Raw genomic sequence first — 72,089 nt, 5'->3', positions numbered from 1 at the left:
CCAGGCTGAATAAAGACAAACTAAAATTAGTAACAGGCTAACAGCTTGCCTATTTCCTTGGGCAACATGTGGCTGACAGATGATGTGATGTTCAGTGACAGACAAATTCTGATCCTCTTTGTCACTTTAAAATTCTATACACTGAGAAAAATTAATAATTTCATTAATATTATCAACAGTAGAATCACTTGAATACAGAAGATATTTCTAATTTCAAAGAAAGGTAAATAAGAAATGACAGTAATTCTATATTCTTAATCTGATCCCAGTGGTAGTATAGATAATAGCAATTGATGATTTCATTACTTAATTCATCTTTATCACCGGTTTTGATTTGAATTCTGGATCAAGCTCCTCCTATACCCTACTAGAAAATAAATCACCTTTTTTCAAATATTATCTTATAAAAATTCCATTAGCTTGTTAATTTTTTTAATAAAAAATAGACAATATGTTTATTTCTTTTTAAGTATTTTATTATGAGAACAGCTGAATTTGCAGATCGGAGAACTACAATCAAATAAGCAACTTCAGCTTACTTTATGTAGCTGCTTGATCTTTCTCCTTCTGATGCTTCTCTACTTCTGCCTGATTATATTCTTTCTTTTGAGGTCTCTGTATCCTGAAAAAAAAGTCCGCTTATTATGAGAATTGTATTTCAAGTGACTGCAGCTATCAAAATGCTCTTTGACTTTCTGTCTAAGGTACTTCAACACACAGCTGTCTTTTTCATCACAGGAAAACTCAGAAGTAGAAAAGGATTTTGGTGGATTTTTTCATGTGATTAGTACTATCTATTATTCCTATTTATTTCATGGGAGTAGTTCTTCAATTGCAGGGTTTGTTCTGCAAAGAATAGAGTTAATGAAACCTGGTTTTCTACACATCTGTGTCCTTCACGTCCATCTTTCCACTGTTAATAACTCTAAGCCTTTCCCTTACTACTTTCACATATGTCACTTTCAACAATAAAATACGCCATGTCTGCGCCATGTCTGTAATAGTATGCATGCCTGCTGGATATCTGAATTCTGCCAAATGTATTACATTATAGCTTAGATCTGTTAGTGTCTCTTCCAGTGTAGATTTATAAGGAATAGGAGTTACTAATTTGTATTTTTCTTCTTTATTCAACTAAAAAATTCCTACTGCATTTATTTTCTGATGTTTTTCTTCCTCTCAAATTTGCTAGTTACAGACCAGTAGTTAAAAATACTTACCTATAGGCATATAGAATTTTGGTTTTGTATGTATTTAAGTGAAGCCAAAAAGAAGACTTGGTAGATGAACAGAGTATTGATACCTCTGGTTTTAGCTTTTATATTTTTCAGATTCTGTACTGATTTAGTGTGTATTTCTGAGCTTCATATTAGGGGATAGTAAGCTCTTTTCACAGAGTAGCTAGACAAAACAATTCCTTCTCTAGCTGGGGACCAAGGACAACTGATCTGAATTTCAGGCCCAAGAGCATAAACAATGGTGGAATGAGGAGAGAAAAACAAGAAGGATGGACTTCATAACCTAAATCTATAACTGGACAATTAACACCAATATGCTAATGGACCAGAACTTATAAAAGTGAGACACCCCCACAACTGGTCGTCCATTTTGTGACCATTTTGGGTTCATTTTGGGTGTGGCCCTTGCTGGGCTCTTGTGCTGCCAAGGTGTATCCATTGAGGCCTTCTAATAAACCCCTATTTTGACTCCCCCTAGTCTCTGACCTCGGTCAGCCTTCACAAGGCATCAGTATAATTGGAGTAATACATGAAGGGCATGAGAAGAGATTTTAATTTTATTTGAAAATTGATGTGAAGAAATTTTAATATCTATAAACATATAACCCTGATTCAGGAAATGCATGCACATGTTCTTAATATAGTTATTGCTAATAGTCTTATTTTTGTATACATTTCATAAGGGCCTTAGTATTTTAATGACTTCTACATGTATCTTACTTTTAGAATGTTGAAAATAAGTTTTACACAGCTACCTTTTTTTTTTTCATATCTTACTGGCTCTTTAGCTAAATTCTTTTCTCACAGAAGACTAGAATCTTGTTGCAGGTGAACAAGGATCTAGATATCCAACTCTTGAAGTCAAGGAAGGTTAGTAATAACCATTTTTTCTTCAATCTTGTATACTTCACAAAATTGCTTTGAGGTACGCAAGTTGTTCCAATATTTGAGACTCTAGTCAACAGGGTTCAACATAATTTTTAAACTTAATCTCATTGGTAGAGAATAATTCAGAATCAGAAATTTCCTTTCTGATCTTGGGCTGTGTCACTGCAGTTTTTACATAAAAATAGGCAATAAAGTAACAGTGTAGACCCATCTAGAAAAAATATATAATTTTTACCATTTGAGTTAGTGATTTATGAAATGTGAATGAAAAGTTTACTGATCAATAGCTATAGTGAATTTTATATCAGTAGTACTTTCTCAAGTAATACTAGATGTCTCTTCTTTAAAAATATGTGTTTTAGGTAAAAAAGGGACTGATTAGGTGTGGATGCCATGGGACAGAGAGAGAGAAATGGCAAATGTTTCTCACAGTGGCTTGTGTGAATTTTTAGGGAGTTGTAAGGATGTGATAACTTGTAAAGTAGAAACAATCTGCAGGTGGTGTTTTGCTACTTCATCTTTCTGTTCTTCTCAAGGACGGTGTATGAGGAAGGTGTTTTTTTTCTATACATTACACACTACTACTTACCTACGTACTGTGATAAATGGCTAATCGGGGTAAACACAAATATGAGGGAGGATCAGAGGAATTGGTGTAATGGATAGAGGAACAAAAGGAATATTGCAATATTCCTATAGTAGAGGAAATGTACTTGAATATCTGTATAGAGGCTTTTCCCCAGAGGTCCCGGTTGCCCTTGATGGGCTGCAGCTGTGATGTCCTTAATTGGGCTGCAGCTGTAACCAATGAAGATAACTGGGATAAAAGGGGGTGGGTTAGCCAGTCAGGGAGAGCCTTGGAGGAGCCCTGACCTGAGGGAGAACAGTGTGCAGAAGAAGGAGTCAGTGAATACACCAAAGGAGCCATGAGAATACACCAAAGAGGTATGGACTTTAGAAGTCTGATAATATCATTATGAGACTCTAGAGAAATAGAACAACAACAATTGGTGACCCTGACATGATAGTTAACAGAAGATAAGACAGCTGAGAGCTGTGGCAGCCAAGAGCTGTGACAGAACATAGCCTTTGGGTCACGGAGCTGTGAAAGAGTATGGCCTTTGAGCAAGGAGCTATGTGTGTGTGTATATGGCCTGTGAGTCCTGGGAAAATATGGGTGTTGTACATGGCCTGTGAGTCATGGGAAAATGAATGTATTGTACTTGAACATCTGTACAACTGTTAACTCAAGTAAAAGAAAAGGGGGAAATAATAGTAGAGGAAATGTATTTGAATATCTGTATAGAGGCTTTGCCCCAGAGGTCCAAGTTGCCCTTAATTGGGCTGCAGCTGTGATGTCCTTAATTGGGCTGCAGCTGTGACCAATGAAGATGACTGGGATAAAAGGGGACGGGTTAGCCAGTCAGGGAGAGCCTTGGAGGAGCCCTGAACCGAGAGAGAACAACATGCAGAAGAAGGAGTCAGTGAAGATCTGCAGCCATGAGAATACACCAAAGAGGTATGGACTTTAGAAGTCTGATAATATCATTATGGGACTCTAGAAAAATAGAAGAACAACATTTTCCAATTGGCATATTTCCTATGGCCATCACGGGCGAGAGCTTAGACCAGGATTCTTCCACTGAAACTCGGCAGGAGGAAAGTGGACAAATGAAAGAGGAAGACCAGCAGGAGCTGAGCACAAACAAGTGTGGGAAATTAGAGGCAGAAGGTGAATCCAAAGGTAAATGGTCAGGGATCTGCTACTGCAATGAGAGACACAGATCTGTGAGGCTGGATGGGAGCCACCATCTGGGTACTGAGGGAGCTGTCAGAAGAGCTTGACAAGCCACTTTTCACTATTTATCAGCTGTCATGGGTAGCCAGCCAGATCACAACTGACTGGAAGTTAGCAAACCCACCCACAGGGAAGACTAGAAAGAGGACCCAGGGAACTGCAAGCCTGTCAGTCTGACCTCAGTGTCAGGGAACATCATGGAGCAGACCAACCTAAGGACCATCGTGTAACACATGCAGAGCAGCCAAGGGATCAGACCCAGCCAGCAAGGGTTTATGAAAGGCAGGTTCTGCTTGACTAACCTGCTCTTCATGACAGTGTGACCAATTTGGTGGATGAGGGAAAGGCTGTGATTGTTGTCTATTTGGACTTAAGTAGCACCTAGTATATCAATGTGACACAGCATAATATGATTTAATTTATTATGATGGCTGCAACTTAGGAGAAAGCCTACTTTGAATCAGATACTTGCCATCAATTTCAGATGTGAGTTTCTGAACTGATTTGCTGAGTTTGATTGGACAGGATGTCTGTGAAGTGTGGGTCCTTGTAGGTAACCATGACAATCCAAGAACAGTAATGTATTCCTGTTTTCTTATATTTGAGACCACTCATGATGCACTCAAAGGCATTTGGACAGTCAGATAACTGTGGGGTTTATGAGACAAAATTAACAAACTAAAACCAGAGGTGATCATCAGACTTGTGAAATAAAATGCAGCTTTCCCTTCACTGTCAGAAGAGACATCAAAATATATAATGGTCTTGAGACTAATTGTACAGGAGGTCTTTAGAAATAAGTGTTAGGTCCAAGTACTATAGAATGATTACCTTTTTTATAATATCTATAATGGACTCTGGAAGTAGCACTATTATTAGGGAAATTATAGTTTTTTCCTATGTAAAAACATGAAGGTGAAGGGAAGTTAAGGTCATTGCAGTGTTTTTTTTTCTAAAAAGAAAGGAGAAGTTTTTCCTTTTGTTTCAAAGACCTTGAAACAGTACTACATCTCATAACATCACATTCTGCAGAAGATTCATCTTCTCCAAGGACAGCTGGTACTGACTTAAGTCAAAACTGCTAAATGTGCAAAACTGCAGTGTTGTTTTTTTCCCTTAATTCTGTTGACTGAACAGTACCACTGACTTACACACTACAAAAATACACATAAAAATGCAAAAATACCATGCTTTAGGCATCATAACCTTCTTTCACTCTTCTGAATCTCCATTTTAAAGAACTGATTTATTTTTGGGGGCAGAACCACTTCTGTTTTAGAATATGACAGAATATTGTATCTAGATTGACTATAACCTATTGAAAATGAGTCAAGAGAATAGTGTTGTTTCTGGGCCTATGTGAGCTTTTCTTCCTCTACTCTTTTTTTTTTCTGGTTTATAGTAATTATCACCTGTATTCTGGTGTGCTCTTGTTGCTGCTCTTCAATGCTTTTCTTGTTTGGACAGGTTCAAATTTTAATGCCAATTATGAACATCTCCTATTTAAGGGTAAAAGAAAACTCAAGTTGATAGTGGAGCCCTGGGAAATGTTAAAAATAGTCTTTGAAAATATTAGGCTTTGTGTTTTCTCAGATCACTGCACCTGCGTAAGCAGTATGATGAAAGATATAATTGTTAGATGTGATGATTTTTTAGTAATTAAATATAATTATTATATAACCATAAGAATCATGAGAAACTATGTTGGAAATTTAAAGGGGGGCTATGTTTAGCTGAAATCTGTGTATATAATAGAACAAGTTTAATAACTAACATGAAAGTTATGTAATGATAGAGTGTAAAACACATTCACCTCGAATGTATGGTCAGAGTCAGATTTGAGTTGAATACTCCTGACACCCAGAGCTCTTAATAAAAAGCACTGCATATAATTGCTTGTGTGATTATGTGTTTTTGAACGCTAACAAAAGTTATGGGCAATCCAGTTCTGAAAGCAGTACCAAGTAAGAAATATTGGAGGATATTTTACTTTGTTAAACAGCACCTTCTCTAAAATTAAAAATCTAAACTTCATCAAATGCGATTTGTCAAAAACCCCAACATTATTAAATATAGTATTTCTTAGTTTAACTATTTGTTCTAGTGAGGTTGTTCTCTGTTTGGAGGTACTTTATGTAAGAAATACACATCTAATGGACAATTGTGCAGCCCTGATACCTTTGACCTTCACAGGTCTTTCATGTAGACATACACTGGCACCTTATTAGCTTTATTAAGGAAAAATGAAGAGGCCAAATCACATAAACCAGTAAGTTCACATAGGAAGGATGAACGAGCAAGGACTTTCTTTGATAAAAGTCCTGGAAATTATGAAACACATCACTCATAATTTGCTTTTACAGAAATGGAATGAAAGGAATGTTGTTACAGACAGAAGGGAGGGTAGGGATCAGGGAGAAAAATTGCATTTTGTGATGCAAGTCAGAAAAAAAGAAGAAAATAAAAATAATCAAGAAAAACCCAAAAGAAGATGATTTCCTATTATACAAAATAGTGGTTCAACAGTAGACAGAAATTAGTTTAAGTGTTGTGACATGAATAGGCATTGTATATTTAGTACATATAGTCTTATTTTTGTCCTGTATAAAATAAGATGCAAATTCTTTGACAGCCTTTCAAAGTCTCTGTGTTCCTTAACTTATGTTGATACATTTCCCAAAAGAATAAGTAAATTTAGAGTTTAGTTGGCACAATCTGTAAATCTATATTATAGAAGAATTAGAAGCTCTAGAAAAAGCTAAGATCAGGATTGCTAGGGAAAGGCAGTGGTGTTTTCACAATTATGAAGTTGTTACAGGCATGAGTGTCTGCATCCAGAAACCTTAGATGAACTCTCTCATATATATGTTAAGTACTTGGCCAAGTACCCCAACAAACAGGTTAAGCAGACCAGATGTATAAGATGAAAAGGAAAATTGTTGTGCTACAATCCACCTTTGGTATTATTTCCTTGGGCTGCTAGGTTCCAGAAGAAGGCAACCATCAGAGTGGCCTCCATTCAAGCTGCTGACAATGTTCCAAGCTGAGATAGACCCAAAGAGAGTGCTGGCTGCATTTTTCCTAAAGTAACTTTTCTCACTGCATGGAGAGGAAGATGCCACACAAAAGTCACAGATTCAGATATTAAGGTCCAGGTGCAGACTTTTGCTGTACTGGGCCTTGGATTTATTGAAGTTGGGTGAAGCCTGAGATAACTCAAACAAAACATTTTGTCCTGAATATACAGTTCTAGTGCATGTAGCAGGAGAGAATGAACTTTGCATTTTAAGTCCACCTCTTTTTTTTACTCTTTTCTAAAGAAATCTAGACAAATAAAGCAGGGAAATCTTAAAGCTTTAATTACAAAGTCAATGATAAAATTGGCAGGGAGAAGAGTAAAACTCAATTTTGTTGTCATTGTTCTGGACTCACTTTTTTTCCTTCGTGATTAATTTCACCCTCTGATAATAAAGCAAGTCTTACTCCATGTACAAAAATACAATTACTGGCATCTTTCAGACTTGCTTCCTAGCACAGGTCACAAAGAAAATAGATCACACCCTTTCCTATGCAATTTAATTTTACATGTTCATTTACAGCTCACCAACATCTCTTCCTTCATTGCCTTCAATATCCCTCTCCTGAGTTCTATGCTGCATTAATTTATCTAAAGTAACTGCTTTTCTTTAGGTGGTTCACTGCACCTACCAGTGAGGGTCATGATCTGGAGAGGAGTTTCCCCCACTGAATGCAGGTCTTTAATAAGTGAACACATGTCTGGAAGGTGTAGTTTTGTTATCTGTACCGCCCCATGTCCCCCAGCCCTGTGTTCCCCCTGCCCCTCATTTTCAACTCCACTGTCACTGGGATTTGAAGGGCACTGGTCTACAGCATTTCATCCAGAATTTCCTTCCACTACAAAGTTTGTTGAATAATAAAAGCAATAAAGTCAAAGGAATTGTGAAAGAAGCCACTAGGGGTTTAAAATTATAATTGTATTTTATGGTTTATGGCAATTACATTTTGCTTTATATATTAATAGGAACAAATGGCAATATTTTATCAGTTATCCTATATTACATTATTCTCAAAACCAGAAAACCTGATTTACAGAGGCAAAAGCTTTTAAAAGCCAGTATATCCTAGTTAATTCTCTTTGTCTATCATATAAAATATGTAATTTGCTGTGATGGACAAATCCCTTTTGGTTTAATCTTTTAGGAATTCAGGAGCTCAGAAGAAAATGTATTTGAGCTCAACATTATGAGTCAAAAGATTGCCCACATTAACATATGGAATATAAATACAAAAGTTGCAGGATTTGTATTAAAAATTATAAACCTTTATTCACTTTTATACAATAGGTGTTGTGTACCTGCCAGACATTTGGCATTGATGAGAGCCTCATCTCAAGTCATGTCACAGGTTAATGCTCGGACAGAAGTAGGGTGAGAGATTAGTAGACTGGTGGAGATTACAGATATGTCAACTTTGTTCTGTCCAACCTCACAGCAACCTTATAAACAGGATAAAAGCAAGGTTCATGGTTTTTAATGGTCAGTAGGGCAGACATTAATTTATAAATCTCCAAGAGTTCTTTTCTTGGTTAATGCTCTTAATGCACTGACTTTTATGACCTGAATCAATTCTCTCTGTATTTTCTAAAAGTAGAAAGTGCAGGAAGTTTATATTTCCCTAGATGAGCTTGTCAAAGTAGATAAAAAATAACACAAACCCCAAAAATCTGCTTGTCTAGAACATATTATTGTGCCCCAATCCTAAATTTTATTTCTTTTATAGGTGGAAACTACTTTTTATATGTTATGACTACTTAATGGCTAGATTGTAGATATAGATGTGCTTTTTCCAGGGTAACAGAAAACAGAAACTATCTTTAAGGTTTATTTACCCATAAAGAGGATGCATACAGCAGATCTCAGAGGAGGTGAATGCTAATTCTATATGAAAAAAAATTAAAATGTATTTCTTTGGTCTGTGGCTTTCTGGAAATTCACTTGGTGAAAATTTTCAGATCTTGTATTGCTCATATATTACTGTAGAAAACATTCAGAAAAATATAAGGTCATATTTCCAGTCTGATTTTTCTCTGAATTTTGAATAAAATCAATATGTCCACTTTAGCATTGTTTGTTTTCATCTTGTATTTGTTTAGGGATATTTAGGGATTTTCTTTTAGACTATAAACAACAGTTATAGATATGTTATTTTTTGACACTGGGACAAGAATATTTGCAAAGAGGATTTGACCACCTGGAAATTGTCATTTGTTTATCCATTTATCAGAAAAAATAGCATAACTGGACTCTAAGGCATTTTATTTCATGTCATTTTCAAGCTTTCTTTTGAATGCTCCCCTGCAACTCTTGGGGATATTTAACTCTGGAATTCCAGGTGGTGCCCCCACAAGGATGTAAGGCAATCCTTTGTTTCTTAATGCTTCTTGAAAGCCAACACAAAATTCCTTCATCCTAATATGATCAATACTGCTGATATGATGCCAGAAAAGCTTAACCAGGCACCCAGGGGAAGATCCCAAGGCCAGCAGACACTGTCTCACAGGACCCAGTGGGGTGAGCAGGGTAAACTGAGAGAGGATGGTCAGAGCCAAAGAAGTGTCTGGATCACAGGGGGGTGTCATAGTGAGGAGGCAAGTCTGGGGTCAAGTTGGAAAGCCAATCCATAGGTCAGAGTTGAGACCAGCTCTTTGTAGTGACCAGGCAGGTCTATAGTGACAGTGGTGGCAGGGGTCAGGCCAGCAACTCAGCCCAGGAGTTGAAGTTCAGGTCAAGGGATTCTGTGATGAGACAGGGCAAGGCTGTGGCACAGCTGGAGACCAGCACTCCTGTCACAATGCTGGTGCTGGGGCGAGCAGCCCTGGGCTAAGCTGAGCTGGAGATCCTGAGTCTGTGGGTAGGGTGTAGAGAGGTCCTTGGTGAGAATGGGCAGAGGCATTAAAACCTATTGCTCCTTCATGGTCCTGACATATACAGAGATATTTAGAGTCAAGAGACCTATATAGGGTATGCATTATATTCTCTAAGAAAGAGAATAACCATTATATATGTTTCTAATTTTTCAGGAAGCAGTGACACTTTTCAGAGTTTGATTAAGGAAACTCAAGTACTTTTCATAGTAAATTTGGCACCAGCCTTCCATAAACGGAATGAATTTCCAAATGTCTGAAAAAGCCCAGTAAAACGCTTGTTTTTGTTTTCTAGAGAATGGTATTGTGGAGGGATAGAATGTAAGAGAATAGTGCAGAAGGTAATCTCATACCTGAGGAGCTGCAGCTGTACTAATCAGCAAAGATTAGGAACAGGCCTGCCCTTGACAGGCCACAGCTGTGTGAAATAAGATGATGACTGCTATAAAAGAGTGGGTTAGCTAGGTGAGGAGAGAGCTGGAGTTCTTGGCTATGCTGGGAGGGAGGTGGAGTCAGTGCTGCAAAGGACTGCCCATGAGAAATCACTGAGAAGGTATGGAACTTTTGCATATAAGATAACAACACAGTATTATCATAAATTTTTAATCTACATCCACCCAAGGAAAATATCCAATAAGAGTTCTATTTATTCAGTGTGTATAGGGACAATTCTTTGACATACTTCATGTAACATGGTGAACTCTAGTAATACCCCTTATGGTCAGCAAATCAGTCTTGAATTTTAAAAGGGAATTATGCCCACTTCTTGTAGAAGTCTTTTTTAGCAGTGTTCTCAAACCATCAATATTACAGCATACTCTTGGCTCATTGTGATGCCTTGATTATTAAAGAATTTGTTCTAATCAGGATGAGAAATAAAATAAAAATTAAATGCAAGGGTAAGAAAAGTCTCTTGTAATCTTATTCACCAGGCGTTTTATTTGAATGGTATATATTAAGCTGTTATTTAAATTTTGCAGCAAGTCATTAAAAACAAAGTCACAGGTTCACCAGTACTCGTTTATCTATCCATTCAGACTTTATTAACTGCTCCCTTTTATTTTAACATTATTTCTGTATTTCCATCCCATAGTCTCCTTATTAAAATTCTCAGACCAAGAGGAGTAAGTCTCTAACTAAAGTGAATTAAGCAGCATGAGAGTTGCTCTTACCAGCATAGGTCAGAGCTGCAACTCAGCAATTTTATGCCTCTCTTGCTAAGGCAGTTATAATGTATGGTGCACTCTAGAGAGGTGTGGGGATAAATCTTTGTAGTTTGCAACTCTTATTGTTTTCTCCTTCAATAATTTTAATGACCTGCTCTTGCTTAAAAAATAGCATAAGCATCATCTAAAATTTAAATCAGTATTGGAAAAAGTATAGACTATAGCCACCATTTTCAGGCTGTATTTGTTGTATCAGGCTTTGGAATTATGTGGGAAGCATATAAACCAATAGGTACTAAGGGTAAGATTATTCTTACCTAACTTTTGCTGTCTAGCCATCTAATCTAAGAAGACTTCCCAGTTTCTCTTTACAGCCATAGAACTGTACAACAGAGCAGTCCCATGAATCCTTAAAGGTGTCCCATCTGACCTATTACAGTTTCTTGTCTCAGAATTAGATTAATTGCTCTATAAAAGGAGCTACTTCTTTCTACTGACTGTGAAGGAAGCTTATAGAGACAAACTCAGAAATCTTTTTATTTTTTTTTAAAGAAGTGAATTTCATCTTACCTTAGGTTTTCAAAAAGTTTCCATAACTTTTTCTGATTTTAAGGTTAAAATTAGTGGGGTCAGACGCAGTTTTCACCCCTACAGAACACACTGCCCCATGGCCATTTGGGAGGAACCTTCATTTATTGTGCTCATGAATCGCACGACTTTTAGGCACACTGGTTTAAAGAGGGCACAAAATACAATTATTAATTACATGTCTGTATTAGGTGGACTGGATTCCTTTTTTGCTTCTTTCATTTCACTCTAATTGAAATTGGGATTTAATCACTAACTGTATGGCTTAATATTTATCTGGAAAACTTTTATTGGTGTTCAACTTCTTTTGGACTTGTGAGATTTATTGTAATTTATTGAGATTTATTAAGGGTCATTTGTTCATATTAATAGAGAAAGGTGATAGCCAACAGCCAGTGTTTACACCACAGTGTAAGCAATATTTTGAAGTGAAGGCAAGTTGGAAGAGAACACGACTAGACTGCAGTTTGATGTATAATTTATAGATTTATAGGTTTAAGGATTGGATTCTGGTAATGATAATGGGCTTCATGTGTAGGAAGAAAAATTTGTTTTTAAATTTGGGCTGATTAGATCAGCTCAAAGATTTGAAATAGGAGTTGTACCAGTGGACATGAATATACATTATGGAGGGCTATGATAGCACTTTTGAAGTGAATGCCCATAATTGCACTTAAGAATGTGTAATCAAACACAAGAACACTCATTTGCACATCAGTCTATGCACTTTTATTAATTAAAGCTCTTTTTGAAATGTTTGTACAGAACAAAATCTGTCTTCTAAATGTTTGCAATAAGCAAGCAAACAAACAAATAAACAGAACAAGAGGCACTGAATGGGACAAGAAGTGTTGCAAGCAAGATTTGCCAGATAACAGTTTCAGAATCACAGAGTCACTGAGGCTGGAAAATGTTACTTTCTCCAGTTCTTTGTTTAAACAGTGAGTATTCTTTATTCCATGAATATAATTTAAGTATCAGAATCACAGATTTATGGAATGGCTTGAGTTGGAAGGGCCCTTAAGAATTGTCTGGTTCCAACCTGCAGTGAGCAGGGACACCTTTGACTAGACCAGGTTGCTCAAAGCCTCATCCAGCCTGACTTTGAACACTCTCAGGGATGTGGTAGCCACAACTTATATAGGCCACCTGTTCCTGTGCCTCATTAAACCTTATAGTAAAGAATTTCTTCCTAACATCTAGCTTAAAACTATTCTGTCTCAGTCTGAAGCTATTTCCACTACTTCTGTCACTATATGTCCTTGTAAAAGTCTCTCTCCATCTTTCTTCTGGCTCCCTCAGGTACTGAAAGGCTGCAATTAGGTCACTTTGAAGCCTTCTCTTTTCCAGGGTGAACAATCTCAATTCCCTCAGCTTTTCCTCATAGAAAAGTTGCTTCATCCCTCTGATCAAAGCAGTGGTCCTTCTTTGGACTCATTCCAACAGGTTGATATCCTTTCTTTGCTGGGGACCTTTGACTTCACTGTAAGATTGAGAATTTGGCTCAGTTCTAACAAATATACAGTCAATGTTTTCTAAAAATTATCATACAGTCAATATTTTGTAAGAAATACACATTGGAAAGACTCTTAAAAAGCAATTTGCTTGTTTGTAAGTCAGATAAAGCAACTTAACATTGATACTTTCAGTAAAGCTTCCACTTAGTTTTGAGGTTTTGGGTTTTTTTTCCTTTTGCCTCCTGGAGAAAAAATAATTTGTGTTTGTGAATTTAAAAGCTTGCAATTGAAATTTTAACAAGGAACTCAGACTGAATTATTCTTTTTGTGTTTGTTTATTTTTATTGCCAGCTGTATCCAACTTGCTGACCTATTTACATTATGCATCACAATTATGCACTGTTCATTGAAGAATCTTATTGTTCTCTCAGTCCAGAAAATAAAATGAATGCAACACATTTGCACATCTACAATCCAAGCTAGTGTACATAACATTTTTAGCTAGATTATCTGCTCCAGCCACTATTCTCATTCTGGTTCATTTTTCAGTCTCAATAGCCAGCTGCTGAGAGATGAAGATTAATCTTTCCAAACTACAAAGGTAGGAACAAAAAAAAGACAAAAAATTAGGAAATGAAACAGTCCACAACTAAAATTGTCGTGCATTAAAATTCTGATGCAATATATTTTAGAAAAAGTAAATATTAGCCTTTCCTTTGATCTACAACCTCTTCCCAGAGGAAAACATTCTGCTTTAGGCTTGCTTGCTAAACTTCTAATGTCATGCAAGTGTGAATGTCTTATTTCTTTACCATGATACTTTGGAGGGGTTTATGTGCATAAGCCTCATTGATAATTACTTTTGAGACAAATCTTTGTGGAATGCAGGATTCCTTTTGGGAGAAATTTTGAAGGGGAAGTATTTGTCTGAGTTTCTGTTTTGAAGAGAAAAGAAATATAATTTTCCTATCATAATTTCAGCAAATAATTGATGTTAAGAAATTCTAGGTAAAGAGTCAGTGTTTTTCCAGTGAACAGGTATTACTGTAACATTTGGAGATGACAGTTTGCACTGGGAGAACAATCATGAGAAATTCCTCTGCAATGATATATGTCATCACTTCTTGCTTAATCAATAGAATTCATCATAAAGACCCTGATTCAGCACTGTAATGCTTTTGGGCATATAAATAGTCCCATTAACTCCAGTAGTTGTAGATGACAAAATTGTTCAAAATAAGGCTGCTGTTATTAATACTAGCATGCAAATTGCATGCCCACAGAGGAAAGACCAAGGAAGCAACTCAGCAGACAACCTACAAAAAGAAGGAATTATCCCAGTTTTACGTGGAGCAGGAGGTTTCTCATAGTCCTTCCAGTAGTTCCTGTAAATAATTCTAGTCTTACTGGAATGGAGAGATAGCAAATGTGGATGTTTCTGATGGTTACCTTTTTTTTTTCCAAAGTAAGAGCCCTATTGTTAAAGTTTCTGTCTCAGGAATAAATAATTTTTTTAAGGAAAACTCATCATCATGTTTAAAACTCTGAATCCAAAGATGAACAAAGCAAAATACTCACAAGTGGAGCACCTTCTCCACTGATTTGTCAGAGAGTTTATGCACATAGGAGTAGTAATTCAACATATATAAAAGGCCAAAGTTAAGAAAGCTGTGTCAAAATGTAGACAGACAACACCTTATAATGACTACTGATTTCATTACCACAGATATTTCTGGCTAGATTTTCAGTTATAACACAGAGAACTATATGTATATATTCTAAAGTTATTTCAAATTCTGGAGGTAAAATCTTCAGTCCATTCCTCTACCATGTAGGAATTTTCAAATGTGAAACTGCTTGAATAAAATGTGATGAAACATAAGGAATGGTACAGCAGTATGAAGCCCACGTTATTCTTTCTTGTGGTTATCATATTGTGACATATCTATCTAAAGAATTTTTTGTACATTTTGTATTTTTCAATTCTAATCTGAAATGCTATCAGTTTCCTTTCTATCCTGTAGACATACAGGTGAAGGATGAAGTGAAAAATTCAGGTGGAAGCATAAACCAAAAGACAGGCTATTTCTTTGCTTGTTAAAGCAATGAAAATATCCTTTCAGGTCACAGAATACGTGAGTAAGAATAATAGTTAATTTTCCTGATTCTGAGTGTTTCTGACATGTGTTGAGGTTTAAGGTCCTTTTTCAAGGAAGTGGAAGCTTGCCTTTCACTGATAAACCACTCTTTACAGTTTAAGTTTCCTTACATTAAACATGAAAAATACACTTCTAGCTGTATTGCTAGAAATTATTATACTCTTGGACAGGTTCAACATATACTAAGATATCATTTAGAAAAAGTTATAACACAAAAATACTCCATAAGTTGTTTGTATGTCTATCCAGATATTTTGCTGTGCTTTCACAGAGCAGCTAAGCATATTTATCTGCATTTTACAGAGGTAAAGAAGCAACTTTAGATCTTTGTGTGATAATGTTTTTGCCAATATGGATGTCAAAGTTTAAGAAATTGGGTTTTAATACTTAACCTCTTCCTCTCCTGCAATGAAGGTTTAAAATATCTCTGCCAGGATTAGATAGCCATAAACAGATTTTCTGACCAAAAGAACCCTGGTGTCATTGCTGCGATCTTTACATTTTCTTTAAATATATGCAGGCAATTATTCAAAATAGACAAGATGATTTTTAACATTCATTATTGCATATGTACATGGGCCATAGATGATTGTTAAGGGAAGCTCCAAATCTGGAATAAAAATGCAAATTGCAGAACAATTAGGTGGCTCAGGGTAGAAGAGGCAGAGAGGGTGAGAACATGGAACAGCACTGGCAGAGTTTTATGTAGCCTCCAGTTTTGTGCTTAAAAGAATAAGGATATGATTTTGAGTTACCATATACCATATATTTATCATATTCTGCCAAATGACACTTTTTGGTAGGGTTTGAATCGATATAACCTTTCTATTAAAGATAGAAGTCCACACTGCCACTATGTAGGGTAGAACTTCATCGTGTATACTTGTGTTAAATCTGCTCTGAATTGCTGAATGCTTGTATCTTAAAAGTATGTAAGTGTTTATACATGTATGCTGGTGGAATTACAAATGATGTCATATCAAACTCCAATTAAAACCTGTTTCGGCAGCCTATGTTTTTTAAAACCATTCAAGTTTTAGAAAACTCTTCAGGGAGCATGGACTGCCTCCTAGATCTTCCTGTAACACACCAATTAATAAGATAGCATTATCTACCTCTGACTTTTATCTCTCTTTTTTCTGCCTTGAGTTGATATGGTTAGTACTGTACCTTCTGCAGCACTATCAGTTCCACTGTTCCTCCGTTTGGCAATCAGAAACTTGCTCAGTAAAATGTCATAGATAGCAGTAGTAGTTGTGATACAATCTGCTGGTATTTCATCTGTGTTAAGTGCCTAACTGGTTATAAAGAGTGCTTTAACAGGATTCGTGCTGAAGGTCAAGATCTTTACCTACTTTTGACTCTGTAATTAAGAAATAACCAAATATTTTATTAAAAATTATTAATATTGCCAAACACAAATTTTTTTTAGAAGAGTCATGAGACCGGATTAAAATTTCATTCTACTAGAAAAAAATAACCAATACAAATCACGTTATATATTATAAACTTGTATGGATTGCCCTTTTTTTTGTGAGAAAATCTGGCTTTCAAATTTGTTCTAAAACTAATCCCAGAAGTTTTGATATAAAACTGTTGTCCAGCACTTGTGTTTCAAGGGTAGTATTTGTCTAAACATGTAGTAATTATCTAAAAATAATTTTTACCACATATAATACAATTTTACCATGTGTTAAATATAAGGTAAAATTAATTTAGCCTCATTTTGTATGTCGAAAAGTAAGATATTTATACTGTAGTCATCTTCTGTCATCTTTTATATCCTAGTAAAAAATGTAGGAACCTCCAGAGGTTTATTAATGTAATTTTTGTTACCCATCCTAACATGACACGAAATACCTTCTGGAGGTGGCTAATTGTGTCTTACTGACTGCAAAAATATTATGTGACATACATCTGTTAGACATTGAACTCTTAGATGACTAAGTTAGGGTAAGTCAGAGTATGAACTTTAATTTTTCAAGATAAGGTTTTTCTATCTCCTGTGTTATTTTCAGGAAGTCTAAGGGGATCCTATAATCTTACACTGCTGACCTGCATCACACAATATATGTATATGGAAAAAAAAAAGATAATGAAAGGAAAATTTATACTCTCTCTCCAATGAGCCAGGCAATGCAGCCACATGGACTATTAATGAATTCTCAAACTAGACATAGTCTAGTTTGAGAACTCATTAGTCTAGTCTATACAGCTGTACAAAGTATAAAAACAATTAAGTGTTAAGCAGACATGAGAATAGGAATAGGAAGGTGCTGTTTTAGGCAGGTACAATTTAATGTGTAGTTTCATGTCCATATGTCTTAGATCAGAGAAGCTAGCACCTAATTTCCCTCATTTCTGGATCTCTTCTTTGTAGCCATTCCAATAGGTTTCCAATTAAAATAAAAGCATAACACACCAATCCTGACATCTTGAATTCATTTCAGTCTTTTTAACCACCAGTCTAGTTTAAAACATTTGGATTTAAGGATAGACTAGATTGTGAATATATATTCAATTTATAATGTGTGACTGCCTGTACAATTTCATAAATTGAATGGGAACATTGAATTGACAAAAGGAAAATATGTAATGACTTGGAAGAAAATTGTGATCTGAATGGCTGAAGAGTATCCCAGATCCAGTTAATCATCTTTCAATCAAGGCAATTAAACCTCTCCATTGTGGGAACTCAGCACATCCCCCCGGATGTCCAGAGTTGCTGAGAACCCCGTCAGGGGGCTCTGAGACCCTGGCATGCTGCCCAGAACACCTGGTGGTTTGATTTTGATCCTTCCAGCGAATTGCCAGCTTGGCATGGGGATGTGAAAGCCACACAGGTTTGAATGGTGTAATAACAAAGTATTTACAGGGTGAAAATGTAGATTTTAGGATTTTTGGTATAGGGGTTATGGGGACAAGATGGAGGAATCAGGGCGTGTCTAGTCCTTCTTCTTGTTGTTCTCCATTTTCTGCTGTGATGTTGGCACTTGGGGATTGGTTTAGAATGGAGATGCACTGTCTAACATAGGTGATAGGTATTGGGAATTAAAAGTAAATAAAAACCTATGTATATATAACAACTATGTTATACGTAGTTTGTAGTATAAAAAGACAACACCGCCTCAGGGGCGGTGGAGAGTGCTTGTGGCTGCTGTGCTGAGCAGACCTTGGCTGGGCAGAAAGAAAACTTTGTAGATAAGAAATATTAAACAGCCTGAAGACCGAAAAAGTGAAGAGTCCAGACTCATTCTTCAGAGCGCGGGCTGCCGCAGAACCTCCCACGCATCTCGGGGCAGAGAACAGACAGCTGACCCGAGACTCCATGACACCAATCAGCACTCTACATCATAATATATGTGATTTTAAAAAGCACTTTAAGAAGATAGTTGTAATTAAGTCTCAAAATCAAGTTATTGTTCTAAACTGACTATAATTGAGATGTCCTTAAACCTAAGGCTAGAAGAAGAAGCCTTGTAAATCAATGTGACAGAAAAGTAGTGAGAACAATTATTTATCTAGAGTGCCATTGTAATTTATTTGTATTTATGTTGTGTTTCTACTTATGAGTGATTCCTCTCACATGAAAAACTGAATCCCTACTCTGTATTTATAAAGTATCTGATCTTTAGACTTTTTACAATACACGATAAAGAATTACTGAAATTAAAACTCAGTATGTGTGATAAGTAAAAATGAACTGTCCGCTATATGTGAGTATATCAAGAGAGAAAATGTACATAGTCCATATTTGTCCCTGAGGCCAACTGGTACAGACTAGATTGTGTTGATACTTTTAAACTCTTTTATCCTCTAAAAAATGTCAACATCCAAATTGTTGATTGGGAATAGTCCCCTAGCTGTGTTGACTGATGCATCACACATACAAATTGCCTTGGAAAGTCAAGTTGGATGTATCAAAACATGCAGAGATCACTTCAGAAAACAATGAAAACAAGAAATACATGTATTTTTAAAGGGGTTTCAGTTAGAAGTTTTCAAAGACTCAGGAGGATTGGTATTTTCATGTTATTTTTCTTTCAGATAATAAGCATGTAATTAATTTACATGCATGAAGTTATGGTGTAACAGCTTATTCTTCACTTATGCACAAATATAAATTAAAATGTACAATTCTTGTTTAAAGGATAGTTGAAATGCAAGCCTGAACACAGCAATAATTGAAATCTAATGCATTTTTGCTGATAAGTTGCAGTAAAAAGACTGCTAAGTGTTGTAACATACTATGCTATTGAGGCATAATTGTCTGAGGATGTGAATATGTGAACAAGAAAAAATAAAAAAAGAAAAAAAACGCACAGAAAAAAAACCACACACACAAAAAAGCCAAACCAAAACCCCAGAACTCTGGACGAATTAACAAGTTACAGAAAATATATTAATTATATTCTTATTCTCAGGAAGTACATGATGGAGCTATATTGGATTCATCTTCAGAGATAAAACCTGACTTAATCCCAGCAAATGCAGAATGGTAACAGAAGTTACAGTAGTTAAAAGGAAAACAGGAGAGACAAACAGATTTTGTGGCAGATGGATAATTTAGGAACAAAGTTAGTTCTAATGTTATTACAAATCTTGCTAAATTTACAGTCAGGTGCTAGTGGAATGTGGGGTGTGTTTTCATAGGTTCATATTGGAAAAAGAGTCAGAGACGAAAACAAAGGGATATTGTTCTTTATGTCAGTAAATTACCTAAACATATAGAGCTGTGTTATAGAAGATACAAAAGGCTGATCAGTCACCTTTGAAACTGCATTTGAGAAACAGACAGAATATGATGCAGGTGTTGGCTACTGACCTCCTTAACAAAGAGTTTTTCATTAATGCTTCAAAACAGATGAGCAAGTCTCATGGTTGCCAATACAAAGTTATTGCAAAGGACTTCAACTACTCCAAAATCTTCTGGATATGGCTGAACACAAGCAAACCAGGAGAATTCTGGTGTTTTGATTGCCAATACTGTATGGACAGAAGGTGAGGAGTCATCTGCCACAACTACTGCTTCTCAATAAAACTGAGCCGTGTGATTGGTAAACAACAACCTTCATTTCAAGTGCTGTCAGATGATTTCCTGTGTCCTCAGGAAAACGAGAAAAAGAGAAGGTATAGTCGAGGCATGGGATCTAGAAGATGAGTCTTTTGCTCGTTTAGGTAATTGATAAAAAGGATCCCTTGGATGCTATTTCAAATGGAAAAAAATAAAAAGAAAAAAAAAAAAGAAACTCCCCAAATCTCAAGATAGCTGGTTATTGCAGAGGAGAAACTCTTCAAAGCACAAGGATGGTCCATGTAATTAGATTGGCTTGACATAAGGCCATGGATAAAATATCCTGATTGTACTCAGATGCAAATAGAAAGAGTATGGAAGGAGGAAATAGAAATTTCATACTGGGAGGGAAAAAAAATAATAGGAATTTGACATGAGATGCATGGATGGAATTAGGAAATTAAGTAAACTAAAGCTTATAGTTTAAACTAGTAATGTGAAAGTCAACAAGAAAGGTTTTGTAAGTACATTGGCAACAACCAGAACAGAAACCAAAGATGATGTAGTCTCGCTATTACTGAGCCAGTGAATTGCTGATGATGGAAAATTAAAAGGCAAAGATACTAATTTTCTCATTTGTATCAGTTTGTACTTGCAATGTCTGCTGTCAGGCCTCCCATGTCTACTAAATGAAGTACAACTTAACAGCAGGAAAATATCAAGTTAGGGACCATGTTAACAAACTGTACAAACATTCAAGGCTTCTGAGAGACCTGTCAGATGCCATTTCAAGGTCCCTGTCTGTTATCTTCAAAGGGTTGTATCTGTCAAAGGAGTTCCCTGTGGCACGGAAAAAGACAATTATTATGCCCATCTTCTAAACTGGAATGAAGAGCCAAGGTAATACAGGCTGTCTGTGAGGAAAATGCAGCAAATCTTTTTGGAATATATTTCCAAGGAAAAAAGTGGTTGGAAATAGCTAGCATGGATTCACTATGGGCAAATCACGCCTGTTTGGTATGATTGTCTTCTACACCATGTTAACTGAGTGGGCTGAATGGGCAAGAGCAGCAGGGTCAGCTATAAAATCTCTACAGTATAACTGAAAAGAAGTGGCCTAAAGAGATAGAGAAAAGGTAGGTAAGACTCACTGGACTGATAAAAAACTTGCTTATAAGTCATCAACTGTTCAAAAGCATATTTTTATGTGTTGCTCATTTGGGATTATTGCTCAGGTTCATCCTGTTTGAGATCTTTGTTAATGACTGTGATAATGTGGTACCCACTCTCACTTTTTCTCCTTGAGGAGTAGCCTCCAATGTTGAATGATGGCTGCATCTGGCATACAGGTAATCCAATATTTAAGGGCCATAAATCTTGCTCAGCACCTAAGGGACATAAATCTTGCTCAACAGCTGAGGGATAGTCAAGTATGTGCCAACTCAAAAAATGTCGGCCTTGCAAAAAGGGCTTATAAGTCAGTCATCTTACTCCATAAAGAGTGGACAGTTCAGGGCCTACAGAGATCTCCTGCACAGCAGTGTTCTGTGCACCAGGATCTCACCTTGCACAGCAATACCTCACAAGGTTACTCCTGGAGTCTGAGGGAATCCTTATCTCATCAGACAGTCGGTAAGTGACTTGGAATAAGTGCACTCAATCTGAAATCTCAGCTGAGTGATAGAAAGGATTGCTTGTGCACATGTAGTCCTTTAGGCAAAAACCACTGACCAAGCCTGGTGTTCCATATTGTCTTGTCTATGTGGATCCAGTCACACCTAAACTCCTCTCAGAATGGAGTTTAGAACCCAAGGAGATCCTTTTTGAATCTCATGCCTCATCAAAATTGTCTTCCTGAGGGTTTTACTTGACTGTACTCTATGCAGTAAATAAGTACCTTGCTATTGAATCTTGTTGAATCACTGTTGCATTTACTATCAAAGATAGTTAAATTGCTGTTCTGTATCAATAAACATACCACTATTTCTCTCTCTTAAAAGTGAAGTATGCCACTCTATCCACAACAAGGACTTAGTGAATTTGCAGAAGAAAGCAAATTTGGGAAATAGTTAATATACACTCATCCAGAGAGAACTCCAGGAGCTGGAGAAATTGGCTGGCAGAAACATCATGATATTCATCCTATACAAACAAAATCTGCTGTGCTTGGGATGCAATAAGACAGTGCCACAATGTGGGTGGATGCTGACTGGATGGGGAGTAATTTTGTATGAATGGATCTGGTGAGCCTAGTTGTCCACCAGTTGAGCATGAATCAGCACTCTGTTTTAGTGAAGGCTAAAGTTTTACTGGTCTGAATTAGGACAAGCATAGCCAGCAGAGAGTTGGAAGCAGCTTTGCTCTCCTGCAGGGCATTTTTGAGGCTGCACTTGAAAAAATGTTTCTGGTTTGGGGTTTCAGGAGAAGGATTGAAAAACTGAGAAATGAAGTGACAGGAGGAACATAAGAAATGCAGAAAGACTGAGGAAGTTTGGTTTATTCAACATGAAAAAGAGAATGTTGAGAGACAATTTGTTTGCTGCATTCATCTACTTTTATTTGTTAGAGAAAGTAGAGTGCCAGAATATTGTCCAAGCTGCAAAGTACAAAGTTTACAGACCATGGAAATTGACAGCTGCCATAATGGAAATTGTATGTACGAATTCACAGTGAGGACAGTCAAACACTGGAAGAAGTTCTCCAAAGAGTTTGGAGAATCTTAATTTTTGGAAGTGTTAAAAACTCAGCAGTAGAAGGTCCTGAGCACCCTCACCTAACATATTGCAGGAGATGAGATTAGATGACTGTCCAGTCTAAGGTACTGTATGTTCATAGTGAAATATTTTGCTTTCCTTTAATACTTTGTTTGTTACCTACTTTTTATGATAATATATCTTATCCTGCCACATCTCCAGCTAGCCATGACTATCATTATGTGACATATGCTGAAACTTTAGGTTTTGGGTTTTTTGAGGGTGTTTTCGGAATTTTTGAACTGTAATGTTTCTACATTGTTGTTTAAGTATGCTCTAAAAGAGAACTTATGAGTTTTCTAGTTTCAGGACACTATACATGCCTAATGAAAAAAATGGTCTAGCTTAGGAGCAGCTCAGAAAATTGGAATCCATGCACCACAATGTGAATGTACACCATTTTTAACAAAATTAATAGCTTATAGATTAGACCTAGTTATTCTATAAAAGATGGAAATACCAGCTGACAACCACATTCTATTTTTGGCTATTGTATACCTGCACCCCATCTCTTGTTCATTGTTTCCTTTTAACATTAGTATTCGTAGCATGTTATCTTGAAAGCAGAGGTAATAAAACAATACTACTGTGGTCTTCTCCACAGCAGAGCCCTGCAAGAGGTCTGACTCTCTGAGTAATCAGTGATTTACAATCAATCTTATTCTATTGCTTTTTATCTCTATCTCCCTCAAGGTAGCAGCACTAAAGGAAAAAGATGCTTTCAAATCATACAATGAAGATAGAAACATGTCAATAACAGGTTCACTTGGTGATTCTAGAAATCATAACACTATACCTTTTTTACAAATATGTACAAGAGAACTCTCTGTCTACTACACGTAGGAGTGCTTGCTATTAAGCTCTTTAATATTTCCATAATACCTAATTACTGTCTGTTGCTTCTTTTTCAGCCAGGGAACAAAAAACTCTTTGCTTAGGAAGAACTAGAGCTCATTCCAATTTACTGATGAAGAAATTAAACTTCAGAGACCAGCTATGACTTCCCAAGGTCCTTATGGCAGAAAGGAGGACAAAGAAACAATTTAACTTTGCTTTTCCCCTACACCTCAACTGCCTTACATGTCACAGTACAAAGGCTGAAGAAAAGACCATAGGGTAATCCTGGTACAAGTTCAGATAGAAAAGAGGTGTCTCTAGGGCAGCCTACAGAGCAGAGTGCTATTAAGATTTTCAGCGATAATGAAAGAGTCAAAATATGCCAGCTCTTCTGATAGAGAGGCCTTCAGCACAATTCCTACTGTACCAGCCAGCTCTCTGGCTTTGGGTTCAGGGTTTGGATAAAGTTGGCTGCTGTTGATCTGAGCTGGAGGTGCAGCGTTGTGAGAAGCCCATGCTTTCTAAGCTTTAAGAAAACTCAGGGCTTCCTTAAGCATTGAAGGGAATCACCTTCCCAGCTATAAAGTACAGATGGAAAACAAATTTGATCCTTTCCCCCTGATCTGCAAGTTGATCTAAGAGGAATATATTCTCTAAGAAGAATACTTCCAAGAATTTGGAATTTTGATTTAGTTTTCTAACTTAACATCTTTCTTAGTCTTATTTCTAAAAAAGTACGAGGAGTTCTCTGAAAAAAATTAGCAAGGTTACAGAATTAGATTTTAATTAAAACAAATACTCAGTGAAATAGAAGTATTTGGGATAGGAATATTCTACAAGGAGCAGATATCTACTAGATTTTGCTGTAGCTATTGTGTAGGAAAAAACCCCAATTTCAGTATGATTTATTTTGTCCCCCACTTTATGCCTAAAGTCTACAGCAAGTTTGGACTGTGGAATTCACTAAGCAGATATGTTAGAATCACTTCACATACATGTACTTTTTGGGCCTTAAATGCTTAAATGCATATTCTTGCTTAAGAACTCCAGGGTAATTATACATGCCAGAATTTTCTGCATGCAGATTTTACATTTCTGGAATAACAGGAATTCTAGTGCCTGTTTTTGTCAAGACAGAAAAGGCAGAAAATGTATGAAGATCTGGCTCTTTCTCCCTGAAAGAAATATTTGCTAATACTAGTTTATAAGCATCTATTTTTGTGCATATGACACTTAAGTCAAAATTGATTACATTACGTATTCTGAAAAAGCATCCGACTGATTTACCTTCCACCAGTACACCAAAAAAAAAAATTATCTAATTCCTCACAATGTTTTTAACATTTTTATAAACTTTAACATTTTTATGAACTTAATGTAGAGACTTTTAAAGTGATCAAAGGACTTTAATACCATTTTTGTACAAAATAAATATGAAGCTCAACGAAGAATATACATTAAGTGATAGCTATATTTAGTTGAAAAATTCACATTGAGGCTCAAAATGCTACTTCAGTCTTTGCATTCACTTAAAATAACTAAAGTACTTAGCTCTGAATAACTGTGAGTAGAACAGATCACTCTGTACATTTGCTTCAGGATGTCAGGTACATGACAGTGGGATAATGAAAAATGCAGAAATAGAACAGAAAACATAGCAGGCTTCTACTCATGAACCTCACACTGAAATTAAAGGAAAAAAATCAAATTTGCGCTGATAGAGCTACTAGTAAAATCATGTGCACACTGTAAGAAAGATTTGTGAATATAGATTATACTAGAATCACTCTGATCTTTATTTCAAAACAGCTATGAATGGCAGTACTTTTTAATCTTCTTCTATTAAAGACAAATTCCACATATTTATTTTAGTAGTATTAGCTCATTTGACTGGTTAGCACATTAGCAAAAACAATTACATATGTATTCTCTTAAATCAGTGTGAAAAAGCATCAAAATACAGGTTAAAATTTTTATTTAGATAATCAGAAACATTATGGTATGGATTGAAGGAAGAGAATGTGGTTTTACTTACAGACACAAAGCTTCATAGAAGAAGGTAAAATACTTTGAATATATGTTGCATTTCTATTTATGAACTCCTGGTTATTTTAATACTAAATTATGTAATAATAAAATAGTTTTGATTGTAGGGAATCTACAATGGATAGGCACAATTTCCACTAGATCAATTTGCTCAGAGCCCCATCCAACCTGGCCTTGACCACAGCCAGGGGTGAGGCATCCACAGCTTCTATGGCCAACTTATGCTAGTGCCTCACCATCCTCACAGTAAAGGATTTTTTCCCAGTATCTAATGTAAACTTACCCTCTTTCAGTCTGAAGCCATTCCCCATTGTCCTGTCAGTACATGCCCTTGCAAAAAGGTCCATTGGGAAAAAAAGGACCGATTACTTGAACAAAAATATTTTATGATGTTTGCAAAATAAATAGAAGAGAACCCAGTATTTTTTTGGATACTATTTCAAAAGAATTAGCTAAGAAAATTATAAATATATTTTCAAAATGATCAGAGCTACTCAGTCATAGCTATCTGTAAGTACCAAATGGTGACTCTTCTGTGCAGCTATTTAAAACCATATTATGTTTCCATGTTCAAAACTTACATGGCTATTTCAGATTTTGTAGAATTTACTGAATATTGGGGGATTATCATTTTGTGGAAACAGGATTTTTCCCTAATAAACACATCCTTGTTCATGCTTGCTTATCCAGCTTACTAGTAAATGGATAAATAAGCTTTGAAACATTTTTCCCACAGTTTTGTCTAATGCAAAATGGTGAAATAACAATACAAAAATATAGAAAAAAATTTTCCCCCATTGTTTCAAACACTTCTCCTAGTTTATTTTCTCACCTTATTAACATATTAATTTCATCCAATATAATTATTGTAATTTTGTCTTTAGATAGATTTTATTGGTCTTCTGAAAATGAGATATTTTTATTGTCAGTAGTCAAGATTTCATGCCACTGTCAGTATACATGACTGCATACTTTCATCAAGCAAGTTATTTCATTGCTATAAATGTGCTAAATATTTATAGAAAAAGATGGCTAAAGGAAAGCAAAATCACCTGCATATATCATACACCTATATGATTAACAGCTTCCAGATTGTAAAATAAGGTAGATCCATTAAGGAGGCTTATTAAAGAGATTGAGGCCATTATGTCTACATTTTATCAGCTGGACTTGGAAGATCTGCAATTTGGAACATCTTTATCGCTAATTATGTCCTGGATGATCAAGTTTAACAACAGAAGAAAAGATACTCATCAACCCACTGCCTCTAAGTGGCTCACAGAGATCAGAGAAACACAGGAAAATGGTTGGTTTATGAAGTTGTTCCAGTAAGCCTGTCTTCCCATTTGCTTCCAGAATTTAGATCAATGATGTGCTTGAAACAGAAAATAAGATTCAAGAACAGAACAATTCTTCAAACAGAGAAAAGTGCAGGTGTATTTATGAGTCAAATTAAATAAAAATAAACTTATGCCTCTGCATTTCCACAAGGCAGATCTTCTACTTCAGTCTATGAATCTGTGAACCACAGAATGTGACACAGTCATCTTTTGGTACTTTAGAAAATTTCCTCAATTCTAAGGCTTGGATCTTTTTTAATGCAAGAAAGTACACTGGTCTCAGGAATTTCCTAACCTCATCATATGCCAAAAGATCACAGGTTGCTCTATTCCTTTCACTGTCTCTGTTCTACTCTGCAGAATGCTGTTCCAAGAGGACATGGATGTTGTCCATAGTTAATTTGAAATCAGAAAATGAGGTAATGCAAATATCTAGTCTTCTTCACTGCTGCATATCCAACAATCATCCAATACTTAGTCTTTGTACCCTAAACACCTATACAATCTACCACACTTTCCATTTTAGCCCCAAGACTAAACACTGTGTAATGATGAGGTCTTGCACCAAGGAGCAGCACAAATACATGGACATTTTTCTATCAACAGATTGTCAGGCTTTTGACTCTCCTTCTTGGACCCAAATTCCTCTAAGAGATTCAGACAGCAATTCAGAGTAGGCTGGAGCAGAATTGCCAGGAAAGTAAGGAAAACTCTGGTCCATGGACTCTTACCTTGCTTCAGATAATACACGGAAAAATTTCAGGATACTGAAGATTCAGATGCTTTAATTTGCTGCCTTGCCTTACAGCTTGGGATCCTCTGGGCAAGTATAGCTCATGTCACTTTATCATCATCTTTCTCTTGTGCCAGGAAGACAGCTGCTACAGACACCACTGCTCATAGCTTAATCTTGAGTTAGAAAAGTGGCATATTACCTGACAAAAGCTGGGTCAGAGGGTTTCTCTGCCCCACACCCAGTACATGAATGAGTGACTGGAAGCAATGTATTCTGAAGTATCCTGGTAAATTTAAAGGGGACAAATATGGGTCTGGGAGGGATGAAGACATAAATAAAATGGTAAGATGCTGAATTTTAGCTCATATGATCTTCCACACTTTTTTGGAGTTTTTTTTTTTTTTGTTCTTTCACTCATCAAATATATTCTGTAAATTATGCCTTCTTAAAGATAGTTAATATTTTAAAGTAAATCTGGATGCTTCTGCAGATATGCCCAAGGCTAGTATGGAGAAACAAAAATAGCTATAAGATGGATTTGAAGGAACAACCCCGCTTAATAGATGTTAAAAAAATATGCCAACAAAAGCTTCAGCAAATTTCTGTTTACATGGTGAAAGCAGAGTATATTCTTCTCTGTTGTGGCTACTTGAGAATTAACAAATTTACACTAAACTTATCTGGAATTTCTGAGTGACTGGGATGTTTTCTTTTTTTTCTCTGCACCAGTTTTTGATAGGGTGATAAATACTGAAGTATCACTGGCACTTTATAGCCATTGCACCAAAAATAGCAGGAAAACAAACAAGTCTGAAATAGAACAGTGTATCCATGGAAACTGTGTACACAATGGTATTAAAAATTTTATGTTGAATCAGAGAAAATAATTAACGGGAGGAGGAATGAAACTCCAGTTTCCACATTGCTACTAAGTGCAACAACTATATGGCCCTCCTTTATTTAGGAAAGCACACAGTCCTGCAAAATGTAGGGAATCATGTTAAATGGATCACATGACCTGATTTTCTTTTCCTTTTGTCAATCCCAGAGAAGTGACAAGCTGCATAACATGCTTAATTATTTCCCAAATAAGAATTTTCAGTATCAATGCAGAAAAGTGTGTAGAGTATGCATATAGATACTGATAAATTTTCTTTCTGTGTCTCAGCAAAATCTTTATTAATCCATGTAAACTTGTGAGATAACACACACAAATGCTACCACCTACTTAGCATTCCCCCAAATGTTATATTTCTCAAAAGAATAAAAAAATTATTTTAGAAAGTAAAATTATTTTAGAAACTAATTATTTTAGAATTTATTATTAATTCCTGGTATAATTTCACTTGTTTATTAAGAACAAGTGAAATTATATCAGGAATTAATAACAAATCTGTAAAAAACAGGGAGCGAACAGGGAGTTCTAAGATTAAAAATAAAATCAGAGCTTTATTTAAATTTGATTCTGAAGGAAAAGTATAAGGATGCCATATAAAAGCCAATGACTATTTTCACTTAAAGATGGGGGAAAAAACACATTAACTCCAGTGTGGCATTTGCCAAGTGATTACACTTGTGAGATTACCTTGAAAAATACTGTCATGACTCTGGGGACAAATCACAGCTGATTTCCAAAAATATAAATATAAAAGAAAATAGAAGTTATCCATCGATCTGTGACACCTTGTGAATTTAATTTAAACATGTATGGTTTTTAATATTTTGCTTTTCCTTTTGCTAAAGAATATAGGAAGATAATTTGGCTTTCAGTATCACACTTTGAGTAAGAAATTTTGTTTAGAAGCCGCAATTAAATAATTCAAAAATAATTAATTTAGAAGACATCCCATTAAATTATAACCCTCCCCACTGGTTAACTTGGTGCCAAAATGTATTGTTTAATTTATCATTCTTAGTATTTTTAGAAGGCCTCAAGGCAGGGAATGAAGCAATAATAAATAGGGAATAGTGGATAATTAGAGAAGGAAATGTGGAACAAAATTACTAAGGGCTTTAGGTGAAGTTCATTATTACTATTTAATAGTGCCCAAGAGCATTTGATCAAATTATGGATCATGTTTAAAAGTGGGCTGAGAAAAATCCTAGTGGAGGAGAGTTTTCTAACTACCACTTTCAGAATTTTGCAGTAAGTTTTACAGAATTTATCAAGGAGTAAAAAAGCAAAAGCATATTGACCAAACCTTCTATTCTATCACACATAATGCTCTAGTGAGATTTGAAGAAGACAGAGGTTCTTCATTCCCTCAGATATTGTTCAAGATGTGAGTATTACATGATTAAGCAGTAAAGCACTTCAAGAATGAGTGATAAGGTGACACATTGTAAGTAGAGCCCTTAGGGCTTTAAAGCACAAGTTAAAGATTTTTTTTTTTAAATTCGCCAGGCTGTTTGCTTTTTAGCCACATCTTAAAAGAAGCACATTTTTAACACAGATCTTTCAAGCTGACTTGAGATTTTAGGGTGGATTTTTTTTTCATTCCATCATTTTCCTCATGCATTTATATTATTTCTTTAATTATAGTATAAAAAATATCCGAGAAATATTTTTAAATACAAACATGTGCAAAATTATAGAACACACCTTTTCACTATTCAAAAAACCAAGATCCTCTCTGACATTTTTCAGTTGGAAGAGTTAAGGAGAGAGCATGAAATCCATGATACACAGCCAATAAGTGCATTTAATTTAAGCAGTAAGACTAAGTTTAATATATTTTTCTCATATTTAAATATGTTTTCTGAAAGTCTGCAACTCTGATATATTAAATAATTTTAAAATATTTTTTGTCTTCCTATGCTTAAAAAAAAAGGAAAGAACGGGAAAAAAATAAAGAGAAAACCCCTTCTGATCTGTACTCCATAGCAGAAGAATGGGGGAATACAATAAGTAACTTAATTATTTCTGAAAATTTTGCTTCCAGGGGAACAGCTACATTTTCAGCTATATATGCTGACTCAAAGTAAAATGATGCCTGTTAAATATAAAGAATTTTGTGGGACAGAAATTCTAATTATTCAGCAGTTCTGTTCATTAGAAAACAGAGATCTCTATCTTTAGACATTTGATTCCATAGACAAAGCAGTCTGGACATTCTGCTATTTTTTTGTTTCTTCTTTTTTCCTTTTTCTTTCCTTGTAAACTTTGTTAAGAGCAAAAGACTCAAGCTGGTTTGCCTTTTTACTAAGTTTATATGACTGGGAAAACTGTTTGATGTGTTTCATTTGATTTTCTGGAAGTTTATAAAACCACTGGCACAGTTTAGCGAAGAATTCTAGTGGTAACAGCACTGGCAGTAATAGTAAAGATAAAGCACAATTCACAATGTATGAAATGCCTTAATTTTTACTTTAAACAGAGAAGCAGGGTGTTCCTACCTCTTTCAATATGGGAATGACTGAAAATGAATGCTAATTTGCATACAAAGCTGTGATATATTTTCAGAGTTTGAGATAGCATGATGAGGTAGTAGAAAACACCACAAGGATTTTCACCCAGATTCACATGACAGGACAGAAAACTTTTAGATTTGGGAGGGTTGGAGTGTCAAAAAAAAAAAAAAAAGGAGAAAACTAGTTGTCAGCCAGGGCAAAGAAGTCAATTATTTGGGTAGATTTTGCACCTAATTTCTGTCACAATGATGACTGAGCACTCTTCAAACCAAGCCACAGTATGGAGAAAGAAGATGGAGCAGTTTTCCTAGAGACTGTCCATGGTGCAGAATGTATCTTATTTGTGGATCTCAGACAGACAGCCTGCAGCTCTGTCATAGACAGCCTTGTGTGACTTGGGCCTCCTCTCTTTTATTTCTTGCATTCAGAGGCCTCCTCTGATCTCTCTGTTGTATTCTGTAATGCTATTCACAGCCCTAACCTTGAAAATGAATTATTTACTTTGAAGGTTGGCTGTGTTATCATATCTTTAAATCCCTCTACAGCTCTTCCTACTGCACATGTGCAAGTACTTATGTCTGATTGACCACATTGGGAAATCGTATCGCTTAAACACTTATTTCAAAAGCATACCCTTTCTAAATAAAAAACTGGAAGAAAATATTTATGCAGATATCTCTGAGTACTGCAGGGAAAAGGTCAGATGAGTCTAAAAACCATTAAAAATAGCAGTACACATTTTAATTGGTTGGACTACATGATTCTGCACTTTTTAATTTGCTTGACCAACTTCTCTGACACACATCTGCAGAAACAGAGAACTCCAAATACGCCCAAAAGAGAAAATTTTCCATTTTTTGTGTTGGGAGGAGCATTCAGCTTCTATGTGAAATGAAGCTGGGGTCATCACAGCAATTTAAATAACGCTTTATCAATAATTTAGAGGTTGATTTTAGCAATCTATTTCTTCCTGTGTTTTCTCTGCTGTTTTTTCTTGCAAAAAATTGTGCAGATAAAACATGTTTATCTTACTGTGATAATGGTGGAGATAACACTTCTTAAGTAAGGGATTTTAGCATTTTGATGCTAAATTATAATCATTGAAAGGTTCTCAACTCATGATTTTTCCAGTTTTAGTTTTATTCATACTGTCTATTATTCTTTTATTCTTACTACCATAAAATTTTTTTACTTGTCTTTTTTTAACATATAATTTGTTATTAAATAATATTATTAATCCATTATCAAATTCACCTGTGTGTTCTTCTGTAGTCATTGACAATGTTCACCTATAAATCTTAGATATCATGTATATGGCTCTTTTTTTAAGAGCTTTGTGAACTCCAGAACAGATTTCAGAAATACTACCACTACTATTTTGCACTTAGAACATCTTTTAAATGAAGATTAAAATGAAATTTAAGATCATAAATTGAGCTTCACAATCACCCTGAAAACCTGAAATACAAATTCCCATTTTTCTACATTTTGAAGTATAAGGATCAGAAAAATGAGCAATTAAAAAAAAATTATTCACAAGAGTTAAGTGAATGTTCTAATATTTTTCAGATGGAAAAGTCACTGCTACTTTTAAAAATCAAGATGACTTTAAATATGAATTATTAATCTAAAGCTACAGACAGTCAGTTTTAGATATAATTTACATTACACATCTTAGGATATGTAACTGTTACAGTCTGTTTAATAATTAGGTCAATAGAAAGACAGTGCCTTCCAGACAGGAATAGGTTTGGGTCAGCCTGTGAGGTAATTCATCAAACTTGGTACAGTGCCCCCCAGGCAAGTAACTATTCACTCTGGTCTGGAGGAGAAGGTGGAACGTGGATATGTCTCCCAGGTAGAAAATTAAATGGGTCAGCTTTGGAGGCAGCCCAGATAGGTGACTGTTCAGCTTTACTTGAAAATGGATTAACATACTAAGGTCATTCCTGAGTACATAACTATTGGCTCCTGTTCAGATGACAAGCCATTATTCATGGACTTCCTTCCATTTAAAGGGCTGCTTATGGCTGCTTATCTTAAAAATAGATTATGAGACAGTTAGCCTTTGTCTCTAATAATAAAGTCCTGTTTGTGAACACTAGCGTATGTTTTACCAGGACATAAGAAATCACTGACCCTGGTGATTGTATCTTTGCCAGGGATAGTAAAAGACATTCCCTCAACTGGTATTGCCACAACTGAGACCACATGTTAATGTATAAGAAAGATGCAAAGTATACTGCTGGTAAATGAGCCTTTGGCAGGTGTGAAATCTTAGAGAGCATATGCTTACCTGGACGACACATGTTCCTGACGTGGAAGAGAACATCAAGAGCTTCATATATTTAAACTAGCCTTTTATTCATCTGAAAACTAAAAATAGTTATTATTTGAGGAAAATACACTGAAAATTCACACAATTATTAAAGTAAGCCAGAGTCATAAAAAACAGAGAACACAGGCATAAGAGACTTGATTAAACAGGGTAGGAGGTCTGGGAGGAGAGATGAAAAGTAGCAGATTAGTACACAACACAACAAGGTTCTTTATTCCATTTCCTCTCTTTATTTTTTTGTAAGCTCTTGTCAGTGTGTTCTGCATTGTGGCTGTAAGATAATAACAGAGAACATGTTATTATTTGAGGAGAGGGAGCCAAGTGAAGAATAGAGGGCATCCAATAAATTAGAAATTCTGATAGGTCTTGCTGAGTGCCAAATGGCATATGTGTAAATTAGCAACACTGAAGGAATTCTGGCAGTGATGAATCAGAGAAAGGGCAGTTTTCTATGGGAAGGCCAAGAGAGATCAGGTGGTCTATGGTGCATTAATGATGCTGCAGGAGATAGAAGGTGGTTAGAAAAAGTGGAAAATTTGAATTGGGATTAATTAGGAAGATGCATATTTCCTGTGTAAATCATGACAAACTACGATATTTTATATTGAAACATAAGACATATGTTAGGATATTTCATAGTGATGAAGTCCAGATTTTAAAAGGGACTCTGGAAAAATACAGATGTTCAAGGAAAACTACCACAAAAATTAAAAATTATTATTAAAGGCTATAATGAGTCAGTATCTTATGGAAGACAGCTTACTCTAATGTCTGTTAGGATTTTATACAGTGAATATTTAATGTAAATGATTAAGATCTACCTGGAACAGACAACAGTTCCCTTTTCAAGTGAATGCTTTCATTACTAGTTAATAAGATATTTCATATATTTTGTTCTTTGCATGGTCCTAAAAATCTCAAAAACAATACTAAGGAGGAATACAGAACTACTCTATTGTTTCACTTTTTAACCCTACTTTTTCCTGTTGCCAGTGTTATATTACCTATAATGTGTAAAATGGATGTTGGGTTACCTGACTGCCGTTCTCATCTCGTGCCTCAGCATTTTGAGTCTACGTTGTTTAACCAAAAAGGATGCATGCGGCACGGCCATGATTATGTATCTCATCAGTAAAAGAGTGAATTTTCTTGGGTGGGATTAAACTCACTGTAAAGGTCTAAAGTTTACTGTCAAGGTCACAAGCAGTTGCCCTTTTATAGTCTAAGAGGAGAAATAAGCACTACCAGAGTGCCATTCATCAGCTGTATTTCAGATTCTGTTTTAGGCAGAACTACACCTTAAAATGGCCTTGAATTTCCTAAAAGACTGAAGATTTACTGTTCAAGTGAAGATAAAATACCACAGGCTATTTTAGTGGGCGAAGAGTTTTTTGTTTGCTTGGGCTACTTTTGCCATAACCAAACTTTCTTGGAAGTCTTAAAAATCTTCTCTGAAGATACTAATTGTTATTAAATAATCTCTATTAAATAATCTCTATTATTAAATAATCTCTATTATTAATTGTTATTAAATATTCTCTATTAAATAATCTCTAAAATTACTCTATTGAGTAATTGTTATTAAATAATCTCAGTAATGTCTAAAGCAGCAACTTTTCAACACCATAAAACATGAGTTCAGAATTCACATGTTCTTACCTATTTGAGAAATCTATGCACCTGGTAATAATGTCTTAAAACTTTGGCCATCAGAGCAATGGAATTGGGAAGGTCTGGTACTCAGTTACAACATGGATTAACTTCTAGTACTTTTTAACATAATCAGATAAATTAATAAATCAAAAAGTACAGTATGACTATTGTCATGGCTATAGAATATGATGGTTACTAATTTCCTTTGTGGACAAAATTTAGAATATGGAATGAGCTATGTGCTACTTGCAGGCAAAATCCATTCTGTATTTGATTTTGATGTGTTTTCAATGGAATTATTTTCTGTGGTTCATTTAGCTTCAAATAGAAATAAAAGGTCTAATTTTAAAGCAGCTGACATTATGCAACACCTGATATACCTATGTCTTTACAGACAAAGATTATGTAGTTTTGTGCATCCCTTAAAGTTTTGTACAAATGCCCTTGCTTTGACTGTTGAGAGAGAAGAAGGCTTTACTGAACATCTTGTTTCATCAAATGAAGATCAGGAAAAATGTGAATATTTGTTTTTCCCTTGTGCAAGAGGTTTTTAAATCCCAAGTGTGTCATGAAATTGTCACTGGTTTCTGCAAAGTGATATCTCTTATCAACCCATCTTGTCTCTGTCAGATTTCAAAGCTTGTTGGGAAAAGGTTAAAATTATAATTTAGGGAATTATATCCATATTTCCTCTCTAGTCTTCAAAGTCACAGAAGGAATTACTCTTCTTTCAACCACAATTACTCCCAGAGTTTTTCTGGTGGAGTTGTTCTTCCTGTATTGATTCTGACACGTGGTCTTCCTTGAAGATACTATAAATTGCACAATACGTGAATGTGGCTACAGAGTCCTACTCTTCTCTGTTTTTTAAATTCACATTATCTAATGCCTACAGGTAATAAGGAAGTAGATAAACCTATTAATCAATAGAATTAAATTGGAAAGTAGAGCTTCTGTGGACACAAATATCCTTACCTCTACCGACAAACTTCCTTGATAAGTAGGCACTCAGCACAAATCTGTGAGCCATTTATACTTTATATTGGCATGCCATTGCAATCAGTGTTTAACTCTTTCAGTGTTGTGAGGTTCATCTCCACATTGTCCATGTTTTTTTCATGTTTCCACTGAAGTACTAACCTTTGTTTTTATGACTATGGCACTACAAAACATGCTCCTAAGTTCTGCTGAAGAACAAATAGGAGCATGACTGTCAGTGAATGAAGTGCTATGGAAAAATAATAAAAGCAGAAAAGTCAACCAGAAAAATAAAACAAAAACAAACAGACACCCCCCCCCAAAAAAAAAGAAGAACCAAAGAAGAAAAAAAAAACCCAAAGAAAACTCCTCCACTACTAACTCTATTATAATTCTGTGGGGAAAAAAATCCCAGCAACAAAATTAAAAAAAACACACCTGTATGAAATTATGAAATACATCTGGGAAAACATAAACATCAGACAAAATCAGTGCAATGATGATTTGATGCCTGTAGATGTGCATAGGAACATGGTTTAGTGCAGAGATGGTTGTGGCAGAGATAGCCTAATGATTGGACTTAATGCTCTTAGGGATCTTTTCCAGCTTTAATGATTCTATGAATCCTAGATCCCACCCTGAAACAGTTTGAGTTTCCTCTAAATGTCTATCATTCCATATTTGTTCTGCATACACAACTTTCATTAATGAAAATTTCAGGGCTTTGTCTGAATGCTATTATGGGCCCTTGTTCTGACTAGTCCTGTGCTCCCTGTGGGCCTCTTCCCAATCCTTGTCCATTGGCCCAGGAGCCCCATTTCAGCTCAGCCCAGGTTCAGATGTACCATTCCTTAGTGATGGTACTAAGGGCATGCCAGACTCCAGATCCACCACAGCCCTGACCTGGCCCGAGGTGAGCTCCACTGATTTGGGCCCAAACCATGATCTGACCTAAATTCTGCATTCCTAAGAGCAACTTGGGATTTCCTGTCACAGTTGTTGGCTGTCTGTTCCAAATTCAGCATACAGACATAGGAAGATGAATGCTCTGTGAGGAGTGAATAATCTTATGATTTCAATAACACTAGGTTATTGAAAATAACTCTCATTTGAAATAAAGAAGCTCATTAATATTGAGTTCCAGGTTTCATATACCTGAAGGCAACTTTTATGCAGCTGAGGCAACTAAGCAAAGAATATTGAGATGGAGTTACCTTGTCTCACTTCAGGCAAAAGCTGTGTGCCTAGTTCAATCAGTCTGTTTGTGACTTTAGATCTGTTTCCATAGTTCTGTGAGAGTTTTATTTCTGACATTTGCCTTTGGAGAGATCCCAATTCAAACTGCTGCTTATCTGAGAAAGTTCAGTGCACTGGAATAAATTTTTACCAAAGGGTGGAAGAGAGTAAAATGGCCATTCTGCTTCACCAGCTCTTCAGAAAAGACAGTCATGTCATGAACATAATGGTTTGTTTTTAATCTGTAGCTAAAGCCAAAAATCCTTATAATGGTTGGAAGTGGTAAGAGCTTTACATCTATGCTCTGCTGCAGCATCACAATGAACTGCTGAAAAAATTAGATGTACACCCCTGACACATCTGTCACAGTTCAGGACCAATGAGAGTATAGAGACTAAATAGAACTGAACACCAGAGCATTTAATCATGCAGTTTTATAAATTAGATGATTTCCCATCACTTCAGTAACCATGTGATCATTCCCCCTTTGGCTCTCACAACCTGCTAGGATGCAGGGCCAGATGGTGACATGCCATTGTGGCCACCCAGGCTGCATTGTAGCAACCTGGACACCTTGCCCTGTCCCCAGAGTTATGTGCCTCAGCCAGCTGATGGTGCAAATACATCTGGGTCATTCCTACCTTTGTTTAATGGGGACTGTCCCACACAAATTCCCCTTTGTGACGGGGACTACCCTTTCTCTAGGGCCAGCAAACCCTCTTGTCCTTGGAGGAGGAGGAGAAGAAAAAGCAAGATCAGATATCTCCATTCAAATGTTCCAGGTCTCAATCAGGAGCAAATGCCTGTGGCAACATCAGGAAAACAAGAACACAGCCTTTTTCACTTGGCAGCCCCTCTTATTTTGGGGCAAGCCAGCTCCACCACTGCTCTCTGTGCATTTTTCTGCTCTATATCACATCCTTGACGCACAGACATCAATTTCTCTTTAGCAGGTTATAAGCTTTTTTTAATTAACTTCCTTTCTTTCTGGATCATTCTTCTATTCTTTCAGGATTTGGGTTTTTTTCCACTTAAATCTCGTATGCAAAAATACAAATCCACACTAATGTTTCACAATTTTTCCTATTTCCTTTATAAAGTCTGAAACTTTCCTGAACATAATTTTCTCCAGAATCCAGGGTTTTCTACATTCCCCTTCCAACAGGGGCATGTATTTGGGTCAAATGCTGTGTTAAGAATATTTTTCATCCTCCTGTGAAGGGACCAGATATTAGTCTTTCTTGCTCCCTTTCCCAAAGCCATCTGTGATTCATGTAATCACTACCTTACTTCTGACACCAAAGGACGGTGCAGAAACTTGGATACCAATACATTTTAACCACAGATAAATGCACTCTTTTAGGACTTGCTTGGGAGTTAGAGAACAGTGAAGGTTTGGCAAGTTGGCATTTAAGTCCCTGGCAAGCATTGTGTGATCCTGGAGCTGGGCCATAGTGTGCCCAGGCCTCTTTTTTATCCTCTTACTGGATACCAACACTGGTCTGATAGAGAAAATGAGATGCCTGATCAGCCAGTCGTGCATAAGACCTGGCTGTTGCCATCTCTGGTGCCCTAACTCTGCGCCCCTGGGAGGTTCTCCATATGTTTGCAGCTTTCTCAGTGACTGACGGGTTGTGCAGATCAGAGATGCTCCTCTATCCTTAAACCGAGACTACTTCCCTTTCCTGTGTTAATTCACTAACACTATACTAAACCAGGCCTAACTCATGTTGGCTGCTCCAACCTCATCCCGAGAAAAGTTTACAACATAAGGTTTTGAAAATGCATTTTAAACATTAAGTATTTTCCCATATTCCTTAGCAAGTTATTGCAATGTTTTCATTATCTTGTTATTAACAAATTGTTACTGAAACTATTGTGTGAATTTCATAACTTCTGTTTTCAGCCTTTCAAATTTTTTTCCATCTATTGTTTCTGTTGAATTCATCAAACATTATTGCCAAAGGTAACTTCATCAATCTCTAAACCTTTTTCTGAATAAGGTGAATATTTTCTTATATTTCTCAATCTAATAAATCTTTTGGGAGACTAAAAATCCTTTTGTACTTTTCTAGACACCATCTAGGAAAACTGGGCTGAAACAGAACAGATGTCTTCATTAATGTCAAAGTTTCAACCAGATTAGTTTGAAGAAATGAGGAGAATTTCTGAATTGCATGAAGAAATTTAATGGAGTGGAAACCACACAGAGGTAGTTGCAAGGTAATATACACAAATACATCTTCTTTAATTTTTTTTCTTTTTTTTACACTATTTATTGAATAGAAAATCTGAAGAAGGATTATGGACTATTTAACAGGTAGATTCTTGGATGATCCAGGGACCAGGTTTGTCCCATTTGCTTTAGTCACAGTTATTGGCATAACAATTAGTGAAAGATCTGGCTTAGGTTTTTAACAAACTTAGACATCAAAACACTATTTAACACAGGTATATTTACACTGGAGAAAAAAATAAATTGTTCCTTATGTCTGCATAAAGAAATAGGGTAAATGCACTCATAACTTTATTTTGAATATGAATAAAATACATAAGTGCATCTAAGTGTCCTAGTAGACTTGCCAACTCTGCCAGGATCCAAACTTACATGGGTCCAGACCCACCCTATTCAGCCTTGTAGATAGATGTCACTGTGGGTAATCATCTGCTCCAAGTACTGTGAGCCAAGCAATCTGTGCCTTTGGGACATTCCTGTGGGAGTTAATCTAACAGGATGTGTCGAGGGGCTGATCACTGGCATGTAGTTACCTATACTGCAAAACTGCCAGCAGAGTCCCTAAGATCAGCAACTTTCTCCCAGTCAAAACTGAGCCAAGGATCATTCCCCATAGCAGTTTGAGCATAGCTGATCTATTTAGGAAGGAAAGAGAGTTTAGTTGCAAAGAAAACTACTCTGCTGTGCCAATCAGCCCGAGGTCCAAAGAGTCCCTGGACTATTTTATTTATTAACATAGCCAGAGTCTTAGTGATGGAATTTGCAATTGTATTTTTCTACAGACTGTTTTTAGTAACAGATCTTTCTCCCTTTTTCTCATCTGAAATAACAATAAATATTTACAACTTTTAATAACATTATAATGAGAAAAATCTTAAACTTCTCAATGGACCTTACCTGCTATTTGATTACAGAATTATACATGAATATGGAGGTCTTCTGAGAATTATGTCCTAATTAAGAAATTGGAAACCCAACTTTCATGGCATTGTCCTGTACAAATAGAACAGATTTCTTCTTGAATAAAAATTACACCAAACCCCATGATCAGATAGCAAAAAACTTGAACAAACCAGAATAAGCAACTCCTCAAAACTTCCTTGAATTGCATTAAGTAAAATGTCATTGTCCTGCATACAGTATATGACACACAATCATTAAAATCTTTTAAAATTAAGACTAAAATATGTGTTCACTTAATTGACAAAGTGACAGATTGACAAATTGACATCCACTTGCTATGGACTTCACTAATAGAAATAAATTAAACAAAAGAAAAAGCTTAAATCTGAAAAACGTTATTAAACAGTACAATAAGAAATTATTCTTTCATGATTATCAGCAAATGAAAACAATTCAACCTCTAAACAAACTCTACAGGGCATTGTATAATCTGCTTTTCTTTATTTTATTCCTCTTCTTTTTCTTATTCCTCTTCCTCAACCTTCATCTTAACTTTTTCTTTTTCTCCTTCCTTCCTTCCGCCACTTCCGCCACTTCCTTCCGCCACTTCCTTCCGCCACTTCCTTCCTTCCCTTACATCTTTCTCTCCTTCTTTCTTTTTCCATTTCTTCTTTCTCTCCATTTCTCAATACCATTTTCTCTCTCTATTTCACTTACTATTTTCACTTTCTTGCCCTAGAAGAATATGCAGTATTTGTCCTAGGAGTTCCTCCAATAATCGTTTTTGTTTTCTGCCCTACAAAAGACAGATCTGTGCTCTCTGACCAGATGGAAATAGTCTTGGGAACTAACCTTGTGTATGTAAATACAGAAGGTGAATGTTGTTACAAGGATGAATACATTTTCACTTAAAATGGTCTTAAGAAGAGGATGTTGTTCTACAGTGGCTGTCTCCTGACCCACAGATACTGAGGTATGTTGTTGGTGAGCTATACACTAATGAAGTTCAAGGTGCTAATTACCGACTTGTTAATTTCTCCTTTAATGATGAGAAAATGTGTCTCATGTGAGGAGTTTCCAGGTTAGCACGTGGCAAACCTAGTGATGTATTTTGCTACTGAACATTGTTTCCAGCAAAGTATTTACTCTCAAAATATGCTAATAAATTTTAAATTACCATCAAAATGGAGTTGCTTATTTTAAAATTGCAGGATGGGTTTGTATAAACCATATCAAAATATCTCTCTAGAGAGATGTATATAATTTTCCTAAAAGAACTTTAATTAATTTGCTTAGATTTCATATCCACTCTTTTTACTCTGGGAACACTTGCCATAACTTAAAGTGCAAATATTAAAAATTCTCTTTCTTTTGGTAGAGTTACAGATTTGTCAAAGTGTCTACATTTCTAGAACCCCAAAAACAAACCACACAAATCAGAATGGAAAGAGTTTCAATTTTCAGTCAGATTACAATCCTCTTCTTTCTTCAAACACTACAGAGGTACACTGTTTGAGAATCTCACTCTAATGACAGTTAAAATAAAATATCTGTTAGGAAGAAGGAAAAGACAAATAATATACAGAGAAGTAATGCCTGAATTTCCTGTGGTAATATAACTTGCAAAAAGGGATGCTGTGTTTGTGTCCAGCAATACACTGCTGATGGAAATTTAGCCCAGTCTGTCATTTAGACTGACCTTACCAATGTGTAGACGTGCAACAAGAATATAAGAGAAGAATTTGCTTTTGCCACATGAGGATAAGTTGGTTAGCTTATTGGAATAAAAGATCTTGAATTTCTTTCCTTTGGATAGAATTCATTTAAACTGATTTGTATCTGGCAATCAAAAGCATAAGTCTGAGGCAATCACTTCTCTTTGTAATCAATAATGAGAAGTTCACACATCTGGAGAATGATTTACCTACCTTATCAAAATCAATCTTAAAACGGTAAGCATTAACCCTAGTAGAGATATTTGCTTGAAGTGAGAAAAAAAGAAAGGTAAGTTTATTTGAACCTAGTTTTTTAAATCACAATTAAAGGCATCTATACTGCACACAATGCCCAACTTTGCATGATTCCAATTTCATGATTTCCAGTTAAAAGATATAAATGCTTCCTACCTTCACCCAGCAATTCAAAACCAGTTTCCCTAAATTATCAAATCAATTCAAGGCATGCCAAGGGGAACACAGAACTGCCACAACATTTCTGCTTGGCACCAGCCTCACCCCCATACACCTTTTACTCACTCACCTAGGGTTAGGATTATGCCTGGGGTTAGGGTTACACCTAGGGTTAGGGTTCCAAAAACCACAAAGCCCAGAGCTCCAGGCACATTGAAGCTACAAAAGGCATGCCAAGGGGAACAAAAAACTGCCACAACATAGCTTCCTCCACAGCTTTCTCCTTTGAACCAACCTTACCCAAGGCTGCTTATATTGCTCATCCTAGGGTTAAGATTATGCCTAGGGTCAGGGTTTTGCCTAACCTTAGATTCATTATCTTTAAGGTGAATTATGCGTCATTTTCTTGACATACTATATTTGTTATTAAAAAGGTTATATACTAGAGGAAATGTATTGTACTTGAATATCTGTATAGAGGCTTTGCCCCAGGAGGTCCTGGTTTCCCTTGATGGGCTGCAGCTGTGATGTCCTTAATTGGGCTGCAGCTGTGACCAATGAAGATAACTGGGATAAAAGGGGGTGAGTTAGCCAGTCAGGGAGAGCCTTGAAGGAGCTCTGAACTGAGAGAGAACAACATGCAGATGAAGAAGTCTGTGCTGTGAAGATCCACAGCCATGAGAACATGCTGAGGAGGTATGGACTTTTGAAATCTGATAACAGTATGGGACACTAGAAATAATAGAACAACAGGTTAGCTTTTTGAGACTCTAATTATACATACAGAGCACATGAAAAATACAATATACACAAAGACAAATATTGTCAATGTTATTTTCTGTAATGGATAGCATATTTTATCAAAAAACTTAATCCAATTGGGTTCAAAACTGGGAGAAAGAAAGTTAGAATAACATACAATGATGTAAAATTAATAAAAAGCAAGACTAATGTCATCAAGATAATTGGTTGCTGTTTTTATTAATAGTCTAGATGTTGCAACATGCATATTTCTTTATGTTCTTTGAACTATGATGTGGTAAATCACCCCAAAGTGCTATTTGGCATATAGCTTATTTTCAAGAGCTCAGTCTTTGATTTTATTCACTGATTTAAATAATTTCATTTTTCATATGAAGATATGTGCTTCTTTTTGGAGACCCTAAATAAACTGTGAGACCAATCTGAGACATACTTTGATTCTGTATTAATAACTTACATACACATAAAAATATAATTTAACATCTATACCAGTACAGATTTCTGCAGAAAAAACTAGAGGTTGTTGAACCATAAGTTAAACCTTTACTCAAGATGGATTGGCTGTATGGTCCCAGTTCTCTCCTGACATACCCCTAAGTGGCAATTAGTTCACGTCTTACGTAGCTTCAGCTGTTCTGCACTGACAGTGATAAACAATAATAAAAGCTCTACTGGCTTCAGCAGATTCACACCAGCTGAAACTATGATGCTGTGCTCCCAGAGAATTAACATAATAATAGCTACTGACATTACAATTTTATAATAAGTTTTTTAGGGAAAACATACCATGAGATAAGAAAAAAAAAAGTAGACATTCAAATGACGTGACCAGTTTCCTTAGTTTATACATGTGCAAATATTTTCATTGTTTTTAGGGGATTGAGGTGAAGTATTATGTCCTTCTTTCAGATGATTCAGGTTTGCACAAACATCTTTAGACATTTAATGTCTAAGTCCTGTCACACTGCTGGAGACATCTCTGATTGTGTCAGAATTTCAAAAAGCAGTATCAAACCCTGTGGGGGCATAGAATGTAAGAAAATAAAGGCAGTGCAGAAGGTAGTCTCACCCCTGAGGAGTTGCAGCTGTACTAATCCCCAAAGATTAGGAACAGGCCTGCCCTTAGCAGGCCACAGCTGTGTCTAATAAGGATGAGTGCTATAAAAGAATGGGTTAGCTGGTTGAGAAGATTGATGGAGTCTGCTGGTTGTGCTGTGAAGAAGAAGGAGTCTGTGCTATGAGGAGATGCCCATGAGAAATCACTGAGAAGGTATGGGACTTTTGCAACAAGACGACAGCAAAACCCTAGCCTAGGAATCACACATTTTTGGAAGAACAGCAAAATTTTATCAAGACTATTTCACAATCTTCTGTCCTGAGCCTTTTACTTTAAATTTACTCTTTCTGTGTTTCTCTGACAGTTAAATATTATTCTTTGATTATTTGACACTAGTGCTATTTAGTGGTTATGGGAGTTCACAAATATTAAGCAAGTTTCTAAAACCGCTGGATGGACTGCAACTTCCACAAAATATGCAAGTCTGTCCACAGAATTCAATTTGAAGATTGCTTGAAAAAGCTGGTTTTTTTCTTGTAAGCTGCTAGTTATGAAAAATGGTACCCAGAAGAGCATCTATTATTCAGTTTTTCAAGTAAAAAAAAAAAGAAAAAATAATGAACCTCAGTTATTTGACTGACTCTTCAGCCCTTTCTTGGTTAAGTCAAAAATACTGTAAATTTAAGGGCAGTGGTAGCTGCAATTAATTGATTTTGATTTGAAAGTATTCAATAAGTAGTTTATGCTATGCCTGGATCACTTTTGATGATCCTGTTAAATTTGAGGAATAAAAATTCAGTATTTTTGGGTATTGCATCCTAAAATAAACTGACACTCAAAAATAATGATAAACTAATGAGATGCAGTCAGCTCTTGATAGTGGCAGTTCATCATGCTGATGTTTAGCTCCTCAGCCCCCTCTTGCTCCATGTTCTTACCTTTTCTTCCCTCAGCAAAACTGGAAAATAAGATATTTATCTACCTGTCTTCTCTTTCACAGATGTTCTGCAGCATGCCCACTGTCTGTCGTCCCCCCTCTTCAAAGGTGGACACTCCTTTTGCTCCCTATGTAACCTCACCTACTGTATGCATCTGGATAAGGGAAGGTAGGTAGCTATTGCACCATGATCTCAGTCCTGAAATGGTTAATGTGTCCCTGGAACCCAGAGCTGTGGCTCTGAGACAACTGACTGGCTTTCTGTCAGAAATATACTCCCTTCTTACTTGTAATTTCATCTTTTGGCAGAATAAAAGCACCACCATTATTTTGGAATACCAGGCAACATCCATTCAACAAAAACAATATGTATGGCTCACCATATACAAAGTCCTTTTCCAGCTAACCTCAAGGGCAAGGACAATGCTGTTTGTTTTTTCCCTTGCCTTTTTTGTCTCTGAAACATGTGTCCTTCAACTTGTTATTTTTCAAGTTAGGCTGTGCACCATGAGTTAAAAATAGCAAAATGTTAGCTCAAGTAAGAAGAACTAAAACCCATACAAGTAAGTCTTGGATGCTTTTTCTTCAGATACCTGGAGTTTTTCAGATTGAATTGCATGTCCAACACATACATTTTGAAGAGTCTTGCAATATTTGTATTAATGATTTTAAAAAATCTTCTGTTTTTTCCCCTTACTCATAAAATTCCCCTCCTTGGTTGTGATTGAGTCTTCTCCTGAAGTACCTCTAGGCATTAAAGTAAGCCAAGTGCAGCTGGTGAATTGGAATGGAGTCATTAACTGGAGTCAATTGCCTGCACACAATTATCATGTAAATTACTTACTAAAACTATTTTACATGTTTCCTCCTTAAAACTACATTTATTTCTGTATTCTTGACCTTTCTTCTATTACTTTGAATATAATTTCTGATGACTGACAACAGGTTTTTAAGCTACTGATTTTGTTCGTTGTCAGCTTGGCCATTTTTGTACCTTTCTTTTCTCACAACTTGGACTCTGAACAAACAATATTTCTTACACTGCCCACCTCATTAAACCTCCACATTCTTAAGGAGAAACCACCTAACATAATCAAACTCTGAAATATTTAAGCCAAGTTGAATGGTTTATTTTGCATTATAACAATAACAATCATTGCTTACTATGGGATGTCACTGGTGAGATGTCTTTATGACCTACTATTTTTATATTAATTATATCAATTGACATTCTATCCCATTTAATTCTTATTCTAGACTTGTAGACTAATTGGTATTTCCCTCATTTTATCTCCATATACTTATTGGCAACTGCCCTGTTTCTCCATCAAATATTGGTGAACTAAAACTCCAGTTTTCTACCTTTTTGACATATGATATACTTCAATACTTAATAGGTCTACTTTATAGATAATATATATATGTTTTGAATTACTCTTTTCTGGAGCATGCACGGTTTTGTGGTCTGGGTCTTATAATTGATTTTTAATGGATTTTCTTTTTTTTTTTAATATAGTCACAAGAGCATCATAGGAAACAATTACAGACAACTAACTTTTCTCCCTCCAGCAGAACAGTTTTTATGGTATTTCTCCAACATTATTTTTGACTCTTTAAGTTTTAGTGATACCTTTGCTTTCTTTGGATAATTATTTGGTGATGCCATTTATAGGGTGATATTTCTCATTATTTTTCTTTTGTTTGTCTGTCTGATGACATAATTCATTTCATACATGCAGTCCTGACTGTTTTTCTAAGGTTCTGTTGCCATTCCATTATCCCTTTATAGAGTATATAAATTACAGAGTTCTTCCTTTCACTTTTCTGAACTTCTTAAATTAACAAAAAATTAAGCTTTCTTGTCGACCACCTTCTCTGTCTTATTATCACACCTGAGGATCTTACCAATGGTGGTATTGTCTTTCTTCCCACTGACCATTTCATAAAATCTATGAATATATCATATTCATATCTATGAATGATAGAATCATTTGTGTTGGAAAAGATCTTCAAGATCATGGAGTCCAAATATTAACTGAACACTGCCAAGTCTGCTACTAATGTCCCTAAGTGCCTCATATAAAAGCTCAGAACACAGGTTGGGAAAGACCTCTAAGACCATCAACTGTGACTGTTAACCCAGCACTTCCAAGTCCACTATTAAACCATGTCCCTAAGTGCTACATCTACATATCATTTAAACACCTCTAGGGCTGGTGGCTCCAACACAGCCCATTCCAGTGCCTGACCACCCTTACAGTGATGAAATTTTTTCTTCTATCCAATCTAAACCTCCTAAAATTGCACAACTTGAGGTCATTTCTGCTTGTCCATTTGCTTGTTACTATGAACAAGAGACCAACACCCACCTCACTACAACCTCTCAGGCAGTTGTAGAGAGTGATAAGGTCTCCCCCAAGTCTTATTTTCTCCAGACTAAACAATCCCAGTTCTCTCAGCTACTACTCATCAGACTTGTGCTCTAGACCCTTCATTAACTTTGTTGCCTTTCTCTGGGCTTGGTCCAGCACCTCATTGTCCTTTTTGTAGTAAGGGGCCTAGAATGGAACACAAGACTTGGGGTGAGGCCTCACTAGTGCTGAGCACAGAGAGAAAATCTCTGCCATAATTGCCATAATCCTCCTGGCCAGACCATTTCTGATGCAAGCCATCATGCCATTGGTCTTCTTTGTCATCTGAACACGCTGTTGACCAAAACCCTCAGGTACTTTTCTTCTTTTTCCCTTTTCTTTACTGACACTCTCTATCTGCTACTGTTCCCTTATTCCCTTATGCAACAATTTTTCTTGCATCACAAGTATTAATAGCAGCATTAGAAGTTACTTTCCCCACTTTCTCATCTCCTCTTGTTCTCCTGCTTGCTAAACTTCATTTCCTCTCCTAACCTTGAAGACAGTTCAGTGGTCCTTTCCAATCTCTACTTGTCTATCATCCGAACCTCTGGTTTTTTTGGCATGTCTCAGATTCCACATTCATTCTTAGAGGAGTTTCTCATTGTAACGTTTCCCAGATAAAAGTCTTGTTCACGATTTCTCAGGTCTTCCTAGCACTTCTTAATTACGTAAGCACACTTTTTGAATCTCCAGATTCACTGCAGATACAGGACCAGTTTTTGTGGTTTGGGTTTTCTTTCCTTAATAAAGCTAACAGTTAGACAGTCCTTAGTGGTCCCTACCAATTCCAGCCTTCTATGCTCCATTTACTTCCAGACCATCTTGTCTGAAGCAGTCTGGGTATTTCAAAGTCATGAGATTAAACAAACAATTGCCAATCATACTGATTAAAAATCTATAAATCTTCCTATGTTACTAAATTTAAAAAAAGAAAACCTTAAACTCACACCCTTAGACCAATATAAATGAGCATTTCAGGTACTTGAAATGTAGAATACAAGCACCTCTTCTACTCTTGACAAAATCCTACTCCTTCTATATCCAGACTTAAAATGTTGCTCTATTGGGTGAGTCTGAGATGGAGTTCACTTTCCCCAGAGCAGCCCTCAGCGTTGTGCTCTTTTCTGGTAGGTGGGAAGGAGTTGGCAATACACCGGTGTTTGGCTGCTGCTGAGCAGGGCTGGCACAGCATCAGCACCATCTCTCCATCATTCCACCCTCACCAGCAGGCTGAGGGTGGGCAATATCTTAGGAGGGGACATAATCAGGACAGCTGACACAAAGTCAATTGCCTGACCAAAGGAATATCCCCCACTCTATGAAAAAAAAATAAAAATCTCAGAGAAAGGAGAAGGAAGCAGGGAAGGAAATTAACTACTTCTCTGTCTTCTGGAGCAGCCACTATATGTACTAAAGTCCTGGGAAATAGAGAATGAAACTTCTGCTTTCTTTGTATTATTTGTGCATACTTTGGTTTTGCTTCATTAAACTGCCCGTATCTTGACTCATAAGGCTTTTTTTTCCATCTTATTTTCTCTCCCCACCATACTACTGAAGAGGGAAACTATCTAGTGTCTTGGTGGCCACCTGCCATCCAGGTCAACCCATCACAGTTGTGTAGGAGTCCATTTGCTTCTCAGGACAAAGACATTTGATTGATTCCAGGCTTGTACTTCTGGTTCTGTCTTGCAAGAAACTGGGTCAAATGCTTTTGTGTGGCCCATTCATGGAATAGGCCTGTTAACTGTTATCATTCTTGCTTCTGACACTCCAGTATCTGAATATCTTGCTTCCATCTTTCTGTTATCTCAAGAGTTGGCTGCTCTATTCTTATGAATAATCTCCCATCACCTTTTTCGTTTTCCTCAACTTTTCCTTTGAACTAGGGTGAATGAAAATAACCTTGCAAAGTCACTATGTAAGAAACTCTTAAATCAATGAGAATTCTGCAGAAATCGAGAATTACTTAATCATTCAAATGTTATTTGGCTGATGTTAAAAAGTCAGCAGGAGGACCTCATAACATTAATTTTAATCAGTTACTTAATAATCCTTCAAAACAGTGTCTCATATAAAACCTATTTGCACAAATACTGTTGGTCTTTGGACACAGCATATATCCAAATATTACTGAAATAAAACATTTGAAATTTAACAAATGTGATAGATGTCTCTTGGGGAGGAGCAGCTGGACCTCTGGATGTAACTGCTGTTAGAACTTACTGCCTGAACTACTTGACCTAGCTTTCCTAGCTCAAAGGCTAGATTAGATTAAAAAATGATTTGTAGTCCAGTCACTATGGAGGGCAAGAAAATCACACTAATTTGTGGGTTATGTGCATATTCACATACTGTTTTCCCTCATTATTTATCCTTGGTTATTGCCTAGTCTGAGTATGGCTTTAAAAACTTGTTTCATTTTTACTACAGAAAGTTTACTCTTTTTAACTTGCTTCCTAAGATGTTTGGAGAAGTCTGCACTTAACTTTCTACCTTGGACACAGCTCTAAACCAAATCCACTGATCCAAAAATTAGTTTCATGGAGAAACACACTGATGAGAGGAGTTAGAGATGGGAAGAGTCTATTAAGGCATCCTCCTGGCATTATAATCATGCATACATTTGAGGAAAATGCCTGGAGCAGAAAATTGCACAATATAGATTTATAAAGTTCCTGTGTGTAGCAGTAAATAGGCAGGATTTAAATTTAAAACTGATAAAAGGATATACTTTGTTACACATGCATAATTAACCTAGAGAGCTCATTGCCACAAAAATATCACTGAGGCCTAAAAGATTAGCAGAATTTTAAAAAGGATTAAACATTTATATGGATAATGAGAGCATTTACATTTGCATGGAATTAGAATTATTTCTTTGAAACAAAAAGTTACAAACTATCTTATTTCAGGACATAAAACAAAACATAGTCATCAAGAATATGAAGAGATCTCCCCTCTCAGTAAAGTTATTGCAAAATTGTTCATTTCATCTTCTTTATAAGCATGTGGTTCTAGTCCCTGGTAGCAACAAGATACTGGACTACACACAAAGACTGCTTGATCCAAAATAGCAATTACCAGGCTCCTATTGACTTATGTTATTGACCCCATGACCTTATGGGTACTACGGTGGAAAAAGAAAGGTTTTATCATTCAAATTTGTTCATGAAGAGATAAAGGTGGCATGCAGACATAGAAATGTTTCATAGCAATCTCCTGTTTCTTCTGCAGGAGGGAATGTTTCTGAGTAGATGCAGGGAGTATTTAATGACTGAGTGGCATAGAAATAGAATTATTGGCATGAACAAGTTAATGACCAATTAAGTACAAAAACAAAACTAAATTAGTTGCATTGGTACCTAATTTAAAACTGTGATTGTAATCCAGGTAATGGAGCTCTGCTGGAAGTGTTCTTAGCACTCCCCTAACAAAAAAGTCATTACTAACTGGCCTGCTGCTTCATATAATTGCTGTGATAAGCCACAACAGATATAATTGGCTTTAGCTAAAAAAAAAATACTTAATGGTAAAGCAAAAAGTATAGTTATACTTTGATTTATGTATTTATATCAATTTAAGGAAGGTCATTAACACATTTAGTATCCAGACAGTTTTACTAAGCCAGAAAATGTAAAGAAATTATCTTAAACAGACTTTAAGAAAAAATACCATTTTCCATAAACTGTGTTCTTTTTGAACACTGAAATTACTTCAATGAGCACATTTAGCCTGTTAAAGCCAAAAGGACTTCAGATCAATTTCTGTACTCTTCTGGCAAGTTTTGCTATTATAATATAGTCTGAGAAGGTTTCTAGTCCTAAACAGACTCTGATGAATTGTGTATATTTCCTGTGCTTTCACAGTATCATGCTCTATTCACTTGCTCTATTCAAACAAATAAGGATTTGACGTAGTGATAGATAAATACTTCAAAAACATGGACTATGAATATCCAAGGGAAAACCATAAAACCAGAATTTTATTCTCTTTCTTAAGATTTCCCCCCCCCCCCCCCCCCACTACCACCAATTCCCTTTCTTCAGATGCTTATTCTAACAAGGAAATTATCACTGGAATTTTCCCAGAAACACCCATTTTTAAATGAATATTAAGCATAGTCATGACAAGCTTATTTAAAAAAACATACACACTGAAAACTTGATTATAAAAAATTGCAGTTAGCCAGTGAAGAGCAAATCACATAACATGTGATTTGTGCATCCGATCAAACCTAACCAAAGTGGTTTTAAAAACTCAGTTTAGGCTTCTGCAATTAGCAATTTATCTAGACACTCTTGTGTATTCCTCTGTGGCTACAGACAAACACACATACTACACATGCTCCTTGCAGTTCCAATGGCAAATTGTATACGATAGTTTGCATATTTGGATGTCAGAAACTACAATTTCAAATACATAAATAACTAAACAAAGCAACAAACCACATGGGGGGAGGGACAGAAATATTGAAAATATATGATATACAGCAAAAGGCACTTATTCTATTTGCCTTCATTTATCTAGCCCTGGTTTTATTGTTCATAGGAACAAATCTATAGAACAAATTGAAGTAAAATTCATAAGTTAAGATTTAGAAAATAGACTTATAATGTGATACTTTATTTAAGTTGGTTGATACCTTTATTGTAAATATTCATGCTTTTTAATTGCAATTTTATTAATTAAAAATATTGCTGTATTGTTTTGGGAAAAAAAATTAAAAGTCATTTTTTCTTCAGTATTCTGTAAAAAAATCTCTGATATTATTTTGAAGCAGAAATTCAGAAACCTTAGGTGTGTTTTTGTAGATAATAGTTATCAATGACATCTAAGGCTTTAGATAAAATTTTATAGATTTTCCTACTAGGAATTCCTAAAATTCTTCGTAATATCCTGAAAGGTACACCTACCTTAGCAATTCAGTCTACTCTTGCAAACTCCTTGGAGCATGTTGACCTTCGAGCATGAAAGAAGTTCCACTGACACTAATGGATTTTGGATCAAACCATAAAAAGAGCAGCCATCCAAAGTAGCACCCCTCATCAGCACTGTACTGTATCTGTTAATTTCCTATATCATTAACACAAAGAGCCAACCATTCATAAAGGTTACAATGTCAGTGTGAAGAAATTCAGGAGTAACTGCCTTAAAAATGCTATGTCTTCAGAAATATATGATACACTGAGTAAGAAGTGGTCTTACCTATTGTTTCATCCCATGTATAATATGGTAGCACAAGTTGTTATTTATCTTCTGTTTTATACAGAGAAATAGCAGATGATAGTGAATGACTGATTAATTTAATGTATATATATTTTAAATATTGATATTAAATATTGATATTTAAATATTGATATTTAAAATATAAAAAGTACTGAAGTTGGACTTCTCTACTAAGCATAGAAACACAATGGCGGAAAAGATGTCCTAATCCCTGAGGTGTTCTGGTATCCTCATGGGATGCTTCTCCTGACAAGAGCCTGCCCTACCATGAGCTTTCCATAGGTTGCAGCTTCTTTTAGCACATATCCATCTGCTCTTGCTTCAGCTTTCCTATGGGCTGAATGGCAATCTCTGCTCCACTGTGGGCCTCCATGGGCTGCAGGGGACCAGCTGCTTCACAGTGGTCTTCTGCATGGGCTGTAGGGGAGTGTCTGCTATAACAGCAATGCCTGATAGCTCCCTCTGTGAGAAGAACAAAGAGCTCATCAGTGACTGGACTTGAGCATCTTAAAAGTCTCTTCCAACCTTGATGATTCTATTATTCTATAATATGTGGTGCCAACTAGCAGAACAATCATGTTCAAGAAGTAGATACTGCTGTTTTCAGAAGTAATATTTGACAGATATCATGTGAGCCAATAATCTCTCTGTACTTCTCTGTCAATTTTAAACCACAACCACTGAATTCATTTGCTCATTAACAACTCACCAGACTGTGTGGCCTATTCAGAAGTAAAATTGTCACTCAAGAGGCAGTGACACTGATGAAATTTTGATCACTGCTGTATGTTATGTCTAAAAAACATCATTAAAAAATAAACAAAAGTCAGCATCACCCTAAAAAGCCTAACCTGTATTTGGTTGCTCAAGCTTTAAAATAGGTTGAACTATTGTGTCCTTTCTGCATAATAGTCCAAATATAAAAATCCATACATAAATTTGCATTTTCAGTTTCATGCTTCATTTAGGTAAATAGTATCTTCACCCACAAAAATCCATGACCTCTAGAAATTGTTTCATGGACACCAATTCCTTCTCCTAATCTTATTTGCTGACCACAAAAAGCTACTAATGCCCTTATGAAATGTGTTATGAAAAAAGAGAGAAAGAAATTCTCTCTTTTTTCATAAGAAAGACATAAAGAAATTTACAAAATTTGTATAATGTGATACTTTGTCACTTAGTATTGTTGCCTGGGTCCATAGAAATTCAGGAATTCATTGACCTCAATTTTTTGTTACAGTGTTTCTCAGTCCCCAGGGTGTTGTTTATTCTCTTCTTCATTAGAATCTAAAATAATTTAAAACTGTTCCTGACCTAGCTTTTGTGCATTTTATTGGGACAATGATGCATGAGAGAATTCCAGCAGCATGGAATGAGGAACAAGGATTTGTAGAGTAAGAATAGGTCACTGGGAGGTGGACACACTAGGAATTACATGTCCCTCTAAAAGATGCATTGACTTAGCACAAAGAACAATGTAGAAGACTAAATAAGAATAAGATAACCTTGTTTTATACTGTTATGGTTTTTTTGCTACCTTTCAAAAGGTGATTTTGTTTTTACTTGCTAAATTTAATCTCATTAATCAATTAGATGTTTACTTATTAGGCATGCATTTAACAGATTCAAGGTCAATGAAGGTTATCTACATCACAGTATATGAAACAAATTCTCTTCTTTCAAAATAAACAGGGATCTAGTCTTTATTTGCTATGAAGAAAAATAAGGTATTGATGATTGTGTTTTACATAACTAAGGCAATTGGGAGAATGTTCTTCATGGTTCTGTATGTCTGTGGTGTGTTGGAAACATATATACCAAGAGGCTGATTACAGTTTTTGCTATTTAAAACTCTAAGTGTTCTTGCACTTGAATGAATTTGCCCAATTTAGATATTGCTCTAAATTATGACTCTAGGCTGTGATTCCCCAGGGGATCACACTTTAGCTGGGAATTACCCAAACAAATCTCATTCCATCTCCAGCTTGCAAACAACCTGATCACATCACACAACAGGAAAATATGTGTATGCTATGCTAAAGAAAAGCAAAAGCTACTAGGAAAGGCTTCTGAGTTAATCTGATGTGCAAAACAATCTTGTTTTCAGTAAAATTGCAATCACTGTCAACAGCAGAAAATCTGATTCCATAAATTCAGCACCAGTGCAAATTTTCAATTTGACTGAAGTATGCAGACATTTAGACAATAAATATGTCCTTTGTGTCTAACCTTTACAGATTCAGCAATTCATTTTGTGGTGAGTTTACAGGATTATATTTTTTCTTTTAGTATAGCACAAATCTGTAAATATTTTTTTCCTTTAGCTTACAGTTTAGCAGAATTCTAGCAGATTGATTGATTGATTCTAGCAGAATTTTTTTCTATCATTTTTAAAGGATTGAAGGTGAGTTAGCACAATAGTCCTCCTTTAAGTACCTTCAAAAAATAGGCTTCCCTCTTCACTGCTTCCCACTCCTTTCTTTTATATTTTCAGGTTTAGAACACCAGACTCAGATGATATTGAGTAAGTTTTTTCTCTCTGTTCTTCTGTATTTACAAGAAGATCAATCCACTATTTTCACTGAATACAAACTGCTATTATGAAGTTTTAACTAAGACTGAAAATGTTCAGCATATTGCTTCAGGACTGGAGTTTCCTCCACGGTTGCCTGAAGCATTTCCAGTTTATATACCTCTTCCCTGCATTGTCTAAGGGTCTCATATTGTTTCAGTATCTATGAATTTATAATTCTCCATTGTCTTTCTCAGACACCACGGAGCACAAAGCGTGTGGAGTGTCCAATTTCTTATTTTTAAAATAAATTGAGAGGATGAACATCTTCCTCCCCATTATTCACCTCCACACTTCCAGAATCAAAGCCTTTCATCAAAAAAAACCCTGAGCCTCTGCCTTATGATATGGATAGATTGAAATCCAATACTTTCTGATGGGCTTTTGCCAGAGTGTGCAGACTCTTGGTTTTGTTACTTTATTTTAAAGTATCATGAGATATCCTGTATGAATAACACTGCAAAAATATTGCTGTTGTTCTTGAACCAGCATTAGGCTCCATGGGTGCCAATCCATGATAAGACACGGAGCTTTCACAGTTCACTGCTCAGAGTAGCATTTTCATGGGGAAGGGTGAGGTTTCTAAATGATTCAAAGGTACCAGCTCCCTGAAAAGTGACTGGTTGCCAAAAAAGCCCTCCTAGTAAAGAAATATATATTGTCATTAAATATTTTATAGTTTCTGAACTTGTCCAGTAATGATTTGATTTCGTGAGCTTGAATAATATAAAAATTGGCTGTTCCTTTTTTTTAACAATATTGACTTCTTCTGACATTGCATTTTTCTTTATTTACATTATATTTGCCATTTCAGGTAAAATAAGGTTCATATTAGCTTTAACAAAGAACAAGATTAAGGAATCATCTATAATTCTTTCCTTCTGCATTCTATTTTCCAGTTATAGTAGAGAATTCTTGTGCTATTGGTGCAATCTTTTCTAGTTAATTTTATTTTTGTATGCAGCTATATGTTCCTCAGAGCAGGAAACTTTTCTAGTGCTTGAGTAGATTGATGAATTACAGTGCAACTGTAAGAACAGATTTTACATGTTTTCTGCAAAATATGAGAATATAACTTGCCATCCTGGGAAAAAAAAAAGGAAAGAAGAAATGACCATCCAAAAAGAAAATCTGCAAAATATTGAGCATATCTCTGACTACACATCTGAAATGTACACAGACTACTCCCAAAACACTATAGTTTATTGGGCTTTTTTCACTCTCATTACAGTCTTCTATACAAAAAGAGTCAGAAAAGATAATATATTAATGAATTCTTCCCAGCCTTAGGAAATCTTCCTGCTGTACAGATGAACACCATGTAGAAACTTTCTGTATCTACATCTCTGGTGTTCCAGTTAGCCCAGTTAGAAGAGGACCTCGGTGGGACAAAATTATATGGAGCAGTCTTGTTGCTCTGAGCCACATCTAGACTGATGATGATGCTCAGGTAGCTTTAGATGGGACCTCATCCCCAATCAAAAGCAACCCCACCCCCTCTGAATACAACACAGCCACCCCACTAAAATTGGATCAAACTGACAACCCCCCACTATTCACTGTCCTCTCATCTGCCAACAATCCCAACACACCCCCCATAACAAGCCCCACCAGCACAACCAACCCCATCCCAAGACCCTAACCAGCAACACCTCAACTACCCCAAGCCTCAGGATAAGGACCTGCCGCCAATGATTCTGAATAAACAAGCGCTACCAACACACCCCCTAAATAAACCATAACAAGCACCAAAGAGACAAAAGAGACTCCCAAACTTACCAGTCAACAGCACCCTGCAACTGCAGCTACAGCTAGCCCCAGCACCCCGTAGTAAGGGGAGGGGTTAGATGCAGCTGCCAATGCCCCTAGAACAAAACACAGCCCTAAAAATAAAACAAATTCTATCATAAATTCCTACTCAGCCTCTCTCCGAGATTTACGGCCTGAAAAGCCATCGTTACAAAATTTAACTACAGGAACGCCTAGTTGCATCTCTCATCCCAAGGAATGAGATGAAAGTCCCAAGGAGTCTGCAAGAATAACTGCCACAATACACAATCACACAATCACACAAGAGCCAGAATCTAAAAGGTTCATATGGTAAGTATAGTTTCTTTTCTATTAGTGTTTGTTTTAATTGTTAAAAAAAGAAAAAAAATTGTTTTAATTATTGCTTAATTGTAGCAAAATAGCGGACATGCAGGCTTTCATTTTTATTGGTAAATCGAAAGCACTTGAGATAATAGCATATAATCCATGAAAAGGGAAAATATTGAATTAACCAAGAGAGTTATTTGTTAAAATCTTTTCACTGGCTAACTCTAATAAACTTCAGAAAATGTGAGCTTGAACTGCTGCTCCAATCATGAACTGAACCCTTGTCTTCTAGAAAAATCTTCTTTTCAGATATTCGTATCCCTTCAAGAAATTAATATTCATTAGTTATAGCTGAGGTGTTTCCCCTAATTTTGGAGGTACACTGTATGGGTTAATAGACATTTGGTTGATTCTCTACATGTGGGACCAGATGCTTTTAGCTTTTATCAGGTAACACTATGAATAGTACAATAACAGGTTCTATTTTAAGTCCTTTTTGCTGTGACTGCAAAGCATTAAATAAAGTATAAAACTACAAAAACTGCAAGTGCAAAATCATTCTCTGTCTTCAAACCTTCTAGAAGTATCCGTAATTGAGCTAAGTATGAATGCAAGTATTGCCATACATATATCTTTCCATATTATAGAACTTTAGAAACAGATGAATACTCCTCTTGTATGTCTGCCAACTTTCTGTGAATCTTTAAATAAAGCTCTAGCAAACACAACCTCACAGTCTATTCCAGCCACCTATTAAACTTAAGCTTTATGATATACTCACTGGTGCTACTTCTGCCAGTCTTTATTATAACAGGTCAATCACTTGAAACTGGTAAAAAGACACAAGATCTAAAAAGGAATGTAGGTAGAGCTGGCTTTCAAAAAAATATACGCATATTTATATAGAAATATTTTAGGTATCTACATTCAGTATTTCAAGAATCAAAGTAAGAAATTTATTTTCACCTGAAATCTAATGTCTTTGAAAAAGAGAAACAAAAATCATACTCTGAAAAGCAGAGATTATCAGGCAGTAAATTATACGTCAAACAATTGTGATCCCAAGGAATACCCTCTGTAACAGCAGTATAACTGAAGCGTAGGCTCAGGAGGACCGGAACCACATGAGGGGGAAAGTAGAGCATGGCAATGAGGTGAGTGCGAAGGACAATGGAGCAAAAATAGCCATGTTGTGGCAATTCTGTGCTTCCCTTGGCATGCCTTTTGAAGCTGCAGTGTGCTTGCAGCCCTGGGCTTTGAGATTTTCAGAACCCCAAACCTAGGTGGAACCCTAACCGTAGGAAGAGCAGTAAAAGCCTCCTTGGGTTAAGGCTGGCAGAAAGAAGAAAACTGTGGAGGGTGCCATGTTGTGCAGTTCTGTGTTCCCCTTGCCATGCCTTTTGCGGCTGCAGTTTGATTGGAGCTCTGGGCTTTGTGGTTTTCGGAATGCTAACCCTAGGCAGAATGCTAACCCTAGGAGGAACCCTAACCTTAGGCAGAGCAGTAGAAGCAGCCTTTGGCTCAGGCTGGCTGAACATTCAAAGGAATGGTGGAGCCATGTTGTGGAAGTTCTGTGTTCCCCTTGGCATGCCTTTTGCGGCTGCAGTGTGCTTGGTGCCCTTGGCTTTGTGGTTTTCAGCACTCTCTCTAATGTATTATCAGTTTGATACCTTAATATTAATTTCATTCTGCTATTTTAATCTGGCAAATATTTTTTCCTATGACACTCTTGTATGTGATTTTATTAATGTCTGTAATATCTTAATTTCCTTTTACTAATGGCACTTTTGAAAATTTAGGGTTAATCTTGAGTAACTTTCATATTAGTGTTTATATATTTACAACCCCCTATCTATTTGAGAATATGTTCATAATAGTTCTAATTATTGGTATATACAATAATTATATTTAGGAATATTTCTTTATATAAAGTTACTCCTGCCATGATCTAAAATTAATGAAATTTTGACATGGCTCATTTCCTATATAAATTATATGGCATGATTTGCCATCTTTGTGAGATTATTGACTTTGAGGACTTCGCAAACATCTTGAGGACCTCTCATCAGTGTTTTTAAATTTTATGGGCACTGTTAAATGAACTGCTTTTTGTGGTAGTTTATCTCACGCTCCAATTTCATGGACAGTATTATGCTCTTTCTGAAAGCAAGGTCAAATTGGCTATTCTCTGTACCTGAGCTTCATAACCTGTGTTTACAATAGTAGGCTCCTTTAGGCCACCTGAAGAAAAAGAAATATAAAACTCCAACTTTAATTGAACTTAGAAAAAGTAATTGCTGTATAAGATAGTCAGATTGCATCTACCACTGTTTTATTCAAAAGGATAGACTAAGCTCTATCTGCATTTACTGTTATTTGTCCAACAGCAGTTACTAAGTGTGTAGTGTTTGGTCAAATAAAATGTGCCTATTGCTGTACTACATAATGGAAGCTTGATATGCTCCACCTGTACATACCCATAGTCTTTTGACGTAATACTGCTGCACAGACATTGACAAGGAACAATATTGACTTCAGAGATGAAATTCTTTTTTCAACTGACCTGGCAAATCACTCTTTCTCCAGGAATGGATTCTCTCCATTATATATTATATCTTTCTCTTACCCCCTTCATTATATTTCATCTTAGCCTTCTTTTTCAGGAAGAAAGAAAAGCTAGGTTTATTTTGTCTCATTTCCCTAGAAATTTTCCCTCACCCTACACAGGTGTCTATAACATATTATATTAATTTTTCTACCAAGTGCATTTCCTTTATCTTCACTGACTGTAGGGGATGTACATGATTTACCAACACTATTTTTGATATCTAAAGTTATCTAGGAAAATTTCAATCATGTTATTGATCTTGCCACTATGGTGCATCTATCTGAGAATTCATAAGATACTGTCCATGAATATATTTATTGATTTTAATATATTAATGCTATTTATTATAACATTTATTAAATGTCATGACATTGATTTCAACTTTGTACTGTAAAGGATCAGGCTATGTTTTATAACCTTTAATAGATAAATTGATCCTAAAAAGAGTGATGATCTTAGTCATATTTGTGCCTTGGATATCTTTAAAAAGAGATTCCTTAACTGACAGAAAGAAGCAGAAGAATTGAATTATGTTTTACCTTATTTATGTTCAACAGCTTGATTATAGGCTTAAAATCAAAGGCAGACTTGAATGTGATTTTCATATTTATGTTTGTGCTTGACTTTGAATTTTGTTATAGAAGTCACTGTAAAGAAGCAATAGGGAATATCACAAGGAAAAGCTAAAGTCACTCTCCTGACTCTAAAATATTCAAACAACCTAAGGCTGTAAACCTTTTTTTTTCTTTTCTTAATGTGAAAGAACAATTATACAAACATAGGCTTTATAAAAAATGTATTCAAAATTAAGTATCTGAATGCTGGCCCCAAATGTTAAAAACAGCTTAAAATCTCAGGAGATTTTGGACCATGCAAGGTAATTTCTTTACTTTTTAAATTGTAACATTTCTTCATTTTTGAGTCTGAATTTTCATGGTGATATTTCCTTTACCCATAGATATGAAAAATCTCATACATATGAAGGCATGAAATAATTTCCCATAGCATAGAAACAAACTATCATTTAACTTACTGAACTTGAAGTAAATGGCTTAAAAAAAAAAATCAACAAGACTGACACAGTTTTGTCTTCAAGCCAAATTATTGGGCTATTATATATTATTATATATTATATATAAGAGCAACATAATTATGATTTGCAGATTATGCGCTCATATCATAATGTCTGAGATATCATCTGCATTACATGTGATACTGCCCTTTTGCATTTTATCCATAAAAGCTAAAAGAGACCCAAAATGAAAAAAAGGAAAGGAAGCCCACATCTCCAGACTTAGGGGAGTAGTCTTTTTGTGCCATACACAAGCAATCAAGCACTCAGTACAATGAAGAGGAAGTTGGTGGAAGACCTTACTCCCCATCAAAGTTTGATTTAAGTAGAGGTTTATGATTTTCTTCATGAAAATGAGGAAATAAAAGGTAAATCAAGGCATTTAAATATTGCACAAGTATCATAATAATTATTGTTTAGTCTTGTGTTTGACAGGAACCTACATGTTTTGATAACATAGGTCTGAGATAAACTTAGAGGGACCCCACTGAACATGCTTGAGATTCCTGCCCTTCCAGGTGAAATATTAAAGTGCAGTGGTAAAGCACTTCTGGGTGAATCCCTGAAGTACAGTTGGAGACAGCAGGTCCGATGGTCCTCTAGCATGGACTGAGTTCTGCAGTGCCTGCATTGTATTTTTGTGCTTCTGCACAGGTGCTTGGTATCTAATGGTTGTCAAGGTAACAAAGATAAATTTACTCCTTGCATTTAATTTGTGGTTCTGTGGTTGTTTCTGTGTTCTGCCTGACACTGAGGAGAGTCTCAAACCCCTGTTCCTGCTATGAGATAGAGCATCCCCCCGAAGACATATCCATGAATGAGGGATCCTCAGAATGACATTTTTTGATTGGCTGTTAATGAAGACAATTTACACCAGAGATGCATGTCTTTAAGTCAGTTGCATTCCAATTAACTTAGACATCTGAAATAGTCTGTATTGTAGTTAACAAAAAATGCCTTCATATTAATGGAAAGATACAGACCTTTAGGTGGTTGTGATAATCCATTTTTAGAGAGACACTTGAGTCATCTTTAGCTAGTGCCTGTATTGATACTTTAACCAAGAGTGAGCGTAAACCAGATAATTATCCTTTGGTTCTCTACAGGTATTGAGGTAAAAACCTATATTAGATGTATGGCCATCTGAACAAGTGTCCTTGTTTGTCTTACTGTTTATCTTGGTATCAATAAGTACTTAATTACTTTTGATGATGTGTAACAGATTCAGAGAAATCTATTCAGAAGAAAAGAGCAGTTCAGAACAAAACCCCTTGCACTGCCTCCTTTTATGTGGATTAGAACTCTCTTGTTGAAAAAAAAAAGTAATTTGGGGTCTTCTGCCGATGGTATTTATCTGTCATTTTGACATATTTTGAGGAACTTGGACATTTATGTAACACACAAACCTGACATTTTTTAGCTTAGCGATTTTTTTCTGTGTGTCTGCAGGTTCTAGGTGAATAGATTGTAAGCTGTTATGGAAAGGGTCTGTGGGCCTTCAGTATGGTTGAGTTACATAGGTTTAGGTAATGCCAGAGAACAAATGGATACCTAGTTATGGGCCCTGTACCTCATTTCCAAGGCTATTATATGAAGAACCATTGTTCTCTCTAGCAGCTTAAGCTTTCCTATTCTGAGAAACCCATAAATTTTAAGGTTTTAGCACATTTTAGTACAGAAATACATTTAGCAGATAATTATATACTATTTGGCAAGAATTTCCACTCTGAAGCTGCACTATTAGGACAGCATGCTTTCATTTGGTTTAATCGCATCACTGCTACTACAAAAGGTCAGAATGGAGCAAAACATCTCTTCTATTGCTCCACATTCCTGACACATTTGTCCATTAAAAAACCAGCATGCAGGAGAATGCTGTTTTTGTGTTATGGAACAGACCTGTTAAATTACAGAGATTACAGCTAGTGAAAATGTAATATTTTCTCTAAAATATCTCGGTGTACATGGATTTCTACTCTTTGATAAAGAAAGTAATGGAAGAGCTAAGGGTCTTAATTAGGGGGTTTTTTGTGATATAGCAACATCTATTTTCTAGACTTGTGCTGTTTGGATTGTGTTTTTAAACCTCATTAAAAATATAACCCCCAATTTTGATAGTTTGGTCATATTCAACATATTTAATACATATAGCCATCAATAGTTAGTTGTGAAAAGCACAATAAAATGAGAAAGTACTATGCAATTATAAAAGGCAATGAAAGCTAGAAGAGCTTTTTAAAATTCCAGAGAACAGTATATCCAGCATTTTAGTACTAATTACATTTTTCTGGCTTCACATTTTAGATCTTAACAGTATGTATATGTACAGACAGTAGTTCTGCAATGTTTGTGACATGTAATAACCTTGTATGACATCTCTTTCTTTCCAAGCATCTGTCTTAGAATAACTTAATGAAAAGCTTACAGATGACACAGCCCCAGACATTTTATCAAATTACATTCAGAACCAGGTCAAGATGTCCTGGAATACAAAGCCCATCACATTTCTAAGGTTTTATATATATATATGTATGTATATATATACACACATATCCGACTGTTATCCAGCATATGGGATGATTTTCTTAAGCCTGAAGACATCCAAAACTTTTACGTGGTGATGGCTGATTGAACATGGTGAAAATAATTTACAGCCTCTGGAACCATAAATGGAGGCTACTCAAGAGAACCTGCAGCACTGGAAATCTATTTTTACTTCCCACTGCTCAGCCTTGTGCCTTCTCCAGTGCTCTGATTTGGGTCTTCACTTGTTTTTGATGCTTATTACTTCATTGAAGCATCATTATTTCAGATGAGAAAATTACTCTATTTGAGGAAACTTTTATCTTGCCTCAGAGGAAAGAAATAATTTACATGCACATTCTGGAACTGTAATACAAGGGAGAACCTAGCACTGTTGGTGAGTAAAGACTGCCCTACTAAAAGGGGTTTCAACTTCAGATGTCTGTTTGCATTAGGAGAGAGCTTGAGTTCTTTTGGAAACCCCAGTAACTTCAGATAATGTGGCTAAGGATATATGGTTTCAACTTCTCAGGAATCTATAATTTTCTCTTTGATTCTATATGCACTTGGAATAGGGTGAATGTCTATGCCTGGTTTTATTGCATATTGCCTCTGGAGTTACTGACTTCATTGTATAACTTTAACTTTATTTTCTGGTTAGTATAAAAACATCAGAAAAGACATTTGATTATTTCTTTACATAAAGCTGTGTTCACTATCAGAGTAGCTAGAATTTACAGACAAATATAAAGTACAATTTCAATAAAGAATTTTTATTACTTTTTCCTTTGCCAAATGGTTGTAGCTGAACAAAGTACATGTAGCATATGAAATACACTCCTCAATGATATTAGACTTCAAGCTTCCTCATGATTTGGAGAACAAATCCCAGCACACAGCTGCTTCATTGAAGGAAAAGCAGATCTTTCTTTTGATATTTTAGCAATCATATTTTGAAAATATGCACTTTGCACCTTATCAAATCTATCATTCTGGAGCTTATAGTGAAGATGAAAAGGAAGGAATTTAAACATAGTTAAAGAGTGAATGTAAAGCACATAGCATGCCTTGCATATATATTATGGGAGAGAATACTGTTCTCTCTGTAATAATAACACACCTTGAAAAATGGCTTCCAAAATTATCTAGGTCTTTGTTACTGACAATTTCCTTCAAGCAGATGCATTTTAAGTAGTTTTACTTGGTTAGACTTGTCACAGAGTTTTTTTACATTTTGTTAAATGCAGTTTTTAGTTCAAAATAGCAAGATCCTTCTGTACACTACTGAAAGAGGTGTGCCATTTACCTGGCACGCTGATGTGTAAATGAGACTCAATGAATGACAGTAAAGTTTGTGCAATACCTGTAGGAAATATGTAGTCAGAAGATAGTTACATAAGGTCATTTGGAAGGGAAATATTATTAAAATGTAGGCATAAGCTGAGGTAGATTTGCCACTACTTATGTCTCTGATATATATGATAATAAAGAATAAATAACTCACAATTAAATAAAGCTACATTCTACATTCAGACATGAGCTGCTACATCTCCCATGAGTGTTCTACACCTCATGCATGCCTCAAAAAACACATGAATCTGGTTTCAATGGCTCCTTAGGCTCATGGCCACTCTTATTCACTAGAGAAGCTGGCATATTCTGGTGCACAAATTCTTCCTGTCATCTGTAAAGCTGTGGACTCACTCAACAAGTTCCTTACATGGGCTTAGGTTTTTTAATGTCCTGAGGCAGGTGCACAGGAGGAACGTGACAACATTCTCAGGAGTTTAAACAACGAACTTTTACTGGCAAACTTTGGAAAATAATTGTACTTGGCAAATTTTAAAGCAACATTCAGTTGAAATAAAATATTTCACTGACTTAGCAAACTCTAACACACACAACTTTAAGTTACCCAGATTTTGAGTAATGGAGATTGGGAGAAGAAAGAATGAGAGAGAGAGAGAGGGGGTGGGGGGGGGGGGTGTGGAAGAGAGAGAGAGAGAGAAAAGAAAGGGGGCAGAGAAAGACTCATAATCACTGCTTGAATTCCAACAGTACCTTAGCTACTAGAAAATAAAAACTATGTACTGTGCCCATGTATGCCTTTGTGCAAATGCTTTTATCTTTTTTGGTCTCCTGGGGCCCTCCAGGCTGACCTTCTGGTGTGCCAGTGGCTGATAGCCATTCTGGGCTGGACTAGAGTGTCCAAGGGCAGGCTGTGGAGCAGTGCACCATCCACTCTTTGCAGAGCTTGTCATTGCCCACCCCTCCACACACACACACTTCAGTTGTTTTAAGCCAGTAATAATTTTTTCCATCTCTCACACCAATTTTTATAACATCTCTGTACATGCTCCCACTTCCTTCATTGTATTATTCATGGTCATGTTAGAAATTTATTCTCCTTTTTCTTCTCTCTATTTTGTCTTTTGTATCTGAATCTGTGGCTAACATGAAATTGTTCTGTGTGAAAACCATCTCCTATAGTTATCACTGTAGACTTTAAACCCTTTGACTTTTTGAAATTAGTATTTTTATGTCCAATATCCATTATATGTGTAATGATTTATCAATATGATGTTATAAGCTTCAGAATAGAACTTTGCAGAAACTTTTACTGTCTGAATTAAAGTATTCCTCTGGAAAAAAAAAAATTTTTGGTCAGTTGTGTCTGTAGTTTTCTTCTTAAATCAGAGCACTAGGGATCTCTTCATATATGGTACCACTTTGATTCTTCATATCTGTAGACAAGCTCTCTACCACATCCCCTTTTTTTGATCAGGGAATGAACAGAAACTTCTGAGACAGTCACACCAGTACCAACCCATGTGAAATCCCACTCCTCTCGCATTTCCCTCTGCTTGTGAGTGTCAAATATCATCAGGCTAAGATCTATGGGTTGGCAAGTTCTTAATCCATTTAACATGCCACACAGGGATAAGATCATAGTGATCATATTCGCTTGTTAATGAGTAATATTCCTTGCAGAATCCAAAATGAATGACATTTTGCATACCACATCTGAAGTCCTTTGAAGAAAGAGAAAAAATCAGTTACCAATATTTAGTAGCATAAATTATATGGCTTTAATTCTTTATTAGTTAAATATTAGCCAGGGCTGATATCTTATTGTCTGACACAAGTCATCCTGTTTTTTTAAAGTGTTAATCCAGCATTAGCTTTCTTCTTATTCTGTGGTTTCCCCAGTGCTGTAACACTAACTAAAAACCAGTGTTAGTGAGTCAGTGTGCTATTCTGACACCATGTTCAGAATCCTTTCAAGTAGGTTGCAAAAACTGCTGGTTTAGGAGGTTCTGTTAGAGCTTTTCTTGACTTACTGAATATCTAGACATCAAAATCTTCATTATCAATAAAATATAAAACAAAATTTAAAAAAAAATTGCATTTTTAGATATAAAATGAGTGTTAGAAATCATAGCAACAGTAATGAAGTTCATCAAATACATCATCTTCCACACTTTCTAGATATTTGAAAACTGAGCTTTTATTCTCTCGCTCTTTTTTAAACTCAGCTCTTGACTTCATAGTGCTATAAACCCACTTCTTATCTACTATAATAATATAAAAGTTCAAGTGTGATAGATTTTATGCTAAGATAAAGCAATTCAATTAAAATAAATATGTGGTGCAAGGTTTTAAAACCCATCTTGACATATTTAGGTACAGAAAAAAATTGTATCTCCAAAAATACTCCATTTCTAAAGCAAACTGCAAGACTTTGGTGAAGTTATACAAATCTTAGTACTATTTTGAGTATATTCTCGATAAATCCCAAATGTATAAAGGTTCTTTTTGTGCCTAAAAGTGGAATTTGAATGAATTATTATTAAAATAAAAGCATTTCATGGTATTCCTTAAGACTGTGTTCCGTTCTACAACCTTTAATAAGAATAGATTTGCATAATACACCTTTCAAGAAGATGTCTTGTTTTGGAATATTCCTTCTTCTTTTAAAGTATTATTAATTGTTCATTTTAGGAAAATCACAGGTTTATTATAATAGGACAATCCTTCCTTCTTTTGCTGTTAATTTCTTGTTAGGAATTAATAACCTTATTTTCCAAATGAGAGTCATGATCAACAGTCTGATGGCCTACACATCTAAAGGGACTTGGCAAAGTTTTCACATTCAAGAAATGATTGAAGAAGCCATAAGCTATGTCACCTACTTCACAGTAGGTAAAGATCAATGATGCTGTATAATGCCAGCCAAGTGTTTTCACTGAGTGACAGGTGACAGCAGCAGAATAGTAAAAAAAATATCTTGGCAAACACACAGTAATGAAATACGTGGCAAAACTGTAAATTGCTACCTTTGTAGGGAATGTGATTAGTTAGGTATGTATTGTGAATATTTCGTGAAAATGAAAATTAAAATATTGAGCTGTGGCTCTTTTGAATTTTCTGAGTAATAAGCAATTAAACTGATTATAAATAAATATCCTGGCCCTATTTGGCATATGATATGCTACGTAGTGTGAAATAGTTTGGTCCAACATGTCATATGCTACAGATTGCATGTATGACACTTATTTTCTTCTCTACATAAACCCTCTGTCATAATGAAACAGAAAGCATTATTTACCAAGAATTATTATAATTTCTTTTCCAAATAAATAAAGAGGAAAAAAAAAGGACAGAGGTGGGAGAAAGAAGAAATATATTATTTCCCCCTTCTAAAATGGATGCAGCATGCATGGTAGCAAAGCTAAGGGTTAAAGTTGAGGCAAGTGGGATTTGATTTAAAATATAAGATGACAGCTAATACAGTGTAAATATGATGAGAGTGTTAAGATGCCCTAGTATTTCACAAAATAACACCTAGACAACTAATACTAAAAGGAACTCTGATAAAGTTAATTAAGACAGGGACAGGTTGACATCTATTCTATTTTAATACTTAATTTGATTAATTCCTCCCAAATTATAATTCAGTGATTAAATTTGAAAAATCTATGCTGAATTTGACTAATTCCTTCATCTTAAAAAAGGGGAAAATTCACATTTCACATTTACTTGTTAGGCAAGTGCTTTAAATATTTAGTTTCTAGGAAATAAGGAACACAAACTCAGGTGTGTTGTCCAGTCTGGTTCAGAAAATGGATTAGATTTGAGGCTGTCCATATATTAATTGAAGATACCTAATAATTTTTTTCCCAAAATGTAGGGAAAAAAATCAGGGACACCTTCAACTAAATCAGGTTCCTCAGGACCCCCCCATCCAACCTGGTCTTGAACATTTCCAGGGATGGGGCATCTGCAGCTTCTCTGGGCAGCCTGTTGCACTGGATAATAAAGTTGAGGAAAACATTCTATTTTGGTACCTACAATGCCTAAAAATGATTTTGTGGGCAAGATATGGTTGCCTGAAGATAGTGTTCCATCACTTGAAATGCTAACCAAGAGATGGGAATACCTAGAACGTGATATCAAGACTTTTAGCCAACATGCCCTTCTGGAGGTGTTCAAGAGGCCTGTGGCTGGGTGATATGGATGGTGGTTTAGGTATTACAGTGGATCGCTGGACTGGATAATCTTGAAGGTCTCTTCCAGCCTTGATGATTCTATGATTCTATGGTTCCATGATTCTCATTTCTATGATTCTGGGATCTTCCCACCTGACTAGTGATCCAAGAAAAGGGATAAAAACTAATGAGTGCAGTATGACAACTTTACCGGCATCATTATTAATATTAAACGTTTTCTAGATAAATGTCTTCCTTCTGTAATAATTACTTTTGATTAAAAATAATTCTTGATCAAGACAAGTCCACATGGAATGGGCCTGACAAGTTGTAGTCCTGAGCCTTTGCAAACTCAGTAAAGAGCTTACGGACTTGTCAAACTGGAAATACAATATCATATGGCTACAGAATTATAGGTCAGGATTCTACCCATGGCCTGTCTCTTTCTCACCCATTGAGCAGAGACTGATGCTTGAGCCAAACTCACCAACACCTGTGGACTGCTCTGATAATGCAGAATAATGAAGAACTGATTATTCATCCTTCCATGAAGGACATGTAACTGCATTGCAAGTTGAAGAGATTGAAGCAAGCAGTGTGCTGGTAGCTCTGACTTGCATGTACCAGACACAAAATAAATTACCCATATAAAACCTATGAATATTGTCAAACAACACTAGTGCAAACAAGTTTCAGGTGCTGACGCAGCACCAGATTTGTCATTGAAAACTCAGCCTTCCTTGAGAACAGATATCTAAAAGAATATATTATTTTATTTCAGTTTGGCAAAGTGCTGAAGTGATGGGTTATTTAGTCTGCATTTTCCCAGATACGGCTGTTGAATAATTTTTAGAAAGTTGTTTTCCTTGGTAGTCCCAGCACGCTCTACTAAGGCAGACAAGCACAATCACATTTTCACAACTTTATACGACTGAAGCCACTAGATATATTGCAATGAGACTCCCACCATAAAATACAGGGGAACTTGTGTTCTGTTTTTTGTATCAAGAAATAAGAACACCTATAAAGATCTTGAAATAACAAATTTAGAAAAATAGATTGCCTTATAAAATATTCATGCAGTCCTTTCATGGGAAGACAAGTCAGTGATTTGCAGAAATTAAAAGGAATTCATATTCCTGAATAATAATAAATAAAAAAAGGACAAACCTAGACATTTACTCTGTAAATGCTTCAATGTAAAAAACTGCATCACATTCCCTTCAAAAAATTGCTCTGAGCAATATGGTAATGAACCAATACGGAGGCCAAAAGTAATAGTCCTTTTTTCATGATGTCATAGGAAACTAGGAGAACTTAGGCTAAACTTGTACCTCTGTTTCTTTGATGTTGTAAATCCAGTAGCTTATTACACTAATACATGAATCTGAGAAAGGAAAATCTGATAATATTATAAAGAGGAAAAGGGAAAACTTTCAAAATTCAATAATGCTTCTAAACAAAACTTAACTACTCAAATTAAAAACAGCAAAAAAAAAGTGCAGTATCTGGCACTGTTTATAAATGACAATTTCTAATAATTTTATTTATAATGGTGATAAAAAAAAGTGTGAAGATCTTTTAAGTCTCTTTTGTTACTTTATTTCTGTGTCAATAAGAAATGGTCTTGGTCTAACAAAACTTTCTTTTTTTTTTCCAGAATGAGGATTTAATAGTGTCTTCTATATGAAGAATAGAGCTGAGTGTGAAGAAAGGCACCTAATTGTACAAAAGAAAAGGACAGAGGGTTCACTCTCACACTCCCTCTGAAAATAACCTGTAAAGTCTTTATATTTTAGTTCAATTTGTTTGAACATTAAAGACAATATGGTCATGTTAAAATTTTGCTAAGTATCACATCCTGAGTCAGGTTAATAACTTCAGTTTTGCCAGCTTTAAGACAAAGGGAGGAGTTACAGCAGTTCTTTGGAAGATCCATAAGAGGATCATCCTGGCTAGATGAATATGTTATTTGTGTCATGTTGACAAAGCTAAAATATTTTTACAGTATCAAAGCCTTTTAGATTTTTTTTTTAATATTGGTTTGGTTGTTTCAATTGACATAATTGGATGGAAGAGTTAACAGGAAAACCCAAGAAGCCATTGAATATAATATGGACTGCATTACAGGCAGTTCATAAATGAATATTTGAGTCCGGATTTTTATGTCTGTGTTTGTGCATAACCATACATTTACTGGTCTTCACAGTTCTATGATTTCTGTCTAATTTCTTAATAGCATTTTTAATAAGGCCTTTATAATAAAAAAATATGCAATAAATTTCCCAATTTGTTTAATAATAGCTTTAAATATTCTTGTATAAACTGATCCTCCAATCAGCCTACTTCAATGTGCTGACTTTTCCCCTTTACATTTTTTGAAATTATTTTTTAGAATAATGGGAGATTGCAAGTTGTGGCCATTGCTTAAATATTGAATACTTTTTTTGACTTTAGCAAAGAAAATGTCACAAGATTAGA

The sequence above is a fragment of the Agelaius phoeniceus genome, chromosome 2, assembly GCF_051311805.1.
Source record: "Agelaius phoeniceus isolate bAgePho1 chromosome 2, bAgePho1.hap1, whole genome shotgun sequence".
NCBI classification, from domain to species: Eukaryota; Metazoa; Chordata; class Aves; order Passeriformes; family Icteridae; genus Agelaius; species Agelaius phoeniceus.
The sequence above is the reverse complement of the archived record's forward strand: the minus strand, read 5'-3'. Positions refer to the sequence as shown.